We start from the raw sequence: 71642 nt of genomic DNA, 5'->3' as shown, positions 1-71642 counted from the left end.
GCCACCCCCAACGTCCTGTCACCATGGATGACAAGGTGGTCAGAGTTCCTTGCCTCATACAGTTACAAACTAATCCACCGACCAGGAAAGGACATACCCCATGTGGACACCCTGAGCCGATCACCCCTACCAGAACTAGATGATGACCCGGCACTTACCACAACCACTCTACAAATTGAGACATTACCGAACCTTCCCATCACTGCATCAGACATCGCGAAAGAAACAGCAAAAGACATACAGATGGCATGGATTTTGAACTGGGTAGGTAGGGGCTGGCCAGAAACTGTTACTGATGAAACTTTTAAACCCTTCCCTAACTGACAAATTGAACTTTCCATTGTGAAGGGATGTATACTGTGGGAGTATAGGGTTGTCATTCTGGAAAGACTGCAGGAAAAAGTACTGTGCATGTTACACGAAGGACACCCGGGCATCGTAAAAATGAAATCCCTGGCCAGGAGTTACTTTTGGTGGCCAGGGATGGACAGGGACATTGAAACATGGGTGGGAACATGCACTAAATGCCAAAAACCCAGACCTACCCCCCCTCCTGCACTGATCCTCAACTGGGAGATACCCAGGGGCCCCTGGTCAAGGATCCATATAGATTTCACAGGACCCACAAAAGGATATACATTTCTAATAACTGTCAACGCTTACTCCAATTGGCTGGAGGTCAGCGTCATGCATTCCACAACAACAGAAGCTGTCATCAGTTAAGAAAATTATTCGCAACACATGGGTTACCGGACCTATTAGTCTCAGACAACGGCCTGCAGTTCATGGTGTTGTCATTTGAAAAATTCCTCGCCGAACAGGGCATACGGCATGCCCTGACAGCGCCCGCTCACCCAGCAACAAACGGACAGGCAGAATGCATAGTTCGGTATACCAAAGAGGCATTAGACAAGCTAGACACAGGTGACATTCAAGACAAAATCGATAAAATGCTAACCATCCAACATATAACACCGAGCACATTGACTAACAAGAGCCCAGCAGAACTTCTGATGGGCAGGAAGCTATGGTCGCACCTTGATAGACTACACCCCACATACAACCCTGAAAAGCCACCAGACTCCTCTAGTAAATACGGCACATTTACACCAGGAGATCTAGTATATGCCAAAAATCTTACAGGCACTTTGGATACCACTTAGAATAATGTGACTATTTTACATTGGTTCTGTCTTGTATTTTTCCACAAGAAGAAATCTTGCTGGAAAGCACGCATTCAGCTCAGCAGGAAAGCACTGACAGGAAGGAAGTTAAATAAAAGAATAACCCCAGACAAGAATGTGTATTCCAAGAAGATATGCCTGTCTATAGCAGTTACAAAATAGCAGCTATAGAGTATGTGGCTCATGTCACGTAAACTGGTCTAAAAAGATTAACATTGTATCTCTTTACCTTTCTGTAAATTTCCTCTCTCACCCCCTCCCTTGAATTAGCACAATAAAAGAGGACAGCAAAAAGCCTGGGGGAGAAAAAAAGAGGAGGAGGGAGCAAGAAAGCAGAGAAGCCGGGACATTTTCCATCTGTTCCAGGGCAGCCAGGGAATCCCATCTCCCCCAGGCTCAAAGTGTTGCCTCATTTTGAAGATTTCTTGTGTTTTGTGTGTTTTATTTCTTGTGCTTGCTTGGCAATCACTCTTGCGAGAGTCTTGCCTAGCCTCACCCTTGCGAGGGTCCCGCGCTATCTCGCCCTTGCGAGGGCTATTTTCTCACCCTTGCGAGGGTTACTTTAAACTTCGTCCTTGCGAGGACTAATTCACCCTTGCGAGGGTCCCACTGTCTCGCCCTTGCGAGGGCTACTTTAAATCTCACCCTTGCGAGGGTTATTCTCTGAGAGGAATTCAGCAATCAACCAGAAAGGCGAAACAACAGACCGGTCGCTCAACGCGACAGCTGGGGGCTCATCCGGGATCTCTAATCGTCCAGGATCTCTAATCGTCTGGGATCCCTTCGCCTTTCAGGTTCCAAGGTGTGACTTTTGTCTAGAAGTGCATCTTCTTCACCTCATTCTTCTTCGCCTGGAATAGGCTACGTCGACAAAAAGTAAGTATGGGCTCCTCGATTTCTCAAATTTCGTCAGGGCATAGGGACGAACTTTATAATCTAGTGAAGAAAGCTAATTCCTTTCAAAAAACCAATGGTACCACTGTGTACCCTATTTCTAAAAAATCTTTAAATAAATTTATAATTTATATTGAGGCACACTGTCCAGCCTATCCATCTGCTGGAACTCTTAACCATTCTGACTGGGAAAAATTAGGAAAATATTTACATAAAGTTCCCAGAGCTCCCATGGATATACTTATTTCTTGGAGAGCAATAATGGCTGCTATAACAACTATATATCCTCCGTCTAGTCTTCCTGAAAATTCTTTTTCTCCTGTTTCTTCTGACTCCCACTCTTCTAATTCAAAAACTTCTAAGCCTCTTGCAGCTCATTTGGAATCAAACTCTTCCTTACCACCTCCTTATTCAGATATTTCTTCCCCCCCTCCTCCTGCTCTTCCTTCTCTTTCTGATTCTCCTATTATGAATCCTATGGGAGGAATCATAACCAATCTTTTGTCATCACCTCTATCTTTAGAAACAGGAGAACCTTCTGCTTATCCTATGACTATCATCCCTGGGGGAGGAGGCAATGTTCATAGTAACATTGAGTTTAAAGTTTTGAAAAATATAAAAGATGCAGTTACAACTTATGGATTGCATTCTCCTTTTACTAGGGGAATACTTGATTCTTTGGTTACAGCTAATACAGTTATGTTATTGTATGATTGGAAAATGCTTTTTTCTATGCTTATGACTCCAGCACAATATGTTGTGTGGCAATCTGAATATGAAAAAGCTATTGAGGCTGAAATCCGTAGGGGTTTGCCTGCTGGAGTAACTGAAAATCAGTTACTGGGGAAAGGTCAATTTTCTACTCTAGCACAACAACAAAATTCTCCTCGTCGTAGTTTTGCCATTATTCATATGTGTGCTATGAATGCTTTAAAGCGAGTGGATGATTCAGATTCTCAGTCCATTCAAGCATTTTTAAAAATTATGCAAGAACCTGAAGAACCTTATGCTTCATTCATAAGCCGGCTTCAGACAGCCTTAGATAGACAGATAGATAATCCTGTTGCTAAACAAGAATTACTTATAAAATTGGCTTATTCAAATGCTAATCATGATTGTCAAAAAATTCTACAGCCAGTTGCTAATAAGCCAGGAGTGACTTTGGCTGAGTTTTTACAACTCTGTAGAATTGTAGGAACGACTACTCATAAAATGTATATGCTTGCTAATGCAATCACAGCTTCATTACCAAATCCTAATTCTGCTACCACTTCTCCTCCTGATGCTTTTGCTTTAACACGCAATGGCAATTGTTTTAACTGTGGCAAGCCAGGACATTTTAAAAATCAATGTCGTAAGCCAGGGGGAGGAGCTGCTTTTCGTGGCCAAACCAGAGGTCCACCCTCTTCAATTAAACCAAAAACTATCTGTCCTCGCTGCAGGAAAGGCTATCATTGGGCTTCAAATTGTTATTCTAATCCTTCTCCTTCACAGCCTTCGGGAAACTAATTGAGGGGTCTTCAGCTAGCCCCGCCACAAAGGCTGAACTAACTGCCACAACGTTTCCTGTGGTATTGTTAGAGGATCTTGTGTATGATGATCCTGGTGCTGTTTTTACTCTTCCTTTAACTGCAACGCTTTTCAAACCTCTTCCTCCTTCCACACCTGTCTTGCTTATTCCCAATTCTTCTCTTACAATAGAGGGTGTGGTTGCAGCTCCTTACTTATATGATTCTTCTGCTCTTACTAATCTTGCATTGGCTGCAATAGGAGATCGTTGCTTTTCTTTAAAAAAGGGGACAGTAGTTGCTACACTTATAATTTTGCCTCTTTTTGAACCTCTTTCTTTGTTTGCATTGCAGAAACCTGTTCAAGCTTCAAAACCAACTCTTTCTGTTACACTCAATGGTCTGCCTAATCCTAATTTGATCCCATCTGGATTTGATCTCATAATAATAGATTTAAAGGACTGTTTCTTTTCTATACCTCTGGCACAAAAGGATAGAATCATCTTTGCATTTACAGTGCCAGAACTCAATAACTCTAAACCCACATCTAGGTATCAATGGAAAGTTCTTCCACAAGGTATGCTTAATTCACCAACTATGTGTCAATATTTTGTCAATGAGGCTCTGCATCCTTATAGATCTCAATTTCCTAATTTTCTTGTATATCATTACATGGATGATATCTTAATTGCAGCTGATGGGCCAAAGGGGACGGTACAAAAAACTTTTCCGATCCTCTTGACCACATTAGCAAAAGCAGGGTTACATATAGCACCTGAAAAAATCCAGTCTCACTACCCAATGCAATATTTAGGTCACAAGGTTTTAGCTTCCTCAGCATCTCCACATATTCCTTCACTCACACTTCCACAGCCAACCACATTGGTTCAATTACAGCAGTACTTGGGAATTATTAACTGGGCTAGACCATATCTTGCTCTAACCACACAGATGCTATCACCGCTTTTTCAAGCACTAGTAGGATTAAAAAATCCTGCAGATAAGGTCTATCTTTCAGCTCAGCATCTAGAAGCTTTAAAGCAAGTAAACACAGCCCTAGCAACTCAATGGGTAAACCATGCACTTGCAGACACACCACCTTCTCTTGCTATTATTCCCACTCATCAATTACTAACTGCAATAATTGTTCAAGTATCTAATGCAAAAAATCTTCATTTCTTGGAATGGTTACACCTACCACATACTCCAAAAACCTCTATTTTTACTAAAGCAGCACAAATGGCTTTTCTTATACAAAAAGGGCGCAAGAGAACCAAAGCCCTGATGGGAATGGATATTTTTACATTGTATATTCCTTTTAAGATTAGTCAATGGGAACCTCTTTTTCAGACTTCCACAACACTGCAGGATGCATTGGAAGATTGGTGTGGCCAAGTGTCATGCCACCTTCCATCTGATTCAAGACTGCAGGTGTTGAAGACAGTTCCTTTTGTTTTACAATCACCTTTTGTCCAACAGCCATTGAAGGAAGGCTTAACTGTCTTTACTGACGGTTCAAAAAATATTGGAGCATGTGCATGGTGTGAAAATGCTCAATGGAACAAACGTTTAACTGCCCCACAGAACTCAGCACAACAAGCTGAGTTAGCTGCTTTTTCTTTGGCCTTGTCTCTTTTTCCACAGGAATCTTTAAATGTAATATCTGATAGCATGTATGTTACTCAGATGGTTGCTCATATTTTGATGCATATATTTCTCCTGTTATCCCTCCTTCTCTCATGACACTTTTTTTACAGCTTCAGACACTGCTGAAAAAGCGAGGGAAACCTTTATTTGTAGCTCATATCAGAAGTCATCAGCAACTGCCTGGATTCCTGGCAGAAGGCAATCATATGGCTGATGAGGCTTGTAAAATTATGGCCTCCTCTCCTCTTCCACAACAGCTTTCAGCTGGGGAGAGTCATGACTATTTCCATCAAAATAAGAAGGCCTTGGTACAGCAATTTGGGATTACGTATCAAGAAGCCACAGCAATAATTCAACAATGTCCAACATGTAGCTTGCAGGCCAAAGGTATCCCTGAAGGTGTTAATCCTAGGGGTACTCAAGCCTGTGATACATGGCAAATGGATGTAACTCATTATCCTCCCTTTGCTCCCTGGAAATACCTTCATGTATCAGTTGATACATATTCAGGGTTTTATTATGGCAACATTACAAAGAGGAGAGGCTACTAAAAATGTTATTAATCACTGTATTCGGTCATTCGTAACGTTGGGATGTCCAAAAATTCTCAAAACAGATAATGGTCCTGCTTATGTCAGTTCTCCCTTTGCTGAGTTTTGTCATAAGTGGGCCATCACACATAAATTTGGCATACCTTTCAATAGCCAAGGTCAGGCTATTGTGGAAAGGGCAAACCAAACTCTGAAAAATGCCCTTGATCGGCAAATAGGGAAAAAGGCTTAGGCCCCCGAACCTCCCAGCGTTACAAAACATCTTGAACATTACTCTCTATTCTCTTAACTTTCTTAATCTTACTGGCTCTCCTTCTTCCACAGCGGCTTCTCGCCACTTCACCAAGCCAGTAGTTCCCTCTTCCCGTCCTCTTGTTTATTTCAGACAGCTTCCAGATCCTGCGTGGAAAGGTCCTGCACAGCTCATCACCTGGGGAAAAGGTTACGCTGCTGTCCAACTTCCTGATCGAGTGCTTTGGGTTCCTGCTCGCTGTGTCAGACCTTACCATGGCAAACCTAACTCTAACTCTAATTTTTCTTCTGATATCAATATTTCCTGTCTTTTCTCAATTCAGGGCATCTCCTGATGCTATTTTTACTTTTCTTGCTGACACTGTTACCTTTATTTTTAAAGATAATCTCCTTTCTACATGTAATTATGTTTTCCAACACAATGGTAGCTTTCTTTCGCCTACTTCTGACATTACTGTTCACTATTACTATTCTCCTTGTTTAATATTTTTAACTATACATGTTACTCTATCTACTATAGGATCTTATTCTTGCTTAGGATTTTCTCACAATCACACATACTTTAATCACACTGTTCTATTACTTTCCACTCCTTCAGTGGCATCTCCTCCACTATCCTCTGCTTTTCCTACATTGCCATCTCAAGCTAATTCTGAGACAACTTTTCCTGGAGACAAACTGCAATGGCATCTTCGTTGCTGCTTTCCACCCTGTGATGTCACCAAATGCATATTGCATCATTCATCTTCCTGGGTTCCTGTTCACTACAAAACACCTGTCGTGCGAAGACGCCACCTCATCCCTGATGACACTCATCGTAAGACTACAGCTCCCATTCGAGCTCGCCATCTTGGGTATCCTGTCTTCATCGCTGACAACTCCATCTCTAAGCGGTCTGCATCTCGTGCTGTTCCTAGATTTGGCTATCATCGCATTCCTCTAAGCATACAACCTTCTACAAATGAACATCAACCTCAAGATTATACCTGGACTATCCTTGATTTTCAAGGAAATATTTTAAACACCACTACTAATTATACTAGATGGCCATGGTTTCCTCAGCTTTTCATGGATTTTGCTGAAATGGGGACAGGAGTAGAAAAATTTGCAGATAAAGAACTACAAGCTGATATATGGGACAAGCAAGGCTCCTGTTCTCCAGCACCTGCTCACAACTTTAGACTATATTTTTGTCCTGCTCACAGTACTGATGCTTCTCATGCTGCCTGCGGTGGGGTAGTTGACAGATATTGCAAAAAATGGAGTTGTGTATCCACAGGTCATATCTGGTGGGAAGCACCTACCAAAAATGACTATATTCATATTACCCGTGCTCAAGAACATCTTCCCTGCTCTTCAAGGCCTTGTTGTGGTCAGAGACTAAATCCACTCAGAATCACATTTACTGCAAAAGGAAAGACACTTACAAAAAACAATGGATGGTTGGGTTTACTTGGGGAGGACGTCAGTGGGATGGTCAAGGAGATGAAGGGAATATTTTTACAATTCGTCTTTCTATATCTATGTCTAATTATGATATTTCAAGGACAGTCATGGTATCAAAGCATGTTTAATTTTTCTCCCTGGTTAACAACACTCTTATCAGCCTTAATAGGTCCTCTTGTGTTATTGCTTCTTGCATGTACTATTGGTCCATGTGTAATAGGACGTTTACTAAAATTATTGAGGGATCGTTTGAAAACACTTGACAATGAAATTAACAATACTCAAAAAACAGTTAGCTTTCTTACATCCAGCATTGAATCAAAAGATCTGGTCAAAAAACTGCTGTTGGAATGGTACTCTGACCAAGAGTCAGAGGAGGAAATAGACATTAATAACTTCTTTTCTCCCAAAGAAAATTTCTTAACTCGGTCCAGCCACGATTCGGGGGATGAGGACTTCTCTCGTATGAGCTGGTTCAGCAAGGCATCAACAAACCGAAGGGCTTGTTGCCACCTTGTGAGACTACTCTGGAGGAGAAAGAACTCTACCTAGAGTCATGAGCACAAAAAAAAAAAAATAAAGAAAAGGAGGAATTGTGACTATTTTACATTGGTTCTGTCTTGTATTTTTCCACAAGAAGAAATCTTGCTGGAAAGCACGTATTCAGCTCAGCAGGAAAGCACTGACAGGAAGGAAGTTAAATAAAAGAATAACCCCAGACAAGAATGTGTATTCCAAGAAGATATGCCTGTCTATAGCAGTTACAAAATAGCAGCTATAGAGTATGTGGCTCATGTCACGTAAACTGGTCTAAAAGATTAACATTGTATCTCTTTACCTTTCTGTAAATTTCCTCTCTCCCCCTCCTTGAATTAGCACAATAAAAGAGGACAGCAAAAAGCCTGGGGAGAAAAAAAGAGGAGGAGGGAGCAAGAAAGCAGAGAAGCCGGGACATTTTCCATCTGTTCCAGGGCAGCCAGGGAATCCCATCTCCCCCAGGCTCAAAGTGTTGCCTCATTTTGAAGATTTCTTGTGTTTTGTGTGTTTTATTTCTTGTGCTTGCTTGGCAATCACTCTTGCGAGAGTCTTGCCTAGCCTCACCTCTTGCGAGGGTCCCGCTATCTATCTCGCCCTTGCGAGGGCTATTTTCTCACCCTTGCGAGGGTTACTTTAAACTTCGTCCTTGCGAGGACTAATTCACCCTTGCGAGGGTCCCACTGTCTCGCCCTTGCGAGGGCTACTTTAAATCTCACCCTTGCGAGGGTTATTCTCTGAGAGGAATTCAGCAATCAACCAGAAAGGCGAAACAACAGACCGGTCGCTCAACGTGACAGAATAACCCAAATAATGGGCCCCCGCTCATACCAACTAGAAACAGAGGACAGAAGAAGCTGGAAGAGACACATAGACCAACTAAAGTCTAGGACAATAGAATGAAACACCGACATCCCTAGGCACACCAAACAGACACACACACAGGTACCACACCAAACCGTTAATAGTAAAACCAGAGAGGGGGGAGATCCCTCAAATGCAAATAAAAGGGGAGGGGGAGACCTTCTGGTAACACAACAAAAAACAAATCACCAAACAACACCCATAGGTAGGCCCATCAAAAATAAAACCCACCCGTAGGCCCATCAAAAAATAAAAACTACTTACCTGCAGGCAACTTCGGAAGAAGGGAGCTGGCAGCAGAAAAACATCACGAAGCCACTCCTGGAAGAAGCAGCTGAGCCAACTCAACCAGCCCAGGTAAACCAGGTGGGAGTGGCATGGCTGACTCACCCTTCCAGGAGGTTCGAAGGAGAAGGATAGGAGAGTCAGCGATCCCATCTGAACCAGCCAAAGACAACACCACAACTGAATTGCGCAGGTCAAGTAGGAACCATAAAAGCCCCACCTACTTACGTGACTACATAACATAGGTTGAACCAAACCAAGTGGGGAGGGGTGTTGTATATAGACATTTACATACTTGAAATACTACATTCCGATTGGACCGCTATTGCTGCCTATTGATTGGCTACTAAAAGACCGTTGCGATTGGTCCACCTGATGGCGGGAAGTTTAAGGAACTGTCATTGGCCGCGAGCTGCAAGCAGCTGCTATAAAAGAGGCTGCCGCGGCTCCAGTTTTGTTGAAGTTACTGGCTGCAAATAAAGAGCTTGAATTCACACTGGTCTCAAGTCAGATCTTTCCCGTGATAGAACAGTTTCCATCTATTGTCCTGCCTACAGGTGACCCGCTCCTCTTTGTGGCAGCCCCTCAACTACTTGAATACTGCTATCATGTCACCCCTATGACAGTCCTATCTGGGTCATAATCCCAGATAGGTCTGCCATAACTTTGAATGGTTGCTAAGCCAACAGTCATAAATTGAGATTAACTGTACAAGACTGAGGTGGTCTTATAAGTTAAATGTACAACTTAAAGCATTAAAAGGAAACCTGGAATCATTAACAACAGATCCTTGAGAGGAAAATAATTGCTTAAGAGATTAGCTGAACTTGAAAAAAGATTTTGAAATTAATTATAAGAATATTTCCTTTTGGTTGTTTAAATATTTGTAAAACTAAATTAAGATTTTTAAACAAATTTCTTTGGAAAGGGACTTTGAAATTTGAGTAGGGGGAATCAAAAAGAACTAAAGATTATAATAAAGGAGAAGAGATACAGAAAAGTACAATATCATTTGACTGTGGAAGAATTCAGAGATTAATAATGTCTTAAATCAAAGACATATAAATAACTAGCTCTATACCTGTACTTCGATCGGGCTTAGTTTTTGTGGAGGAAAATAAGGGGAAAAATTGTGCCTCTGCCTACCAGCATCTATCAGTATTCATCTGGTTAGCATCCTGTCAGTGTGTGAGAGAGTTGGGAGCTGTTTGGATACCGAAACAGTATTTGCTATGTGAACAAGAAGGAGATAGCAGGGAGCCTGGGCATAGCTTAGCTCAATTGTTCTGTACTAAAGCTGGTTGCTGTTGTAAACTAAAACTTCTCTCCTCTGCTTGTGTTTTGCATTTGGAACAGATTTCTTTTCAGATGGAGAGGGGGAGTAGAACTCCTTAGCATCAGAATGTGTTAATAATAATATACGAAATACTAATGCTTTGATGATCATTTCAAAAAATCCTTTCTTAGTGAGCATCTAGAAGCCAAGAGGAACATACGTGCCAAATTTCAAGTTTGTAGGCTTTACAGTTCTGGAGATTTTGTGATGATGCGTGAGTGGTATTTCACTTTTATATAGATAGATAGATAAACTAGAAGAATGAGTTGGGAAACCTTTTTATCTTGGATTTACAAAAGAGTTGCACTGAATTTAGGAAGGAGTTTCTGAGAAAAGAAAAAGAGAAAATGATAAATCCATTTGTGAGACACTCTTTCAAGGGATTAAGATCAAGTTTCTTAAAAGTAAACAGAAGGAACACGAAACTGATTTATATAATCAAGATTAACATATATTGTATGTTGTTGTTTCTGATACCGCTGAATAATTTTTTTCTGACTAAGATGTATAACCAGGCTTTAAAGATATATTTATAAAGAAGAGATATAATAAATAAAGAAGAATTCTTTTGTATTACTTTTAGTGAATGTGGTAAGTTACTATGTTAAAAAAAGTAAAGGAAATTTATAAAATTGATTTATTTGATTAAACTTAACATATATACAGTGCTGGTAACTTTTGCTGATTGGGACTAAAGGATGAAGCTTCAGAACTTATTTATAAAGATGAGATTTGGGAAGAACTCTTTTGCTGAAATGCAGAAACAGTTCAGAAGGACTGAATTCCATTCCTTTTAAATACTTGAGGTTCCTTCCACTTCAAGCCAAAGGCCCACTGCTGCCCTACTTATTCTAATGCCCAGACCTGCCTCTGTTTCTGTTTCCCAAATCAGAAACAGCCAGCCGGCCTGCTAGGTACATTCAAGCCAAAATAAATATTTATGGACATCTGAGATACAATTTTGCTGTATTCTGAAAAAGGAAGGAGGGATATGAGTCTTATAGAGCAGAAATTTTGAGCCAGGACTTCTGGAAGGGGATGTCTCAAGACCCCTCAAATATCGGGGTAATTAGGGCTGTTTTCTTTGAAACACTTAATATGTAAAGTTGATTATCTTTGTAGTCTTCCTCCTGTTCTGCTAATCTAAGTCTTTCAGGTTTCAGTAATCCAAGATACACGTGAGGACCAATCATAAAATGCTGTTCAACATGCCATGGCAGCCATGGCAGTTGTCCTCAAGCTAAATGCCTTCTAATTATGTGGAGAAGAATTCTAATAATACTCAGGTAGTTTGGAAAAAAAGAGCTTTGTAGGCAGAAGGTTGTAACAGGCTTAACTTGATTACATCTCCAAGCTAGCTTTCTGGCTAAATTGCTCATGATGCCTTCTAGACAATGAGAAAGGAAAATCGTATCCTCTATGATTACTCTCTTCTGGGTGAGAGATAATACAGAGTTCTGAGAAAACGCTTTCTAATTGCAAAGTATAGCATAGAATAGAATAAAAATGTTATTGTCAGTTTAGAAGTACACTAATCAGCATTTATTAAAATGAAATTTCACTGCATTCAGCTCTCAAAAGGTAACCATTATCCACATACCCCCACACATGTATGTGACACAGACAAACATCACAGTCTAGTTCAAATGTGTACATATACATGGTGGGGGGAAAAAATAATCCTGCAAGTTTACAAGATGGGTGACATAAGGAACAAAGCTTTTACGGAATCTAGCGGTCCTGCTATAGATTCTTCAAAACCTCCTCCCAGAGGGGAGCAACAGAAACAGACCCTGAAGTGGATGTGTAGGTTCTCTAACAATGCTTCAAGCCCCAAGCGCATAGCTTTTATAAGCAGTATCCTGAATAACGGGAAGTGAGCCTCTTATAATTCTCGTCTCGGCTGTCCTTACCACTTCTGTATGGACTTTCTATCTGAGGCACTACAGCCACCAAACCAAACAGGGTTGCGGTTTATAAAAACACTCTCAATCATGCCTCTGTAAAAAGTGGCCAGGACAGAAGGAGAAATATGTGCTCTCCTCATCCGATGTAGGAAATGACTACCTGTGTGACAACTGTTATAATTCAAGGACTACCTGTATAACAAGATATAAAATAAATGTTTTATTTAATATCTTGTTATACAGGTAGTCCTTGAATTATAACAGTTCATTTAGTTAAAGTTTAGTTCAAAGTTATAATACTGGAAAAATGACATAATCATTTTTCACATTTATGACTATTTTAGCATTCCCATGATCATATGGTCAAAATTCAAACGCTTGGCAAGTGGCATGAATTTATGACAGTTGCCATGTGCCAGGGTCATGTGATCACCTTTTGCAACTTTCCGACAAGCAAAGTCAATGGGGAAGCCAGATTCATGTTATTAATTTAACAACTGCAGCGATTCACTTAACAACCATGGCAAGAAAGGTTGTAAAATGGGACAAAATTCATTTAATGACTGTCTCACTTATCAACAGATATTTTGGGCTCAATTGTCGAGGGCAGACCATTCCTCCTAGGGCAAAATTCCTGGCTTTCAATATTTGATTGCTGCATTGTCTGCAAAAGAGAACAACAGATTTGAAATATAATAGAATTCCTACAGAGGCCAGGTGATGAAAACTTAAGAAGATTGCACACCACACCTCCTTCAAAGAGATGAGTCAGAACCCAATGGCTAATTTTACAAGTGTTCCCATTTCATTTATGAATCACACCATCTCTTCTTTCATGAGGAAAGGTAAACCTATGACTCAACCAAATTGGGGCTGGATGAAATGAAGTTTGCATCTCTAATGCTCATAAGAGGATGAAATAGTAGTGCTGCCTTCTCCAGCCTGACAAGCTCCATATGTGTTAGATTTGCAATTCCAGCATCAGGGCTAATCATTGTGCTGGTCGGGGATTATGAAATTTGAGGTCAAACTTTATACACGTAATTATCACTACTTGAGAGAAGGTGGGGTAGAGGGCAACGATAATTGTAGCACGGAAATATAATTTTGCTGCAGGCAAATGTTATTGAAGGCTCTTTGTAGATGTTACATGCACAACAATCTTCACCCACCTGGGCAGTTTGCAGGTGCGGAAGTGTCAAACTTTCCAGAAAGAATAACAACGATTGATAATGCAATACAATGGCTTGGGGAAGAGTAACATGTGCCATTCAGGTTGTGGCTGAGCTCTTGAGCAACTAGATGGTTCTCATATTTTTTTTTATTCTTTTCCTGGGGATTTCAGTTCTTCTACAGGAATTTCCAAGTAGGAAACAGACAAGTCGGATCTTGAGATCTGACAACCCTAATCAAGATGGAAAAAAATGAAACAAGAATTGCAATTATGCCTGCCTTTTGCTAGCTTCTACATTCTCCCAAATACACCATATGTCAATCATTTATTTTCCCTCTGCCCATTTTCTGATAATTTTTCTCTCCAGGGGACATACTGTATGTTGTGGGTCCAACTTTATTTTATCCAGTTTTGAATATAGCAATGTTGAAATAGAAGATAACATACATTACTTAGTGAGGGAATGAAATGTCTGCCAGCAAACAACCCAGGCCAAAGATCATCAAAGGTTGCATAATTGAACCGTGAACTACATATATTCTATCACAACATAACTCGTTGGTTAATGAAATACCTCCAAGCAAACAAGCACTAAGCAAGTACTAAGGACTCCATAGTTATGTTGACTATTATTTTTCCCTCCATCAGGAGTTGCTGGTGACTGGAAGAACCAATTCACAGTGGCACAAAATGAAATTTCAATGAGATTTACAAGATGCAAATGAAAGGAACTATGCTGCAGTTTTGAACAGAGATATGATTGTTGTTCCCCCCGCTCCTTGAGTTGGCACTCCCTCATTTATAATTTAAAAAAACCCTACACATTCTGTATATGTGCCCTGAATGTATGTTAGTACACTGCGTATATAGTACCTCCTAGATATGTCAACAGTATATGGGCTGTCAGAGTGGTCTCTAGACTGTAGCTTGCATAAAACAGCATGCTTGGAGAAATTTTGGCTGTGCATGTAGCATCTTGGCTAAAGTGTGAATGTAATGAATTGAACATTGAGCAAAAAATGTGCCATGTGGCACAGGTATACCCAAGGCTGATAACCCTAATTTCTCCCTTAGTAAACATCTCAAGTGAAAGTCTTAATTGATCAAACATATGATGAATGACAGAACTTAAAAAAAACCCAAGAGCAACTAGATGGATTTGCATACCTTACTATATATAGAAAACCAATGGGAAAATTTTAAGATAGACACTGTTAGAAGAGTAGTGGATAGTTCCTGGTCTTGTTCTTGACAGAAGGCAAAATAGCTATAAACATAATTGTGGTAAATAAGAGTAAATAAATGCTGAATGAATATGGACTGAATTCAAAAGTGAATACCAATATAAAGGAAATACTGTACAGTGAGATGTTTTGATCATACTTTATAAAGAGTACAGATTCAATCTGGTTCAGTCACCAGGAGTCTTCCGAGCTTTTTTGTGTGGCACCAATTACAGAGAAAATGAGAGAAGGCCAGCTCCGCTGGTATGGATACATCCAGAAAGAGCACCTTGCACCATTGCCAAAATTGCCGACCAGTTAGAAGTTAATGGCTGGCGACCCTGCGGGCATCCAAAACAGAGATGGCAAGACACCATCAACAAAGACATGCAAGCCACAGGGCTGCTCCCTGGAGATGCAGCTGATTGTGCAGAGCGGCATTCAGTTGTCTGAAAAGTGGACCCTGCACCTGCAGGAATATGCTAGGAGGAGGAGGAGGTACTTGACAAATAGTTTTAGCTAGGACTATTCTTTATTCATTAGCTTGAATTGGATTACAACTGACATAGTATATGACTTGAATGGCAGGAGGGGTCTTGATATGGTTTCTCAACCTTTAGGCTAAGGACAAGTTTGAAGAAAGACAAATTGTCTTGTAGGCTTCCAACAAGTTGCTGCAAGATTTTCTCTGCTGCTTTTCTTTTCTGGTAGGTTTTCAGCTCTATTTCCCTTTGGTTGGTGTGGTGAGGTTCCCCCCCCCCTCTTCTTTCTCCACACAGATCCTAAGGAATAACTAGAGCATCTACAACAGGGCTGTCAAACTCCTGGCCCGTGCTGGCCACGCCTATGCCCAGTTTAGTGAAGGGGCAAAAAGTCCAGATACGTCACATGATGCCGCCATGACAACTTGAGTTTGACACCCCCTGATTTACAGCATCTCAGTATGATAAAAGGCAAGCTAACACACAGCATTATAGCCCAAATGCTAATAAACAGGAGTTGTGTAACAACAAATGAAAAACAATGAAATCTTCCCACTGCGGTTCAACCACAGAAATTTGGAATCCAAATCCAAATTGCAAATTGAAAGCAGAGCCAGCCAAATTAAGCCAGAAGCTTTTGGCAGGCTCCGACTTTTCTTTGCAAGGATCAAATTGCACTTCATGGTTCAATTCTTAAATTAAAACCGCTTATTTTAGAAGGAATGAAAAGCAAGGGTGGAGCTGTATAGGCAGAGCTGCTCTTTGCATGCTTCACTTGAGGTGAAAATCTTTCAATAGGACTTGTCCCAGGTGCTTTTTCTTCAAAATAGAAAAGTAGATGCTTTAATTACATCTTTTAAACATCATTAATATGTCATAACATAGTTTCAGCCTCAGACAAACGAACTAAAATTTGAATAAAGGCCTCATTTAAAGATAGAAATTAATTATTGAAGAACCTTTCTAAATACAATACAGATAGTCCTTGACTTACAACAGTTCATTTAGTGACTGTTCAAAGTTATAACAGCACCAAAAGAAAGTGACTTATGACTATTTTTCATACTTATGACTATTGCAGAATTCTCGTGGTCAGGTGATCAAAATTCAGATGCTTGGGAACCGGCTCATACTTACGACGGTTGCAGTGTCCCAGGGTCATGTGATCCCCTTTTGTGACCTTTTGAAAACAAGGTAAACAGGGAAACCAGATTCACTTAACAATCATGTTCTTAATTTGACAACTGCAGCAATTCACTTAACAACTGTAGCAAGAAATGTGGTAAAATGGAGCAAACTTAACAACATAAATTTTGGGCTCAGTTGTGGTCATAAGTTGAGATCCTTAACGACTACTTGTAATGTGCTTATGTGATAATGCTGCAACATGATACTGTATTAAGATAAACGCTCTTTGTTTTAAATAGTCAAAATGTCTTTCTGAATTCTATAAAGTTTGCTATTTTTAGTGTGGCAGGTGGTTCCCATTTAATGACCACTTGTTTGGCAACCATTCAAACTTATGGCAGTGCTAAAACAGTGGTAGTAACAAGTGGTCCTCATATTTATAGTGCATTCAGAAAGGATTCAGAGCCCCTTCACTTTTGTCAATTTTGCTACGCTACAGCGGGATTTTACAATTGTTGAAATTCATTTTTTTCCTCATTATTCTACACCCAGTACCCCATCAGGAGAAAGTGAAAACAGAATTTTTAAAATCTATTAAAAACAATTTTTAAAAAATCACCATCCAGCCTGACTGAGCTTGAGGGGATTTGCAAGGAAGAATGGCAGAATATCCCACAATCCAAGTATGCAAAGCTTGTTGCGTCTTAACCAAAGACTCAAGGCTTTAATTGCTGCCAGAGGTGCTTCAACAAAGTACCCACTGAAGGGTCTGAATACTTATGCCAATGCGATATTTCAGTTTTTTTCTTTTTAAAATTTTTACAGATTTCTCTGAATACTTTCTGAATGCACTGTATATAGGTTGCAGCATCCTGTGATTGTGTGATCTCCACTTGTGATCCATTTTGTTAGCTTCCTATAAGAAAAGTCAATGGGAAAACCACAGGAGGCCTCAAATGGTAACACAATGCCGTTGTTTAACAATTAATGTCACTTAATGACAGTAACTGGGAATGCTGGGATTTCTGTTGCTATGCAGTGCAGTCATGTGATTTGTGCTTTATGATGGATTCCAATAACCATTGTTAAGGATTACCTGTATTATCTATGAATTACTGATTTTAAGACCTCCTGATATTTTAAAAATGAGATTGTAAACTATTATTACCCTGGACTATAAATCTTTTATTCTGGACAGCTCCTTTTAAGATTTAATTCATTTTTTTTTTTTTGGTATTCCTCTTCTTTTTCCTTTGTATAAGAAAGTTATAAATATAAATAAATTTAAACCATTTTTTAAAAAACCCTTTGAACCTTTTTTCAGATTCGCCCCTTTTTCAGATTTTTCCTTTATTTTTTCAAGAAAAAGATGGTCATTGCAGGTTTTATATGCTTCAGGTAAGCTAAAGATATAAGACATTATGTGTAATGCAAATTCAGGACCATATACCTGGGAAGACAACACTGCAAAATCAAAATTTGCTATTGTCTATCAAAACCCTTTCATAATCTCCAAAGGGAGATTACACTATTTGATAATACTTGTTGAAATTCCTCACTGCCGAATCTGGAAGTTAAAGTCTATGCATTGTAGATGGTCAAGGCACAGAAAAACCAATCTAGAAGTTTACACAGAAAGCATTATAAATATGGGAGTGACTGTCAATCTTACCTCCAACTCTTAGTTTCAGGAGGCTATGACACACTAAAATCACACCTGGAAGAAAAAAATAGGATGGATGCAGATAAGCAAACTGGAGATTAATCCAAATAAAACAATTGTACTAGGAAGCAAGCATTGCAGCCGGTTCTGAAAGAAATTGCCATCCCTCCTCTCTGATTTGTTTTGAAGTTGAGATGGTTGACAACATTTTCCTGCGCGGTCCATTTGGTTAAAGAAAACAGAAATAAAAGGTAGGAAAGCATGTTTAAGATTATCTATTTCAAAGTCCTGACTGTTCAGGAAACATGATTAGATTTTAGAAAATAGTAGATTTCAGAAAATAGTAACAGATTATAATTAAAAGCTTTGGTGTATTGCATAGCTCTTATTAATTAAAATTCTATAAGAGCAAAAGAAAAAGAGTAACAGGACAGTTTCAGATGAGACTTTTATTCTGCAGTTGCTTACCTGGAACAAAAAATATTATACAACTTGTTGCATAATATCATCAACTTGTTCTTGTTACCCACTATTTCCAAGGATTTGTATTTCTGCAAGTAAACCACCAAGAAACTAAAGATGAAGTGGCTGACTTTTTTTGTGGTTCAGATCTGAGTTTGAAGGAAGGAAAGAAGGCAGGCCAAAGTATATTCCATTCAAAAATATATCATGTTCTTAAAATTCTTCCAAAGTTCACATCACAAGGAAAGAGGCTAAAAATTAACAAAGTAGCAATATCAAAAAATGCAATTGCAGTTTTGAGTTTATGTTTGTTATTGGCTTGGTTTTGATATAACAAAGAAGCTAAATCTTTCCCTTTTGCAATGAGTGCACAATGATATCACATCTTCAGCTTAATCTAGAGGTAGTCCTCAAATTATGACCACAATTGAGACCAAAATTTATGTTGTTAAGTGAAACATTTGTTACAAGAGTTTGCTCCATTTTAAGATTTTTGTTGCCACAGTTGTTAAATGAATCGCTGCATTTGTTAAGTTAGTAGCAAGGTTGTTGAGTTAATCTGGATTCCCCATTGACTTTGGTCAACAGAAGGTTGCAAAATGAGATCACAGGACCCCGGGACACTGCAATTGTCATAAGTATGAGCCAGTTGCCAAGCATCTGAATTTTGATCATGTGACTATTAGGATGCCGCATTGGTTGTGTGAAAAACAGTCATAAGTCCCTGTAGATTTGAAGGACTGGTGGCACCAGGCAAGATGTTCATTGTGAGACTCCCCACTGTAACAAAATCTCTGTCTTTCATTCTACCTGATTCTCCCCAGTTTGCTTATTCTCTTTTTTGGAACCAACTAGTACAGCTAGTCTTCAACTTACAACAGTTCATTTAGTGACTATTTGAAGTTACAAGGCCCCTGAAAAGAGTGACTTATGGCCATTTTTCACACTTGCAACCAGGGGTGGGATACTACAGGGTTAACTACCAACTTGGGATTTATGAGCTTCCCTGCCCACTCATTAGCATGTCATCAGCATGCTGCTACCTAGAAACAGTCTTTGAAACAGCCCTCTTTTCTTGTTTTTTTAACTGCAGCTGTGCCTCCTTGGGCAGCTGAAGTTGAAAAATCAGGAAATGAAGATCAGGTAAGAGCCCGGGTCAGCGGGTGGGCAAAAACATCAGCAGACATAGAACTGGTTCTATGTCTGCTGATGTTCAGAGCTACCGGTACTACGGAGGTGGACAGAATTGGTAGAAACCCACCCCTACTTGCAACTGTTGTAGCACCCCCATGGTCATATGATCAAAATTCAGACACTTGGCAATTGACTCATATTTATGATGATTGCAATGTCCTGGAGTCATGTAATTGCTTTTGTGACCTGACAAGCAAAGCCAAATTCACTTAACAACCATGTGACTAACTTAACAACTGCAGTGATTCACTTAACAACTGTGGCAAGAAATGTCGTAAAATGGAGCAAACTTCATTTAGCAACTATCTCACTTAGCAGCAGGAATGTTGGGCTCAGTTGTGGTTGTAAGTCAAGGACTACTTCTATTTAGAACAAAAAGGCAATAGGTGCAAAAGCCCTTATTCCTTTCTCCCTTTTTTTTGATACTGGCTCTGTTGCACACTACCTGAAGCCAAGTTTTGTTTGATAAACTACAATGTTAACATTACTTATAAGGTATCAACCATTGTTTATAATTCTCAAACCTGCCTTTGTTAAACAGAGTAAACAGAAAGCTGAACTATGTTTGGATAATGCTAATTATTTTATTTCTTATGAAATCATTGGGCATTCAAATCAGCTTAATACAGTTAATAAAAGCTACTGACTTCTTACAAATGAGAGATAACAAGGAGGATGTAACTAGGGACAGGGCTTGCCACTCTAACTGAGTGCCTAGAAGTGGACAGCATCAGCCCTTAAACTGTTCATGATAAGATAGCATGAAATGTATCCATGCACACTGTGTTCTGTTTCAACTCCTACCCTCAAAACGACACTATAGAGCACTGCACACCAGAACAACTAGACACAAGAGGTTTTTCCCCAAAAGCCATCACTCTGCTAAATAATTCCCTCAACACTGTCCAAATATTTACAAAGTCTGCATTACTATTAATCTTATCATCACTCCTCATCACCCATTCCCCTCCCACTTGTGTATCCTTACGATTTATATTGACTATTTCCTAGTATGATTTGATTACTTGTTGTACCCTATGACTATCATTAAGTGTTGTACCTTATGATTCTTGACTCTTGATGAATGTATCTTTTCTTTTATGTACACTGAGAGCATTTGCACCAAGACAAATTCCTTGTGTGTCCCATCACACTTGGCCAATAAAGAATTCTATTCTATTCTATTCTATTCTATTCTATTCTATTCTATTCTATTCTATGTACAGCAAAGAAATCATATAAGAGAAATAACCTTTAATCAGTTGAGTTAGAGAGAAGCAGGTTCATATCAGCCATTTTGCAAAGATGACACCTCAAATCTATTCAGAAGTCAATCAGTTCAATTCTGACAATACTGGTAGAATCCTTTCCCTTACCAGCAACAAGCTACGGGGAATCCTTATGACTGTAATTGAATCTGGAATTATGGCTGTACATTGTTCCAGTTGTTAAATGGACTATCTTTTTACTGTGCCTGATTTTAGTACCATTTTTACAGTGGTCATTAAGTGAATGTGGCAGTTGTTAAGCAAATATGGTTGTTAAGCAACTCTGTTTGCAACCCTCATTAAGCAAACATGGCAGTTGTTGAATGAACACAGTGATCATTAAGCCAAGTTTTATCCATTGAGCGTTTTTTGACAGAAACCAGAACCGCCAAAAACCATGACCACGAAATACTTCAAATGGCTGTAAAGACAGCCAGTCGCCAAGTGCCCCAAATGTGATCATGTGACCATGGGGGTGGCATGTGGCTGTTGGAATATCAAAATCAAGTCACTAAGTACCTTTTGTTGAAACAACAGGGGGGACTTCAAACAGTCACTAAGCAGTTCTTCATTAAGTGAGAAATTCCTATAGCTTAATTAATTCCTGATGATGTGTAATCTGCAGAGCTTTGCCTTCCAATGAAAGAAAATGGTTTTTGAGAGCTTCAAAGGAAAAATTTGAGAAGGTGGCACGGTGAACTTCTCCAGCAGATGCTGCTCAAAGTAGTCAACTCATTTTGCCTAATGGGAGGAACTGAAAGACACTGGAAAAGGACCTCTATAAGATATAGAGCAGTGGTCCCCAACCTTTTTTGTGCCACGGCCTGGTACCAGCATCACAAAATGATCCGCAGCCCGGTACCGGCATCAGCACACATGACAAGGCAAGGCGAGCCGAGTGACCAGCCAGCCAGCCGTCCCCTGCTTCTCCCCACCACCTTCAACTCCTCCTGTGTACCTTTGTCGATGGGCTTTGCTTTGGGACGGTCACTCAGCTTGCCTTGCCTTGGGTGCTGAAAGAATCCTTGCGCCTTAGTTTCGTTTGAAGCCCCCCCCTTCGATGAAACTAAGGCGCGAGGATTCCTTCAGGACCCAAACGCCGCTTTCCAACCGGAAAAGCTCACCCGGAAGCACTTTCTCGTCAAACAAGATGGCGGCGCCCAGCAAACTGGCGGCCCGGTAGGAAATGTTCCACGGACCGGTACTGGTCTGCGGACTGGTGGTTGGGGACCCCTGATATAGAGAATGGAGGGGGCGGGGCACAAGCATGCAAGCAAACTTGTGTAACAAGAAAAAAGTAGTCACTTTCTGGATCGATTTGCGTATGGGAGAGAATCCAGAAGTTTCATTTTCATATCAGTATCTTACCTGACAATATGTCAATCAAATACTAGCTGATGCAAATACACTTTTAAAAAGCTGAGCTGTCACTGACATATTAATAAAAACAGAGGGAGTGATACTAGCACCACTAGTAATTGTTTCTCTTATTTAAATATATATGCTGTTGACTCTTTCAAAATCAGGACTGCTTACAGCCTGAGGTCACTAAAAATACTTCTCAGAGATAACGCTTTCAAGCCATGAATCTCCTTTCTTCTTAACTTTGCCCTACATTTCAAATTGCTAAATATAATAGCTCACACCTCCCTGTTGTAGGACATCTTCTTCTCCTCAGTCCAATCATAATGACCATTGCAGCACATAAGGCAAAATGTTCAAAGTGAGGGATGACAACATGATTCTTACCAAATGTTTCGTGCGCCTGTGGAAAAGTCCCTACTCAAATCTTCCTAATATAATTCATTGAGTTAATCAGCAAACCATATAAAAGATTTCATGGGCTTTAATGAGTTTAAGAGGCCATGGATAAAGTTCACTGCCTAGCAGAAAGGTATGGAGCTGATATACACAATGAGAAATAAGAGAACATTCACTGTGGGGAAAAAAAATAGGTTTTGAAGGAAAGCATATAAAATTGTAGGCAGTAAGTACACCAACCGAAAAGTCCCAAAGTCAGCAATAATAGTAGGAGCCTTTCAACCTGCTGGTCTATTGATTAATTTTATTCAGGGCAGTAACTTTAGGTCATCCCCCCATTCCTATCCTCTCACAACCTCCTGAAACAAAAGAAAACTGACAGGTGGTAGCAAGCCCATGTTTATTTGGTAAGATTTTGTTTATTCTCAGTTCAAGCTTGATTTATTGAGGAACATTGTGTCATGAATTTTTTGTCAATTTCCTCAACAACAAAGGGTCACATGAAACATTTATATGACAGCTATTGTTTCTGTTTTTAAACAAAAATAAATCTCTTCAAAAATTTGGTAGGTAAAAAAGCCATTTCTAGCTGATACCAACTAGAATTTATTTTTGAATATTTGCATAAACAGCTCTCTTTACAAAGAAACAATGCTGTCCTTTTTCCCATTTCCCCCTAAGTTTATAAATATTTTATTGGGCAAAATGTCTATGGAGATTCTTAATCGTCCGAGTCATGAAGGTGCTTTTCAAAAAGCAACTGGACTTCTTGGTTTTTTTCCCCTTGAAAGTGTTTCATTTCTCATCCAAGAAGCTTCTTCAGTTCTGAAGAATTGAAGAAACTTCTTGGATGAGAAGTGAAACATTTTCAAGGAAAAAAACCAAGAAGTCCAGTTGCTTTTTGAATCTAGTTATCTTTTAAAAAAGCACCGTTGGGACAATTTTTATTTGGCCAAAAAGTTTTATACACAGGTACAAGTTTTTAAAATTCTAAGAACTCTTGATCACGATACTTTGAAGTCTAAGAAAAAAAATCTGGTCTGTTAGGTAGTATTATCTGAAGCAGTAAGAGAACATTTTTAGGATGCAAAGTGAGTCTCATTAGATGAAGAATGATGTTACGCCGCTTAAGGGTTTTTCTAAACTGTAGGGAACGAAGAAATAAATCAAATGTTTACAATGTCCCCTTTCTGGAAATACAATTTCTAGCTCCATAATTCTTCCCGTTGAAAATTCTAGAGATTGAGAGCTGCCATTATCGGGTGTTTTGCACTTACCAATAATTTTTTTAAAAAAATATTATATAGATATGCTCTGCTTTAACATACTTCTTAAAACTGTTGATTGTATAATTTCTATTGAAGGCAATTATTATTGAATGCATTATGAATTTTTTTCTTCATAGCATGTTTTTTATTAGTTACTTCTTTTCTACTTTGCTTTTTATATTTTTACTCTTGTGTGGTTTAAATGTTACAATTATGCAATAAATAAAATAAAATTATGCAATCTGTTGTTTTGAGACTAGTTCCATGTCATCACCCCTAGTTTTGAAAATGTTCCAATTTTTGAAAAAGATTCTATTGAAATTCTAGTCACATCAGAATAGCTATACCCCTTTGATTTAATTTTTTTTTTTTTTGCAAATGGTGAAATGAATGAAATTGGAAAATGTGCAATAGAAACAATAAAACTACTTTCCATAGCTGACCAGTCATCCTTTTAACACCATAATAAAAATAAATTCCCCAATCCCCTCCTACTTTCCTTTAGAAATTCAGGTCAAGTCCTTGTGTTTCAATTGCGGGGTTTAATTCCAAATCTTTTCTCCAAGGCATGATCTTTTGCAATCTTCTTAATACAGGGGAAAAAAATAACTGGAAAAGAATCTAAAGTAATACTTCATTAATCTGAGGCATGTCAAAAGGACAGCCTAAATAAAATAAAACAGCTGCAAGACGGAAAAATTTAAAAATCTAAATAACAAAACTGACAAATAGCAAACAATTGTCTTTTCTTTACTCAAAGAATTGTAGCTGCTTTGAAAGCAACTATTTATTCCTGCCGTGGTAATTAATTTTTGGAAGTAATCATGTAATTATTTTTCACAAAGCTGACTGTGTTGTATTGGAAGGCAAACTTCTTAGATTCATAAACTCCTGCTCTTGATGGGCTTCTGTTGCTTCCTGCTTCATTCACTGTCCCTCTGCAGAAGTTCACTGGAATAGACCTTGTTCCTCACCAAGCTCTTGGTGCAGGGCAATGTCACTTCTTCTTTGTTTCTTTGCAAGCCACAACATAGCGCTGAGCTACATTGAGAGGGGGAGAGTAGCCATCTGCATAGCTGGTATCTTCAAAGAGGACCGAGTAGTCATCTTGGGGCTGAAGCCAAGAAAAAGAACGGATTTAGTTACCTCCTACAGAGGGATGGCCATTCATTCATGCTCTCCACTGGATTATTAAGCAGCTCCTTTTCTTTTCATGCTTCTCCTTGCTTCATCTCCCTCTATCTCCCTTCTTCCTGTTCTGTCCCACACTTTTCAAGCCATTTCCACATTTCACTCCTGCAGTACTGAACTGTCTTTTTAATAGACAGCTGCATCTTACTGATACACACAGAACCTTTTTAGACCCCAATTATGAAAGGATTAGGAAAATGTTCAAAGAGATTCCTGCTTTCCTGTATCCAGAGCTACAAAGAACATGCACTGATACATATCTTCGTAACAGTCATTTGCCAACTGTTGATGGAAGAAAATTCTTTGAACTTTTAATCTGCCTTTGATCTCGCTCTCTCATCTGTCTCTTTGTCTTTCTCTCTTTCTATCTAATCCATCCATCTCTTGAAGCTTATATCTCAAATTTCATAATTATCATAAAACATGTAATGTATAATGAAGTAGCAACCCCAATTATATGCCTCTGCATTCATAGATCTAATAAGATATATTTTTCCTTCCCCTAGCAACTTAGCTACTTCACCATTATGTCTCAGCACATTTAAAATAATTGTTATTGATGCAGAATGTAACATCTCCTATTGTTGTTCCTCAGCTAATTGTTATTTAGCTTCTTTTTTTCTTAGAAAGCTTGACTTTCAAATCTATTTCCTTTCTTTTTGCATTACTAATTTAAGACAGAGACGGATATTCCTGCTAAACCAGGAATACAATAGCTAAGGGGCAAAGCAATGTAACACTGATCAGGTGAAATTCCAGTGCTGAAGAAAACATCAAGGATTTTGAATTTGGCAAAATGAGATGGTGAAAATAAATAAATTGAGAGCAATTTTCTGTAAAGAATTTTTAGAGGTAGTTGATTTGGAGGGAAGACAAGGGGTTGCCACAAAGAAAAGGCTATTCTCCAAAGCAACTGAGGGCAGGACAAGAAGCAACGGGTGGAAACTCATCAAGGAGAGAAGCAACTTAGAACTAGGGAGAAATTTCCTGACAGTTAGAACAATTAATCAGTGGAACAACCTGCCTCCAGAAGTTGTATGCTCCAATTTTGTAAGAAGAGATTGGACAACCATTTGTCTGAAATAGTATAGGAATTCCTGCCTGAGCAGGGGGTTGGACAAATATTTGTCTGAAGGTCCCTTCAGACTCTGTTATTCTGTTCTGTTCTGCTCTACTCCACCCAAGCAAACTAGAGTCTGAGATAGCGTCCTGGCTAATGTTGTGCAGTTTTCAGGCTCCTTCTCTCCCTGCTATTAGATTACTATTAAACGTTGGCGAATAATGTTGATAGCTTTCTGTTAAATTTTTTTAAACTCCTGCTCCATCCACACCTGGTTCTATTTAAACCAGCAAAGTCCTTAACATGTTACTCCAGGAAAGATAAATTACTTTGCTGGCTTCTCCGTTGATAAGATGCTAGCAACCTACGGTTTGATGCTCTATTACAGGATTCCCAAAACTTCCTCACTTGGCAGACCAGCGGAGGCAGTGGGGTGGGGGGTGGGGTGGGGTGGGGAGAAGAAATGGTTTTACGCATGTGTGCTGCTTTCACAAATGCAGCTTTGGGCACGGGCCCATGTGAGCACACACTCACCCATCATTTCTGCGGTCCAATTCTAAATGGGCTGTGGCCTGGCACTAGGCCACAGACCAGGGATTCCTGCTCTATTAGTATCAACAGAGTTACTCTGTAATTATTACCTAGAGAACAGCTTAGGAGAAAGAGCTACGGGCCAGACCAAGAGGTTCTTTAGACCAGGACTCAATGGGCCTTTGGTCAGACAGAAGGACAGGTCAGCTATTCTATCAGGTGGATCTGCATGAGCCATTCTAACACCAGTTGCAGAATATTACACTCTGGACCATTTATTGAGGAAAACTCTTACGGCCTTGTCCTTACCCGCTGAGGTGGAGCGTGGATAAGGGCTCGATAGAAGCAGGTGGTTTGTGGGTACAAGGCAAGGACTAACTGGTCCTTCTGGAACAAGGCCTCTGGGTCTGTTTCAGGATTGGCCTTCCACTGAGGCAGAGGGATGATGCGACGCCGGCTCAAGGTATGACGCCTGTGGAAAAGCAGAAGTCAAGATGTGCAGATTTCTCATAAACCCCCATAATTCAAGGGGAAAATATGTGGGGGGAGGTGCTGAGGGACACAGGTGAATTTCAGGAAGAAGACTGGGGAACACTCAGGGTTCCCCAAAACTTGCAATGTTCTCTTCTGAACTTTCTCCCATCAAATATCAAGATGACCCAACCCTGCTGGACTTTTACAAAGCTACAAAGACCTAGTTATGTGCTGGGGGCTGGGTCCCCAAGTGTGTTAAGGGCCCCATTTCTTGGCTATATTAATATTTATTGCAATATTTACTTGGCAACCATATGTATTTACTCTTTATTGTTTAATGTTTTTATGATGTTGGCTGCCCAGAGTCACTGATTGAGATAGATGCCTAAGGAAATTAAATAAATAAAATATACATATGTTTCATTTTAATTATAAATATAATTAAGGTTTAAAAAATGAATATGCATGCACTACTGACATATATTTAATCTTCCCCTAATCACATTAGAAATTTTGAGAAGTATTTTGGAAATCTCTGCTTTCAAAGGTTCTAGGACCTGGGGCCTCATAAGGTGCATTTCTATCTTTATAACAATCCCTTCATCACTTACTCTTTTCCTTCTTCATCAATGTCATCCACCTCGTATCTGAAGAAGAGAAAATGGTGAATGAGAGTTTGAAGCAATCCAAATGGAATGCTCCCAGAGAAAAAGTTACCAAAATGAATTCTTGCACAATACATCCATGGAATAGTTAAAAAGTCAAAATCCACCTTCCTTTCATTTGTTTATTTGTTCAGATTAGAATGAAAAGTTAAAGCATACCAGTAAAACTTTGCAACCTTCCTGGAAAAATGTGGTTAGTGCACACTATAAAGATAACCAATAATAACAATTACCAGCACAGAATCTTGTCTATTGTTTAAATTTTAGCATGTATATCATCAATGAAGCTCTGCAGCCATTTCTGGTACTGCAGTGAAAGGAAAGAGACCTTCCTTGAAGTAGGAATAACCTGCAGAATGGTTTAATACGGACTTCTTTAACATTGTAATGATTTAGCACATAAGAATCCGCAGCCTTTTTGTTAGCATGGGGAGACACGACTGAGAGACCAAAAGCTATGACTGAGCAGGACTAACTGGACACTCTCCCCCTGCCCAACCCTCTGAAACCTAAATCTGGAGCCTCTGTTAGCAATATTTAAATTAGGAAAATTGGAGTCCCTGACTAAAACGGATCCCAGGAAATCAATGATTTTAAACTGTTGACCAACTTAGTTTCTCTTTTCTGCCTTCTCCTATTCTCATCCTGTCTTAGGACCATTCTATTTCAACTTGAGAAAATGGTGGCTGTTGAAAAACGAGACGAAGGCTAAAGAAGAAAGGATCTGGGATGACATATAAATCTAGTAAGCCTATGAAGTCCTTTTTGAAAAAGATGGTTCTGCCATGTTTTCAAAATCAATACAACACATTTCTGACTTCTCAGACAGGAATCTCTTTTGGGTCCTTGCACATATTAATGTCGTAGTTTAGGCTCAATAGGCATGAAGCACATAGAATAAAAAAAGTTATTGTCGCATTAAATGTACACTAATCAGCATACATTAAAATGAAATTTTGTTGCATTCAGCTCTCAAAAGATAATCATTATGCATATACCAGTGGTGGGATTCAATTTTTTTTTACTACAGGTTCTGTGGGGGTAGCTTGGTGGGCGTGGCAGGGGAAGGATACTGTAAAATCTCCACTCAGAGGTGGTATTTGCCGGTTCTCCGAACTACCCAAAATTTCTGCTACTGGTTCTCCAGAACTGGTCAGAACCTGCTGAATACCACCTCTGGCATATACTCACTCAAACACACATATATGACTCAGAGAAACATCACAATCTAGTTTGGATGTATACAAATACACTGAGTTTACAAGACAGGTGGCATAAGGAACAAAGCTGTTACAGAATCTAGTAGTCCTGCTATAGATACTTTGAAGCCTCCTCCCAGAAGGGAGCAACAGGAACAGACCATGAGGTGGGTGTGCGGGGTCTCTAACGATGCTTTGAGCTCTAAGCACATAATGCTTATAAGCAGTATCCTGAATAACAGGAAATGAGTTTCCTATAATCTTCTCGGTTGTCCTTATCACTCTCTGTAGGGATTTTCTGAGGCATTGTGACCGTCAAACCAGGCAGTCATGCAGTTTGTTAAAAGGCTTTCAATCATGCTTCTGTAAAAAGTGGCCAGGACAGAAGGAGAAAGATGTGCTCTCTTCAACTGACGCAGGAAATGCAGACGCTGATTTGCACGCTTCACTAAGGATGATGTGTCGAGAGACCAGACAGTTAGTTATCTGTACTCCCAGATCCTATTGAACCACTTCCACAGCTGTAGCCTTGATATGAAGTAGAGTATGACTATACTGGCTCTTTTTGAATTCAACAATGACCTCCTTTGTTTTGTTAACATTCAAAGCCAGGTATTTCACCCAGTCCATTAAAGCTTTTACCTCCTCCCTACAAGAATCTTCATGTCATCCCAGATAAACCCCACCACTGCCGTGCCATCCTCATACTTCACAGTATGATTCATAGCAGGCTTGGCACAGCAGTCATGGGTCATCGCGTATGGATTCCTGTGGGGAATCCATACGCGAGATAGCATTGTAAACTTTTCTTTCAACTCGCACAAACTAGGGCCTATCAATAAGGAAATCAAGTATCCATATAAATTATGTATGCACACATCCACACACACTGTACCATGTTTCCCTGAAAATAAGACCCGGTATTATCTTCTTTAAGCTTATTTTGGGGATATGTCTGTTTCTTTTTTTAATCACAAGGCCCAACCCAGCACCTTCACTCCCTCGTACATACAGGAAGAGGAGACCGCACAGAGGCTGACTGCAGGAGGTAGAGGGAGCCAGATGCCCAAAAGGGCATCTGCCTGTGTGCCTTGGATCAGCTACAAGCCAACGTGGAGAGAATGGCTGTTGGCTGCCACGAGGTGAGGTGAGAGAACAATCTTATCAAAACTGGGGAAGGGGGGGGGGGCGGGAAAGAGATAAAGAGAACACCGCCAATCCTGGTATAACTCTCCGACATTGAATCAGATTTCTCTCTCTCTCTCTCTCTCTCACACACACACACACACCTCTCCTCTTGCTGCAGTGGCGGTACTTCGGTGCCCGGCTGGCTGGGATGCACCACTTTCCCTCTTTCTTCTCCATGCTCCTCCTTTCCTTCCCTCGCTCCGCTTTTTCTCTGTTCAGCAGCACCTGGGATCTACTTTTGACAGCAGCGTGCGTGGCTTGGGGAATGGTCAATTCCATTTGTGGTGTGGTGGAAGGAAGGTGGAAAGCAATTCCACCCCCCATACTAGACCAGACCAGACTGGCAGGGGTGGGGAAACCAAGCAGTGTCAAAAACTGCTGAAAGTGTGGCATCCAAGCCCTGGAAGATTGTGGGAAACGTGTGCTTAGAAGCAACGAGTAACGAGAATTGCAGGCAATTCTGTCCCTGTAAACTACTGTAACTTCTAGGGTGTGAATGCCACACTTTCAGCTGTTTTCGGCATCCACCAGGCTGGTCTGGTGGATGGGATTGCCTTCTCCACTGCTATGATATAGAAACAACCACTGTTCTTAATTAGCAAAACGCTATCTGTTAATGTAGAAATTCTATCTATTAATTTTTTTAAATAACCACAGCCTGAAGACTCTCAATGTCACTATTATAGTCCCATATATACTCACTTGTTGGTGGCATGATTGTAGCTCACAGCTTCAGCCAAGATCCACTGTTCATCCCCATCAACAGCCTTGACACGAGCTGCCACTTTATCTCCTGGTTTGGCCACATAATCACTAGAGGCAGGGATGGCACCGCAAAGGGGAGGTGGCCTGCACAAGAAATCAGACAAAAGGGCCTAATTCATGGCGGAAGAGTGACTTCAGATGCTCTTAGCCCACCAGACCTTCCCAGCAATTACTTTTCTCCAGGCTTCCCAATCCACAATGGAAGAGTCATGGCGCTCTGCTGGAGAAGTGTCATCAGCACTCCACGGCGCATGGTTTTACGTGGCGGCTCAGAGTCATTGTAGAGACCAGCAATCTTGGCAGCTGTGAGAAGAGAGGGAAGCATACCAGAAAAGTGCAACTATAATTATGGATGGAAGTGTCTCAACCAATATAATGCAATATGAATCAATCAACCCAAGGCAAAACCAGACTTATGGTTTAATTAAAAAAAAAAAAACACACTTTCAATATTCCAAGGAAATAAACTTTGCAGGCAGCTTCCCAGCGTTTAGATGAACCTGTCAATCAAATTTACTTCCATATCAAGAACACAGTAACTTTATGCTCTACAACAGGGGTGTCAAACTTAAGGCCAGGGGTGGGTTTCTACCAGTTCGCACCTATTTGCTAGAACCGGTTGTTAACATTCTAAGCAATTCGGAGAACCGGTTGTTAGAAGAAATTACTGGCCTAATCCTGTAAGGAAGGCAGGAAGGAAACATTCTGGTGTTGCTTACAGAAACTGCCTCTCCGTTAACCCTTATTAAATTCTTGGCAGGACTAGACTTCCTGTCCCTGGAACTTCTCTGGAGTTTTCTTTCCCTCCTTTGCTGGTACTTTGCTTGTGTGGAGTGACCATTCAAAGTTACAAGGGCACTGAAAAAAGTGACTTATGACCATTTTTCACACTCACGACTGTTGCAGTATTCCCACAGTCATAAAAGGCTAGGTGAGATGCGTACCTCGATGTGAGTGATATTGAGTTGGCCATGCCCAGGCCAGTAACATGACCACCAAGTCACACCCACCAACTTAGCCACACCCACAGAACCGGTTGTTAAAAAATTTGAATCCCACCCCTGCTTAAGGCCCATGGGGTGCTTAAATCTGGCCCCACGGGGCTGGCCTGGAAATAACAAAGGACCAGCCCATGGTGCCTCTGCTGATCAAAATGGGCCATGGGAGATGCACGTGGGTCATTTTTGGCCCTCACGGCCTCCTACAGCAGTCTGGTGGCCGAAAATGGGCTGTGGGGGGTCTATTTTCAGCCCCCATGGCCTCCTACAGCAGCCACTGAGGGGGGTGTACGTTTTATGTTTCTTTCTCAGCCCCATGCACTCTATCTTCCTTCCTGTTGGCTGCTTTACACGATTCCTGGTTTCATCCAGTTTAAAAGTATGAAACATGCCTAATCCAAAGAGTTTGCTCACTTATCTGTGGCTGGAATGTAATTTGCTTGGTTTTGACTTTACAACTGGATTGTGTTGTCTCCCCCATAATGGTTTGTAAACAAGATAGTGAGCCTAAAAACTTAAAATACAGAACATGATTGGATGTAGGATATGGTACTTCAGAACTCAACATAACACCACAATTAGGTTTAATATGACAGATTTGCAGGGTCAGCACAACATGTTCATACCGGTGTAATATAATGTTACATACATGTAGGTATATGGGAATGTGTGTTAGTTATTACTTATTTTGGTTTAGGGATTCTATTTCTTTCATTTATTGAGTTATTGAGGTGTATTTTGTGTTTTGAGGGGGCTGCACCGAGGGAGGCTCATTTAGTTTCATTCTACACATGTTATGCATTGACAATAATGGTTTGATTTGATTTGATTTGGCCCTCACAGCTCCCTATGTTTGTTCCTCAAATATACTTAAAGACAAACTTTGCTTTAGAATGATTTTTTTTAACCCAGTAACAGAAGCCAATTAGCTTCATCAAAATAACACTTCATCTTTTCCCAATTTTTCTACCTATTTCTTGGAAGGAGCAACGAATTCTTATTCAATTTCTTTCTGGCACAACCTGGACTGCAAAAATATAGATAATCACTAATTGGCAGCAAAGCATTAAACTGTATATCTATTTGCTACCATCTGGTAGTCATTGACTTTAGTGGTTGACTAAATGTTTGCAGTCCAGATCTGAAAGGACTAGACTTGACTATGGGTTGTCTCTGACTTATGACCGTTTGTTCAGTGACTAAAGTTTCAACGGTGCTGAGTAAATGGTGGTTAAGACTGGTTCTCAAAGTTCTATTCATCCCAGCACCTCTGCAATCATATGGTTGCAATCTGGGCACTTAGCAACCAGCTGATACTTAAAATTGGTTGTTGCGCTCTGCAAGCCGTGACTGCCATGTGTGACCTTCCCTGATGGGCTTCCCATCAATGGGAATGCCAGCAAGGAAGATTGCAAGTCTCTGGGATAAGTCTCTCCCACCCACACCATTTCCCCAAGCCCATCTGCTCATTTATGCATCCCTGCACATCCTCCTAAGCTTCACATCCCTCACATTCTCTCCCTCACCTGGCAACAACCACTTATCTGCCTGCCTGCTTGCAAGCCGCTTGTGACTTGCAACTCCCAGGTGGCTTCCCATTGACTTTAGTTGTGGGAAGCCAACTGGAAGTTGCAAGTATTATTATTAGTGTATGGCGTTGTTACAGTAGCCAGAAGACCACAATGCTATTGCAGAGTACTAGTTTGGGTTCCCAAGGTACCAGGCCACTTACAGGCAATAATTGGGTGCTTCCCAAGGTGTCCCACAGGAGGGAGAGCTGGCTTCACACTGGAAAGACAAATGTGTTTTCCTGCAGCATCACCCAAGGCCCACTCCCTTTCCAGAACTGCCTCATAAGCAGGTGTTCAAGCGGGAAGATTCAGAACGATAGGAACTGACTGCCTGCACAGAGCATCAGTTTGTCTCCCCCCTCCGAAGTGGTACCTATCTATCTTCCTGCATAGAACATGCTTTCGAACTATTAAGTGGACAAAAGCCGAGGTGAGTGACAGGAACTCACCCTGACATTCAATGCTAGGGCTCATATTACCAGAACTGAGAACCATCTCCAGCGTCATTAAGCCACTGAGCCACCATGTCTCCTTGTTGGGAGGATGTCCTTGCCTAACAACTGCTGCAATTCAGTTAATGGACATTGGCATGTAGGGATCGTTATCACTAAGCAATGCAGTCACAGTTTATAACTGCATCGCTTAGCAGCAAAATTTTTGATCCCAATTGCTATTATACTTGAGGACTACCTTTATTAATTGAAGAGAAGTCCGCCCCAAAAATGCATATGCATCCTGTTTTTTTAGGCTGCTTGAATAATTAAAACTTTTTAAATCTTAGGGATAGCACCCAACACTTTTGCAAAAGCTCAAGCAACCCATTTGCTCTTCCTTAATCAGAGTTTTTCAGCACTCACCAATTCGCCGTTCTTCCAAAAGAGACTTTATCTCAGCAATCTTGTCCAAGTCCTTGCGGAGGATGCTGGGTAGAGGGCAAAGAAGCAAAATGAAAAGGAGTTGCCTTCTCTTTTCAGAAGCATGCAATTTAGATATACTCACTTGCATTCAGCTTCTGCATCAGCCTTAGCTGTTGTATAGAGGCCACGTAATTTCGTCCGATAATATGGAGAGACTAAAGAAGAAATACAGGGAGGTAATAATGAGTTCCCATAGAAATCTAGTTTCCCTATTTTTCTAAGCCAAGTCCCAAAGGTGCTTTTTCAGGAGGCAACTGGACTTTCTTGTTTTTCTCGGAAGGCATTTCACTTCTCATCCAAGGATCTTCTTCACTTCTGACTGGGTGGTGTGGAATGGAAGGATTTATTTTCAATGATTCTAAAAGAATGGAAATGATCAGCTGTCTGCAAGGAATATAAATCCTTTCACTCCCCATCATCCAGTCAGAGCTGAAGAAGCTTCTTGGATGAGAAATGAAACGTCTTCAGAGAAAAACAAGACAGTCCAATTGCCTCCTCAAAAAGCACCTTTGGGACAACCATGTCCTGGATGACTGAGAATCTCCATGGATGTTCTAAGCCAAGGTTTGTTTCATCAAGTTTGTTTGAATAAATTAAAACTGAATCAATACAACACTATAACAACATAATCTAAAATCTAGAAGTGACATTAGGCTCACCTGACATATTAAGTTAAAATCAAATATACCACATATTCCACATATACTGGAAAAATCCTATTTTGACTAAGGGTGTCTCATATAGAAGAAATGGGAAAGTTCTAAGGCCTAAAAAAATATAAGATCACTTATTCTGATATGTAGCAACAGCCCAACCAGTTTAATTTTCTACAATACTCAGTAAGTCATGGGAAGCCCATTCATTAGCTAGATGAAGTACTCTATATTATATGTAATTCTGTATAAATTCAATCTGTTGTCTGTTTTCCTTTTTTTAAAATAATTTAAAATGCACCATTTTATTAATCAGTGCAGGTTGAGAGAACCATAATTGAATTGTGGGTGGGGAAAAATAATAATGTACTTTTAAACTGGGTATCTATTTCAATGATATAATCATTCATTATTCATTACTGAAGGAATATTAATCTTCAATCTTCAAAATAGATCATAGTATTTCATTCACAAAACACACTTTGCAAGTTGATCTCTTGTGAGGTAGAATTCAGAATGAGTGAGTAGCCCTAAGAATCATCTGCAAATAATTTAATATGCACAAGCAATTGACCAGAACATTTTCCAATTCAAGATTTCCTAGCAAAGGCTAGAAAGTTTTCCTCTCAACCCTTTTCCAACTCCAGAGTATTCTTTCTGCAGCCACCAAATTGTTTAATTTCTCTGGCCTGCTGCCTTCTAGATCCAGCAAACAATGAATCCCACTGCCTATAGGCTTCAGAACCTCCATGGCTATTGCAACTATTGGCAGTTGTTAAAGAGTAATGGTAATTGAATACACTGACTCAGTTGACTATAGGACTTGGAGAACACAACAGACTCAAAATGTTGCATCACAAAAGATTTCTAAGGAAAGTGTTATAAGGCTGGCATTTTCCACTCACTCTTGTTCTCTGTCTGCATCCGTTCATGTGTTTTCTGGATATTCACAAGATTATGTTCACTTCTTGATCGTTCCTCCTAGCAACAAAAAAGTTTCTGGTTGATTATTTGGACAATATGATTTTTATTTTAGCAGACATAGTGCATTCCTTGAAGTTATCCTATCACAGCAGTTTCATGCCCTCCTCTCATCATTATATTATTACTGTTTGGTACATTACTAAAACAAGATGTGGACCTAATGAAAAGATACTGTCCCTTTCTAAGAAAGCAAAAGAAAAGCTTTCTCTTTTCCTCATCATTGGCTATGACAAACTAAGTAAGATTTGTGTCACATACAGGCCTAAATATTCCAGGGGGAAAATTCACATTACCTGGGTCTGTTTGATAAGCTGGTGCAGTTCTCCTAAGAGTTCAGCAATTCTGGAATCAGCTGATACCAAAGCCATGTTGCTGAAGGAAACGTAAGGTGGAAGAAAGGAATTTCTCTCAAATCAACTGCCATTATAACATTCTGGAAAGAATGCACTGCTAAATCTTAAACCATTAATAAAGGAATACAGTACTTCTAGTCTCAAAGGTACTATTTCAAAAGGCAACTGGAAAAAAACAGTCGTTACCTTTTAAAAGAGCATATTTAAGACAACTATGATCAGGATGATTGAGAATCTCCACAGACAGTACTCTTAGCATATCCTACATTTGGTGTAAATAAATGTTCATAATAAAGTAATAGTGTTTTCCTGTATCATGGGAAGAACTAACTTTAATCTTCAAAATAGCAAAGATCTTGCTTATAAATACAGTAAAACAATTCTGTGTGTTTATTAAAGGCCATCTAATAAGTATGGACTTTAGAAACAAGAAATCCAAACGAATAAATAAAGTCTGTCTAGAATCTTTGGGAAAGTTTCCATCTATTTTTATTAGGTAAAATAGCCTCAGGAACAGCTTCATCTTGTATTCTTGTGCTTATATTTTGTGGAATAAACTGAATTAAATGTACTTATTTTCTGAATTCTCAGCAGATATGAGGTGCATATTTTAATTTAAAAGCAGAATTTGCTAGTTTAAATTGACCATTTTAATGTCTGCTTTTAGCTTCATTTTATTCAACTTCACCCTGAGAACTGTTGTCTCCTTGGCATGAACAAAGTAGAACTTTAATATCCTTATCAACCAAGCATCCCACCCTGGTTGGCCTAAAAGTTCTGGAAGCAGATTTACACCCCAACAGACAGTAAAAGCCATCCCTCTGGAAAGTAATAAATACATATATGACTTCCAACTATTATTTGCAAATCCAATATGCACATTTACAGGATAAGATGCATTCAGACAATTGCAATTTATGCGCTTGCTGTCAGAAACATGTTACTTGGTACATTTTCACTGAATATTGAAGAATATGACCTTTCATTTGTAACATCCAAAGAAAACAGGAGAATCTGCTATCTCCTTCAAAATACAATACAGTATTCTCATGATGCATTGGTTGAAAGAAGGGGCATCACTATATACAGGTAGTCCTTGAGTTACCACCACCACAATTGAGTCCAAAATTTATGTTGCTAAGTGAAACATTTGCTAAGTGCCCCACTTCACGACTTTTTTTGCCACAGTTAACTGAATCATTGCGTATATTAAGTAAATCTGGATCTCCCCCCACCCCTTGACTTTGCTTGTCAGGAGGTTGCAAAAGCAGATTACATGGTCTTGGGACACAATCATAAACGAATCAGTTGCCAAGCATGATTTTTTGATCACGTGACTATGGGATTCCTGCAATGGTCGCAAGTGTGAAAAATGGTCATAAGTCACTTCTTTCAAATAGCGTTGTCTCTTTGAACGGTCACTAAATGAACTGTTGCAAGTCGAGGACTACCTGTATTGGAATGATCGACCACGCACGCCGCAACACAGAATAAATCCTCAACATGCAAAGGAAACCAGTAGGGGGCGACACAACACAATTATAATCAGTACAATTATACACTTCTTCACCCCCTTATTCAGGTAAGTTCCCATTACCTCGGCAAACCCTTGATCCCCTACCGTTTAAAATCCGTTTGCAGAATAACGCTCGACTCAAGTTCGATAAACGATAAATGAATAAATAAATAAATAAATAAAGGCGGTACGCGCGCCTGAAAATGACGCAGAAACCTCGCACAGCGGACTTCCTACAGCTAGGTGACTGGCGCGTGCGCAGTGAGCGGTGGGAAGTTAACGCACGCGCAATCCGCGGAATCAATTTCCCGTTCACGGGCTATTTTGCGCATGCGCTTTGGTGACTTCGCTCCTCCCCCCACACACACCCCAGCCCCCCCCCCCACACACAAAAGAACCACTCTAAAAAATAGTTCTGTCTATTTCTGCGTTGTTCTTCCCAATCTTTTTTTTTTAACTAATTCGGAACATGGTCATGAGGAACAAGATATATCCAAGTAGACCTCTACAGCGGGATAAAGAATTAAAAATCTACCCAAAAGCAGGATTGTGGAATAATTTATTATTTCCAAAAGCTAACAGCCTCCTGGGAATTGTAGTTTTTGTTGATCGACGCATGCTCTTTGGTTTACTTTCAAGCGCGGATTTGTTCCAGAGCGCATGGCTTATCTTTTCAAACCTTGAGGTTTTTGAGATGCGTTCGCGGTTCATACAATACTAACATTTTCTAAAAAGTTGTTACTTCGCGTGCAAATCGGGAGGAGAAAGTAAAAAGGGGGAGAATATATATTTCCGTATGGAGTTTACTTGGAGATAAGTCATACTCATTTAAGTTTACTTATAAGTAAGCGTTACAGAATTGCAAGCATGAAACCTAACACGGAATTGATACGAAAACAATTACAGTCAACAGGCATTCTCAAAATCAAAACAATGTCTCCAAAAAACGCTGCAAATAAATTGCAAAAAGTGAGAGATTCCTGCGGAGAACATGCTTCTTTTTTGTAGCAAGCATATTGCAGTGGATTAATGCAATTACAAAACAAAAACAAATACTAAGATTAAGACATATAACCGATCAAACCACAATATGGAACAGCTGAAACATCAATAAATCAACATTGTTGACATATGCCTTCCAGGATTATATTCCATGCATTAGATAAAATGAACTGTGATCCACAAGAATTTATGCCGAATAAAGTTGCAGACTATCTGTGTGTATCCCGCCTTCATTATTTTTACAAATAACTCAAGGTGGCAAACATGGCATCCATTTTGCCCCACAACAACAATCCTGTGAGTGGATTAGGCTGAGAGAGAGACTGGCTCAAATATCATGTTTACCATTTGTTGAAGATTTAATTGAACCGTTGGAAAACTTTTTGTCATTAAAAATAAAAATAGACAAGCAGATGCAGAAACCCTTCTCAAATTACAGTGACAATTTTATTAGCTGCATTAATTTCTCTCATTGGCCAGTATGATGCTTCCCTCCCCACATTCAGGACAATTTGCATCATGTTGACTTAAGTCATACTCAGTTCATTATGTTCAGGAACAAACTGTACCAGCCCAGCATTATTGATTCTAGATAATGTTCTGTGCTACAGCACTGGCTGAACTAAAACTGCTAGTCATCAGAATCACAGGAAGGCAGAGTTCACATCAGAAGTACTGTAGTTTGCTACTGCTTTTATAGGTAGGTAATCCCTTGGTTTACAACTACTTTTTATGACCCTTTGAAGTTACAATGGCACAACGGGCCTCACACTTAACAACCATCAAGTATCCCCACGGTCATGTGATCAAAATTCAAGCACTTGGCAACTGGCATGTATTTACAATGGTGGCAGTACCCCAGTGTCATGTGATCACCATTTGCAATCTTCTAAGCCATGGGAAAAAGCTGGATACACTTAATGACCACTTGGTTCACTTAACAACTGCAGTAATGCACTTATTATCCATGGCAGAAAAAGATCATAAAATCAGGTGCAAATTACTTAACAATTGCAATTTAGCAACAGAAATTCCGGTCCCAATTGTAAGTCGAGGATTACCTGTATAATAGGTGGCAGCAAAACCCTCTTTCTTGTTGAACTCTGTACAAATCATGGCTCTCAACTGAGAGCCATACGGTTCCCTGGAGATCCTAGATATTTCAAGGGCCCCATAGCATGTAACAAGGGAAGAAAAGAAAAATATACTGCGAATAATATCTTGTTCACATCAGAAAATATGCCAGTTACTGTCCTATGTCTATATCTAGTAATGAGACTTAGAATGAGGGGAAAAGATTGGAGAAACACTGCTCTAAATGATTAACAATGCTATATGAGGTCTGTTTTTATAATGGGCACTTCCATTAAGTGTTAGTGTGCTTTTGTGTTAACTTACAAATTATATACAGGTAGTCCTTGACTTACAACTGTTCATATGGTGACTGTTCGAAGTTACAGTGGCACTGAAAAAAGTGACTTATGACATGACCGTTTTTCACATGACCATTGCAGCATCCCTATGTCATGTGATTTACATTTGGCTGCTTGACAAGCGGCTCATATCTATGACACTTGCAATGTCCCGGGGTCACGGGATCCCTTTTTACAACCTTCTGAAAAGCAACATCAACGGGGAAGTCAGATTCACCTAAGATTCAGTGTGACTAATTTAAAGGCATCCTTAACAACTGTTGCAAGAAAAGTTGTAAAATGGGGCAAAACTCACTCAACAAACTTCTCACTTAGAAACATAAATGTTGGGCTCAATTGTGGTGGTAAGTCAAGACACCCCCCCCCAATAGGAGTTGTAAACCAGCCATATCTAGGATCTTGGTGTCTCTATTAAGAGGAAGGAAAAGTGGAGTGAGGTATTTGAAAAACAATTCTACAGCTTTCACTGTATTTCTTTTTTCAACATACTTTTGCAGCTATAAACTTGAGTTTATTTTGCTAAGTTTATTTTTTCTGGAGGATGGAAGCTATAAAATTCAGAGGAGAGCATTTTAAAAAAATATTTAGCTAAGACTACCTCACAACTTTGCTATATGCTTACAATATTTAATATATTATTTAAATTTGTTTGCCACCATCTTACAACAATATAACTCTGGGCAATGGCCTACAGTTAGTCAGTTATACCTTTCTCCTGTCTATTGGGGCCATAACTGCATCCATCAGAAGCTAAAGTGAATTTAAATGTTATCTAAGCTTCATTCCTACTATATATATCTTCCTGAGATTTTTTGCTTGGATGAATTATTTTGGCTTCTTCTTAAGCATCATAAAACCATGCTTCCAAAAGTTCAGTGTGGCGATACCTTAACTGTGATAATTATCGTAGATTTCACATAAACTTTCTAGAAATAGAATGATATTTGTTTCCCTTAAAATTATTTTAACAACATTTTCATGAAGTAAAACAGATACAGACAGAACTGTAGTATGTACATTTATGTGATATACAGTAGATTATTAGTTATTTCTGATTTCCAATTGTGTAACAAAATTTGCATGAATTCAATTCACCTCAGATTCAGAAAATTAGCTCCTAGGTTCACAACATGCTTATCTAACTTGAGATTCATATTAACACAAAATATGGATTGTTTGTTTGCTTATTACAAAGTGATATGTAAACCCAGTCCTTGTGGTTTATAAATGATTTATAAAACAGAATGATTGGCTCAACTTAAACCAAACAAACTGCATTATAACTTAATATAATATGTGAACTCATCCACTTGTGGCTTTGACAACAAAATTGGCTGAACATTGGATCAATGTGCATGTCTTTTGTACTCAATTCTGATTAACGGACCTTAGACTTGTAGTAAAATGGAGTGAAATGAAAGCCTAAAATCTTTATCGTCTCGTGAAGCATTTCATGAATTTTATAACATAATAAATAAATTAGTCTTCATGTTGATCTTAACCTGTGATGGCCTCGTTAAGATAATTACATAAGATGATTAGCACTAATTATGGCTTTATTAGAGGCAACTTAAGCCTGTACTCTGTTTCATTAAAATAAAATGTATAGTTAATAAATGTTTTATGTTTGCATTCACAAGAATGAAAACGTTTCATTTACATTATATTACACCGTTCTCAAGATCACAATTGTTCTCAAGATCAGAATTGTGCAACTGTTTTCCCTGTGACCACCTATGGAAGCAAAAATTTGACTTTGAAGAGAATTTATGCATTTGAACTTTGGTCTTGGAGAAGACTTCTGAGAATGCCAAGGACAGCCAGAAAAAAATAAACAAATGCATCCCAGAAAAAAAGATCAATCCAGAATTCCTACTCAAGATATAAATTATCCTGTTTCAGACACATTATGCAAAGACCCAACTCTCTGGAGAACGCTCTAATGCTGGGAAAGGTTGAAGGAAAGAAGAAGAAGATAATCAGTAACAAGATGGAATGGATTACAAAGATGATGGAATACCTTTCAAAGACCTGAAGGACCTGGTTATACTTGATTGTCCTGGAAAACATCTTATCTATGTTGTCATTAGCAGTTGGTGCCAACTTCACAGCACATTAATTATCAATTGCACCCTTCTTAGACTGGGCATACATGCTTGTGAAAGCCATGCACAAAAATATGCATTTATTGCACGTACTGCATGAAAAACCTGGTATATGGAGTTTTCTCCAGACTCCTTTTTCAACCGATCTCAAGCAAAACAATTGCTGCAAGAAAGAATGGGGAAATGAAACTTTAAAAATGCAATTTCACTTTCTTTAGAGAAGAGAAAATGTAGTGCTAACCGTAAGTATACTATTAATATACTAATATGACTTTCTTGTGAAACAAAAGCAGAACTCATGAGCCGGAACAGGGGAAAGAAAGAAGGAACAATGAAAAAAGGTGATTAATGATTTCTGATAAAAAAATTTCAGCTGCCCAATAAAAAACAAAACATTACTGCTTCCAATATTAATACCCTAATGGGCTGGTTATAAAATGCAGCTTTGATTTCTCTGTAGTGTTAACGTTGTTAGGTGATACAAAATGAAGTAATGTTTTCTCTGGGCTTGCTTTGCCAAGTCTCCAGAAGGGAGACATCTGGTGAGAGTAATCAACCAATGGAATAGCTTGAACATAGAACACAGAATAATAATGTTGGAAGGTTCCTTGGAGGTCTTCTAGTCCAACCCCCTGCTCAAGCAGGAGACCCTACCATTTCACACAAATTGTTATCCAGTCTCTTTTTGAAAGCCTCTACTGATGGAACACCCACAACTTCTGAAGGCAAACTGTTCCTTGGATGAATGCTCTCACTAGACAAAGCTAACCGAGAGAAAACATGGCTTGCTTTCAGAAGACCTCCAAGATCCCTTCCAACTCTATTATTCAATGTTCTATGTTCTAGGACAGCTTTCATTTGACTTCTGCAGAACCAATTGCTTAACAGCGAGCTTTCCTTTCCATACCATTCATTCAGGAGCCCCTCAGCAGCATACAATGTGCAGTAACAGTGATTTTGGATAGTTATTCATAATGCATTTCAATTATTCAAGCTTTAATGGTAGAAAATCTTGCTTAAATTATTATGCTCCATGGACTTTGGACTTGCCCCAAATGTTCCGGTAGAACAGGAGTGTCAAATTCACGGTCCACGGGTCAGATGCCTCATGAGCTGGCCCCACCCCCATCCAGTTTAGCGAAAGGGGGGGGAGTTTAATCTCCTGCTATAGAATATTTGAGGGAAACAGTTTGGAATGCAACCATCACTGTAAGATTTGAGTTTTGAAGCTCACTAGCAAGTAGCACCTTCAAAGATTTGCTTTTTTGGAGGCTTGTTATTGCCTAAACTATCTGAAGGTTCACTCATATTCTGCTTTGTTAGTATAGATATTATACCATGAAAAGCCTCTATAAAAGTCTCTTTAATGTACTTTCACAGGTTCTGAGAAGAACAGAAAAATTATAAACTATTGTGATGCCTTGCCAAATATCCAAACTATTGTTTAGTTGATTGGGTCAGTGTTTTAGATTACTACTGCTAATCTAAAATTCTTATCTTATGTACTGTCTTGATTATGTCTGGGATCCATTATTATATGGTATCTCTTCCACAATCAGAGTGGGATTCAGGGTGCTGGCTGAGGAATTCTGGGAGCTGAAGTCCACACTTTTTAAAGTTGATGAGTTTGAAAAACACTAGATGAACTTATCTACATGGAGATGCAACACTATAATCTGCATACACAAATATAGTATAGATCTAAATGGGGGGTGAGTAATAATTAGATCAGCATCTAGCAACAGATCTCTGCATGACCAACACCTATTTCAGACAACCAGTTGTTTACCAATAGTAATAACCTCTTAAAATTGCACTACTGAAAACTTTTGGATAAGCCCACAATGAATGTATAGATCCATATTCTATACAAAGTTGCATACCTGGCTACATAGTGGGCATCCACAGGGTGTCAAAAAATTCAAAATGGTGGCCGCAACTGCAATTGAAGCCCAATCACTTTTTGCATACCTATGTGACACATGTATAAACGGGTGGAGTTTCAATTTTTTGATTTGCCCAGATGCCCAACTGAGAAGTTTGCAGAAGGGCAGATCCTCTCCTTCTTTTGATAGAATTATATGAACTGGAAAGAAATACTCTTTATGTTATTTTAATGCCTTCTTTTCTGTGACTAAACTTTCTCAAACTATCTTCTCCCCTCTCCTCCCCTTTCATCGTTTCTTTTCTGTTCTTTTCTTTCCTTCATATCTGATCTCAAACTGAAGGTGGCCATATGTTGCTTGGATCCACTCTATATGAAGTTAGCTATATGGGATAGTTCTTCTTCTGCAGTTATGTATATCTATTGTAAATTGACTCCCTCTCAACTGAAAAATGGGGGAGAGGGTATGCCATCCAACACCTTTCAATTTTTTCCCTATTATGTGAGCAACAGAAACTTCAAGGTGAGATTTTAGACAAACTGGAGAATGTTTGAGTGTCGGAAGTTATCTTTCATTCTCTTGCATAAAGTCTGCTCAGAATGTCCCCCTTTCTTTTTTCCCTATGTCCTGATCAAACTGTTTATTTGTTCAGTTATATAATAAAAGGAATCGATGCATCATGACTATTTTGCACTGGGAACAAAATATATGTGCCCCTGGACTCTAGATTTCTATTGAATTCAGAAGTTGATTTATCACAAATTATCTTTTCATGGGACTACCCAAAATGACCCAGATTTGATATGCCCAAATTAATACCTAGACTAGAGAAAGCAGTAACAAACTTTTTAAAATTGCTGAACAGTTCCTGATGGAGGGGGTGAGAAAAGAAAAGAGAGAGGAAAACTCAGAGTAAGTCACCTTGGAGCTCAGCAATAACATTGACTAAGCTTGTCCTTGTGATTCCATCTGTTTGTCTTGGACATAGTCCAGACCAAGGCAAATATCTTAACAGCCAATAGAAAATGTAAAAAGAAAAAAAAAGCAGCAAACAAGGGATCGCTGTCTAGGGGGGCAGACATTCCTAGTGACAGGACTATCACAATAAGAGGAAGACAACTGAAGGATGCCAAGGAATTTGATGACTTGGATTTAAAGTGCCACCAGTCCCATTCAGCACTCATGATAGGAAGATGAGAGTTGTAGTTCATGATCATAGAGTGTTCCAGAGCCACATGGTGTTTGCATTCATAGTCTGTAAACATATAAAATATTTTGCTATTAACATCCTTCTGCATAAAATGAAAAATGCATACATGTTTTATATTTACTAACATCATTTATCAGCAATACAGAAATGAAGACTATGGTAGGCTCAAAACCCAAACTCTGAGCTCAGAAGGATAATTCAATGAATGCTTTTCATTCTATACAGGGAAACTTAAAAAGTTCAAATAACATTTAAGCAAAAACACTTTTACAATTCACAACCTATCTTTCACATGTTTTGTTTTCAAAAGTATAGGAAATAGAATAATTTTGCTCAAGATGACACAGATTTTAAATTGATATTTGTTTCTAATAAAGCTACCCTTGTGGAAGACCACTCATATATCCCTAGCCCCTTCCCCTTAACAAGTGAGTAGCCCACACTAAGGAATGGTGAATACATATTGAAAACGTGATGAGTGATGTCTATTTTCACCAAAGGCAGTAACACCTGAAGCATGTAGACATACATGCCCAAGCACACAGCACATGGAGGATTGTTTTCATTTATTTGCAAGACAAATCCACATAGCTCACAGCAATTCAAAAGCAGAAACTCTTGAGATAGTATCAGCACTATTTGTATAAGCCTTTTGCCTTTTGTTGTTCTCAAGCAAGGTTTTAATGCAACCTTGAAGTCATATGCTAAGAATAAGCTATTTGCTTCATCCTTTGCTGTGGACAATTGTCTGACTCCAATATAGTATTGGCTTGGCATTTGTTTATCAGCCATTGCATAAGCTGGGCTGTTTTCTAGCCTGCAGCTTTAAGGGGTGGGAAAGGCTGATGCAATTGTGGGCGTTCTCGGAAAACCAGAGATATTATATATACATAGAAATCCAGTTTCCCCCAAACAAACAAGTTTGGAGGATCGGTTGTCGCTGCAAAACGCCTCATCGCCCTGTTTGTCTTCTCTGCCATCTGGGAGCAAGAGACGCCTCATCATGTCCACTTCCTTCGTCCAAGCCGAGAAGCTGCGCCCGACCGCTTTCGAGGTGGAATACTTTGATCAATACGATTTCTACAGCTTGACCGACAGATACAGCGGTAGGTACGCTGGCACACCTGCCAGTTGTGGGATCCAGCTAGTTGGGGGGGGGGGGATTAAAGCAAATTAGAATTTTTAAAAGCGTAAGTTTTAAGGGACCGATCAACAAACCAAAAAAAGGCCACATGAAAAAAAAAATCCAGCTTGGGCGTTAGGTGGGATGTGGCGTCACTTAATGTTGGCTAGGACACCCGTGGGGCGTGGCAAGGAGGAGGAGAGATAGGTGACGTCAGATGTACATTACATTGTGACTTGAGTTGCATTTATTTTATTTATTTATTTGTCAAGCAAGTATATAGGTATAAGCATGGCTATGAATACCTGAAATGGATACGAATAAAGAAGAAACAATAGGACAGGGACGATAGACACGTTGGTGCGCTTATGCACGCCCCCTACAGACATGCCTGTGTTTAGATTGTAAACACACTCGAGGTTGCCTGTTTTGCAAACAGTATTAGCGTGAAATTAATCAAATTAACGATCAGTGGAAAAGGTCCCTTCCAACTCTGTTATTCTGTTCAGGATGTGACGGGTCTAGTTTTGTTCTGAAATTATTAATCCGGAATTTGTCTTTCCGATTAGATGTCAGATTTCACTTTCACACATGGACACCACCACGCCCATAACACAGAAATGGCAATCTCTACAAAAGTGCTTTAATACATACATACATAATACATATTAATCTAGGTGAAAAATACTTCTGGCTCTACTATACACCAAGGAGTTGGTTGAAAGTACTTGCATGATAATCCATATTGAATTATTTCTGAAATCTTGTGAGCCAACATACCTTAGCTTTCATGATCTGACAATTGTATAGTTTGCTACATAAATCATGACTTCACAAAATTTGTGAACAAAGATATTGTTTCCAGATTCTTGGATTTGGTTAGTATTTTATGTAAATCTAGGCATTGTGGGTTAATTAGCCAAATGATTCATTAGGTTTTTCTCTTATTCACCTACAAGCTGTTAAAAATCCCACATTGGTCTTATATCCACAGACACTTAGGATCAGGGACTCTGCTGGCACTGCGTACACTGTGTGTGCCTGCCACATGATTCCCACAATGATTGGCAAACCCGCCTTTGCTAAAAATACATAATTTTATGTTTTAGCTCCAGTGCCTGGAAAAAAAAACCAGTAACCACCATCTTTTGAGTTGACGAATTCCTAACCAAAAAATAATAGTGAGCCTGTTTTTTCATCCCATCATTTTTTTAAAAAAGTTATAGCTTCCCAAATTTGCTTTTGCACTGTAGAAGAAGCCAAAGAAATATCAACTCGAGTGCACATCAGAAAGTTCCAGCCAAATTTTTCATCTAGGCACATGCCTACTACAGATGGCCTAAAACAAGCCCTGACAACTCATTTTAGTGGAAAGCTCAAACTATTATTTTCATTTCTAAAACATTTTCCTCAAATTACCATTGGTTTGTAGAGAGTGGCAACCACATAGCCTAAAAATAATTATCTTAACATTTGATTTTGGTATCTCTGTTTTTCTACTGAGCTAGAATACTTTTCACGGGGTCTGAAGATTATAAACCAGAATTTCACATTTCTTACTCTTTGCTAAGACAGTAAAGAGAAGGCATTATTTTTCAAGTGGTTACTGATTGCAAAGGGAATAAAGGTGGCATGCAATGCATGTAAAAAGGAGTAGTTTTGATTATGTGGTGATGGCTGCCTTCTCAACTTTTTTTTGACATCCTGCAGCTCTTCTTGCTACTCCTACTTTGCTTAATAGATGGCAAGAGAGGCTGAAGTTGATGTTCAACATTTAATAAACTGTTGATTACTCCTTGATTTACACAAGAGCAAGTTTCAATGGCCCTAAGTAATTAACCATTGTTCTGGGGTATCCCTAGGTGGCTCTTCACGCAAAGGCCGATCCAAGAAAGAGGCTGAGGATCATACAAATCGCCCAAATCCTGGTGGCCATGAGCGCAAGATCGTTTTGAAGCTGCAACGCACAGAGCAGAAGCGAAAGGCGACAACCTCCCAAAAATGAAAAAATGCAGGTGAGAAGCCAGTGTATGGCTCAATAAATAGCTCCACTGATGTCAAGAGTTTTAACTCAAATGATTGTCACTTGACAGAAATTGGTAAAAAGCAGCTGGGAGGAGCTGCTTTCCTTGCAGAGAAAGGATATACAGCCACATATTAAATGCAATGCATTTTTTATTCTGTTAAACCAAGACTATCCAATCGTGGCAAATTTTAAGATTTGTGGACTTCAACTCCCAGAATTCCTGAACCAGCCATGCTGGCTGAGGAATTCTGAGAATTGAAGTCCATAAGTTTTAAAAGTTCCTAATATTGGACCCCCCCCCCTTTCTTAAACCATTTTTATCAGCCATTTGGAGCTCACATAAGTGGATATAAACATTTTCCCCCTCCCTACGTAGAAGCTGCACCCACCACTCAGCATTTTCTTTCCTCTCTCACTAGCTCTGAATCTGGTTCACTACTCAGGATCTAGACACCATGGCAATGTCGACGAGGCTACGGAGACTGACGGATGGACGCCGTGTAATTTGGTGGTTCCTTGAATTACGGAAGATGGTAGATAGCCTTATGGCTCACATCAGGAACGAGTGAAAGTGAAGGCTGCAATTCATCCCAAAACCATCAGGGGGCAGAACCCATGCCTTAATAATTATTCACTCTGGAAAAGCAAATGGAATGATTGTACACTTAGGTTTGGAAAAGCAAATAGTTGTCCTAGGCTTGCTTTTTTTTCTTCTTCAATGTTCCTCCCCAATCAAAAAAGTCAGGATATTGTGATGTCTTAAATCATTTTGAAAGTTATCCAGAGAAGGGGAATTGATTTATCTATAAATGCTGTTATTAATGGTAACCCAATTTGTTTCTTTCTCTTTAAAATGAGATGTAGTAAATTTTATAATATGGGGGAAATGTGGCAATGTTAACCTCACATAAATTGGGGAAGCAGGAGAGTGGATCAAGAAAAACCTATATTGGGATAGAGAGAATAGCATTATATTCAACTCTTAGTTCCTTAAGATGTGCGTTTGTGTTTTTCCATGCTAAATAAAATCAGCTTAACTGTTTTCTCGCAATTATTTGAAATGAAGCATATTCACAGTGAGAACAGAAAAGAAACTGAGGCAGATTTTACAATAAGCTTTTATTAAATACTCAAACCCCTCCCGCTATCCTCCCAAAGTACCTTGGCAGTATTTGCTGGTGCACATGGCATAAAAATTAAGTTCTTTAATTTCAGGTCAGTTCGATACCTCAAGAAGAGATGCATTCTAATAAATGTTAAATAACTCTGGCAAATATTTAACTTGGTTTGTCATCATCTATGCCATTCTCCAGAAGCTTATGCCAACAAGATGAAAGACAGCTTGCAGAGAAGCAAAGATAATGCAAATCAATCCCCCCAACAACTTGAGGGGGAACAGGGAATAAAGAGCATCGAAAATTATCTTAATGGATTACCAGAGCTAGGATAATGTGGGTCAACTGTTTTTCTATCCCCAAATTGCTCAAACTGAAGAAAGAAATTAATGTTTTATTTTTTTTGTTGCACTTACTATAAAGGACCCTGTTAAAATTCTGCAAAGTAATGTCTCCTTTATAACATCATGAGCTACATTATTTTACTTAAGGCTGATGGGAGCTGAAGTCCAACTTCAGAAGGACTTAATACACAGCATCTCTGAAGAGCCAGCAAAATGTTTCTAGATACAGCCATGATAATGGTAGTATCCCAAAACTGATGCATGCGGTGCAGTGCGATCAAGTTAGCTGAACTGGCCAAAACATGGCCTTTTTTCAGAATATTTCCCGGCATTGGAGGAAAAGCTGGCTTGGGGTTCCCCGCATGTTCCACGGGATGCTGAATAAATTATAAAGCCTAGAAGGTCACAGGTCTGGGAAAATCTCACAGTGTTAAGTACTGTACTGGCATTGGTTGGGCTATGGCCAAACAATAAAGAGATTGCTACCAGGAGCCATATCCCATCTTTCACTCCCAAGAGATGGTTACACAGAGGCACTTGCTCATATGAAATGGAAGGGAATAGTTAGCTGCATGCCTGTAGCATATGGGCACATTTACAAATATGAGGTATATACGTACAAATGACAGATAAAATTATGCTATGCTTAGCATAATGAACTTATGTGAACTGTCGCTTTAGATCACTGAGCGACTAAGGCAGCAATCCAGAAATTGTTCCTGTTACATCTTGATGCAAATACACTTGCCTATTATGATAGGAGCCAAAAAAGCAGACCACTGATTTATAAAGTTTTATATTTTAACATCGGGCAGGGCTCTACCATCCCTAAAACCAGGAGCCAAGTTCAGCTGGATGCAGAGTTGGTCTTTGCCGCTACAGTCCCCTCATAAGGTCTGAAAACATCATTCTATCCATAGGCAGCAAACAGATTAGCAAAAAAATATAATCAGTAAATCAATCCTTTCAGATGTAGGATATTAGAGGTATGGTTAGTCGCAGTTCAAAAGGGCCCAGGATGCCATCCCTATCCAACTAACATGAAAGAGATAGCAACTGGATTGGATCAACTGGACTTTCACAGCTTGCTGTTGTAAATACTCTTCTCTAAGTATTGATGGGGGGGCATGGAATCTCGTCAGAATGGGCTGGTTTCAGCTCAAGTCCTGCTCACCAATGCTCTGTCGAAGGTATTCCTCATAGAGCTTTCTCTGCAGAGAAAAAGTGTAATTTTTTAATTTGCTGCGCTAGTCAACCCAGCCACCACAGAATACAAGCAGGACTCATGTCCCCGCCCACGTGGGTCCTACAGAATAGGTACCAGGCCTTACGGCACAACTTCAAACCTCCCCACCCAAATTCCCAAAGCATTAACCTTCTTAGCCAAGACCTCATACACCACGTAATCCCGTCGATCTTCCAAGTGCTGCTTCTGTTTTTTGGAGAGAGTGGGCTTCATTCTAAGTGGGACAAAAGAGACAAAGGAACATTATAAGAAGTGTAGTGAACAACACTTCCTGGTAAACAGAAATGCTGTTACCTGAGAGTGTAGCTGGCCAATAGTAGGAAGAGAATCGAGAGGAAGAGGAGACCAAAAAATACAGTAAAGGTTTGATCTTCAGGGACAAGTCTCCAGAATGATGCAACTGGCTGCTGAAAAGTGGGATTAAGAATAAATGGTATACTTGATATTACCTGAGGAAAACATAAATATATCCACTTACACTTTTAAGAAAATAATAATATAAAAAATACATTTCTACCAACAATATCTAAATTTTATGGCAATAATATACAGGTAATCCTTGATTTACAAGAGTTCGTTTAGTGACCGTTTGAAGTTACAACGGCATTGAAAAAAGTAAACATAACCATTTTTCACATGCTCAACCATTGCAGCATCCCCATGATCATGTGATTTACATTTGGAAGGTTGATGACTAATTTATGATGGTTGCAGTGTTCCAGGATCATGTGATCATCTTTTGTGACATTTTGACAAGCAAAGTCAATGGGGAATCCAGATTCAAGTAATTAATTGTTACTAATTTAACAACTGAAGTGATTCACTTAACAAGTGTAACAAGAAAGTAAAATGGGAAATCACTCAATAAATTTCTCATTTAGCAACATAAATTCTGGGCTTGATTGTGGTCATGTCACGGATTACCTGTATATATAATTAGTATACATTTTAACTATAATTAAAGTAGTTAGCAAGTACCTGTGACAAATAGGCATTCTCTAAATGATTGTTTCTTAAGTTCCCCAGCTATAACCAAAACTTTATAAAGGCTATCATCTGTTCTAATTACAGCAAACTTTAATTTCTATTTCTATTGCTGTAAGAATTAGAAATTTGATTATTACATATTTCTTCTGCAAAAAAAAAAAAAAAAAACCAACAGGATAGAAAGAAAAAGAAATCCAGGATTCTGAATTTTGCAATAGCAGGCCATTCTTCATTATTGGTGCATTTTCCTTGGGTTTTGTGCTGTTTTTTCATTCTCTCGTTCTATAGCTTTTAGAAGCTGCATGTTTTAAAACCCTACCTATCAGCTTGTGTTGCTTTGTGGATGTAAGGCTAGAAAAACCTGTTTCCCATACCCTCAAGGCATGAAAGCTGAGACTCTAAGGTTATGGAATTCAATTTCCAGGACCATTTTTTCTATGCAAGGCGTGAGGGGTATTTTAAAGTGAGAAAAGGGTGCTTGTGGGACTCTAGGAAACAGACACAAAAGAACTCACTGTGTATAGTTCCAGGGTCTGGATTTGCTTCTCCCCCAGGACCAAGGTCCACAGTTCGTGAGCAAACGTTGTGCCAAATAACAATGCCAGAAGAAGAAAAATAGGCAATAGGCAACCCGCTATGCCCAGAAGTATCCCACGAAAGAAAGCATGGAAGTTGCTGTTTCTGGCCTCTCTTGAGTAACAGAAAAAGTGAAAAAGCGAAGTCAGCGTATGGAATTTGGGAAGAAATTTAGCTAAATAGCATTAAATCCTGCATTCCCCTAGAAACAGCCTATCTTCAACACTCTCGCAGATATTAGTTTCCTAGGACTTTTTCTCTCTCTAACTATAACCTTGTCACCCCTTTTAAAGTAAAGATCAGCAGCCAGAACCTTCCAATCCTAGTTACCTTTGAAATAGTTGAATATGTGACCAGCCATCCTTTAAAGAAATCTAGATTATTAGTCTACATTGCAATTCATTACAATGCTCCATTTCTGTGGAATTTATTTCCGGGTAAATGTGTGCAAGACTGTGCTATAAATTACATAACAATCCTTTGAGATAGGTCAAGTGAACAGCTTAACAGCATGCTTTCAATACTTTTTCTACTCACTTTCTACTCAATTTTCCTTCCATAGCAATCTATCATTTATCTCTCAATAGCTGTCAAGATTTTCCACTCTGTTCTCAATTTATTTTATTTTTTATTATTAGTTAAATTTATTTGCCACCCATCTCGCCACAAGGTGACTCAATTTGCCATCTTACACACAAATTCACATACCCAGTTTTCTACCTGGGATCTGATTTACCATCCCTCTTTTGTTGTAAATGATAGGGCCTCTCAGATGTCAAGACTCCCACTCCCACAATGCTATGTTCTTACTTGTCATCCTCTAGCAAATGCTGTGTGGCCTCTTCAATGAGCCGGCAATCCCTTTCCAGGGCATTGAGTGTATTCTGCACAGTCTGGCTGATGGTCTTCTCAATTGTGCGACAGACTGCCTCAATATGATTAACGCACCGACTTGGCTAAGGGCGGAGTGAAAACGTATATCACCATTTTGCAGAGAACCTATCAGCATTCTATTTTCAGTCCCAATTTCTTCCGCATCCTCATAGGATGCTGACCAACAAGCTCTTCTCTTCCATCCATCCCAAGGCTCACCCATCCTTCCAGAAGCCTGGATTAATCATGGCTTCTTCTTCACTCTTACATCTAAAATAATTCCAAGCTTATAGCTCACCTTATTGGGGTTGGGAATGTAAATTGTAGGCATGTCAAACCCACATTTATTGAGGCCAGGGCGTTTACAAAGTTCTTGAACAATTTGCATCAGCACCCGCTGTCAGACAAAAAGAAAAAAAAACACATACAAACATGATTTTATAAACTGCCATTCTTAATTCCTTCTGTTCCATGAGAGGACCATTCCCCATCCCAATCTGTGCCCATTATTCATGGGAGATTTTTACCTGCCGGTCACCCTCGGAGCCTGCCTCATCAGCTTTGCTCAGATAAAAGTGTAACTTGTCCCCGTGCTCTTCATTGATCTTCTCCACTATGTTTAAGGTCCGTTTGCAAAGAGCCTGCCCCATGGGATCAAAGAAGACCAGGATAAGATCGCAGAGTTGGCCTGAACAAGATTACAAGGGGTGGAGTTAGGATGCTATATAACACGGGGAGAAAATTCATACAGAAATAATAAATCAGTAGACTATTTCAAGCTAAGGGCTACTACAGTAGAAAATGCCCTATGCTAAATTGTGTTCTCCCATCACCAGGCCTATATTTTATTTCAGGATTTTTGCTAAGACTGAAACCGTTCCTGGGTTACCTATATTAATCCATCTTCTGATTCAACTTTTTTCAGGCACATCTATTTCATTTTGAGGGCTAGGATGACTTGAGAAACATATTTTCAAAACTTCCTGAGGCTCCAGGCTCCAATGTAATAGAATCCTTCTTCAAGAACCAAGACTATTTCCTGAAGTTATACTCACCAAACCAGATCAGTGCTCCCTCCACATCAAAAGGGTATTTCATATCACCATCTACCAAGCCTGGAGTATCAAGAAAAGTGATCAGAGGAAATTGTTTCTGCTTGGAGGTACAAATCTCAGTACTCAGGTATTCTGGCACTCCTAAATGAATGATAAAGAGCAGAATGTTAAAATTTACTAACAGCTTCTTGTTATTAACAGATAACAGACACAATATTTTCCTTCTAATAATCCTAAAACCAGAGGCCATACTTCAAATTTCATTACTGATATGAATTATCACAGGCAAGCTGTCAATGATCAATTACCCCAACTTTTAAATGTCAGCTTCCTGATCAAAGGCAATACTCATTCAGACCACACAATACTGTTCTGAATTAAAAGCCAACCCTTGATTTATCTTTAGTCTGTAACTAACCTTTGAAGTTCTGCAAAATCTGAAAATGAGGGTAGAGGTGGAGTGTAGCATTGCCCTGCAGGAAAGGAGTGGAAGAACAGAAGGCTTTAGCATACATGATATTACTACGGCTGTAGCAGATGTCTTTTAAAGTCATTAGACAAGTTCTATTTAGCAATTGTGCACAACTATTTCAAGGCTGATGGCTGCCTTTGATCTTTTATGTGGAATGCCAGTGTGTATGCTCAAAAGCTAGATAGGCCCAGGACCAAAATAAGTGCAACTTATTGCAACTGGATTAATTAAATATTAATTTTATTGTGTCTCATGCATTTTCCTTTTTGGACGCATAAAATATGCCTTTCTAAAGTAATGTATGAAAGTCCAAACATCTGAATAACACGTGACCCTAGGAAGCAAGTCACATGCTTGCTCTAAACCACAAGCAAACTCACCGCAGAGTCTAGGTCAGGTGTCAGCAACCTGTGGCTCCAGAGCCGCATGCAACTCTTTTGTCCCCCTGCTGTGGCTCCCTGTCGGCTGAACCCACCACTGGCTGGCCCCACCCCTCACCCTCCCTTCCCAGTCACTCCTCACCTGGCCTGAGAAGGTAAATGTGATGGTGGGGGACACCATATTTCAGAGCAGGAGCAAAGCACCCTGGTAGTTGCCTCGTCTCGCGGGTGCTTCTTCTGGCCCTTGCTGGTGCTACGTGAACCTTGGCCACTCAGGGAGATGCATGACTTGCTTTCTGCCCCGAGACATTGGCCTGGCCCAGATGTGTCTGATGCTCAGCATCATAATGGGCTTCAGGAGGAGTAGTGGACGATGTCTCCCCCATTGTGAAGCTTGCTAAATTTAGCTGTGCTGCGCAAGGTGTCACGAGAGCAGCGGGCAGGCTAAATTAAATTTGCGCTCTCACAGTGCCTTGTGGAGCAGATAAATTTAGCGTGCTTCATAATGAGGAGACAGTGTCCCCTCCTCCTCCTGGAGCCCATTACAATGCGTCTTAGGACAGACAGCAAGTCATGCATTTCCCCGAGTGACCAAGGTGCAGCACCAACAAGGGCTGGAAGAAGCACCTGTGAGATGAAGCAAGTACAGGGGCACTTCGCTCCTGCTCTGGAATATGGAGTGAGTCTCCATCCCCCGCTATCGCCCTTACCTTCTCAGGCCAGGCAAGGAGTGACTGAGAGGGAAGGGTGAGGGGTGGGGCCAGCCAGTGATGGGTTCAATTGACAGAGCCACAGCAGGGGGATGAAAGAATTTTATTTGTCTGGGAAACTTAAAATCATATGGTAAAAAGCACCCAAAGAAGAAGAAAGAATAACATCAGCAAAAAAACCAAACCCCAATCTTCACCTATTTTTGGAAATGGTTCAAGAGGGAACACACACACACACACACACACACACACACACACAGAGAGAGAGAGATGGGGGGGGGAAAGACACACACACACACACATACACACAGATACCTGTTTCCCATAGAAAACACTGGGAGCCATAAAACCTGGGTAGGCATGGTTGGGGTGTGTATCATATGACTGGGTAGCAGTGCGTGATGTCAAGTTGGCCGTGCCCATCCAGGTTTTGTGGCTCTGGTGTTTTCTATGGGAAATGGGTCTAAATGGCTCTTGAGTGTTTAAGGTTGCACAACCCGGTATAGGTGGAGGGAAATCTGTGGCCATCCAGATGTTGTAAAACACAACTTTCTGCATTCTTTATTACTGCTTATTGTTATTAAGACAGCTACCGTAAAATTATTGCTCCCCAACCAAATCTGCACTACACATGCACAGGAAGAAAACATCAGCAGTTAGTAGAAACCTAAGCTTTTTTAAGGGGGAGGGAAATGAAAAGGGTGGGGAGAGGAACTTTTAAATACCTTTATGTAAGCCTGTTCAATAGTTGCATGTTGATTGGCTGCTGATGGGTAAACAAAACAAGTAAAACAAAACTGGAGGAGAGAACAATTGACTGCTTAAAAGGATGGACAGTGGCTGGCATATTGAAGAAGGACAAGTCTTTCTGGTTAAATAGCAATAGCCATAACAGAGATACATGCACTGTTATATTAAAAATGAGTGTCTCTGTATATCTCACCGTGAGAGATTCTCGCTTCTTTCCACTGGTGATGAAGGTAAAGCCTTGAGTCTCAATAGCAACCCCAGTACGTTGGATGTGTTCCTCCACATACCTACACAAATATATCAAGAAAACCAAGGTAGAATCTTTCTTTTCTTTGTGTGCAAAATATGGCCAAATCTGAACTGAAGGTGGGAAGTAAAGTATTACTACACATCCAGAGCCAATTTCCTGAAATGTCCTGAGTTGGTAAATTGCTACAAGTGTCTCCACACCCATTTGTTTGTCTGTTACAACAGCATCATTTGTGTCAATGACACAATAATTTAGGTGTCTATGGATTACAATTCCTCTCCCTGTTTTAAAACTAGCCAGTAAAAATATAAATATCTTCCAGATCATATTCAGTATAATTGACAAACTATATTCATTTTGTTTATGCATCTTTTCTCAGTAGCCTTTAATCACTTCTTTTGATATAAACTTGGACAGAAGTATAAGAGTGGAGAATCTTTTTCTCAGAGGAGCTATTGAGAGGTTCAGCTTTTCAGACTGCCAACTTAAATGGAAGTTTTTCCCCAATATAATACACCTTCTTAATTTCAGATGGAAACAAATGAACAAAAACTTCACATTTTTTTTACCAGAATTATAGTTAAAATAAATTAGAAGCAACAATTTCTGCAACAGCTGAACTCTCCCAAACTCCATAACCTACAGGATACATGCAATTTCTTGTACAGGTAGTCCTTGATTTATAATGGTTCATTTAGTGACCATTCAAACTTACACCACCACAGAAAAAGGTGACTTATGATCATTTTTCACACGACTGTTGCAACATCCCCATAGTCACATGATCAAAATTCAAACTCTTGTCAACTGACTCATATTTATAATTGTTATAGTATCCCAGGGTCATATTTTGTATCTTTTTGTGACCTTCTGACAAGAAAAGTCAAGGGAGAAACTAGATTTGCTTATCAATAGTATTACTAACAGCAACACTGATTCACCTAACAACAGTGGCACAAAAAGTTGTAAAGTGGGGCAAAATTAATTTAAGTAATGTCTCACTTAACAGCATAACTTTTGGACTTAACTGTGGTCATAAGTCAAGTATTACCTGTACTAAAGATAATTTTCTAGAATTTTCCCAGAATGCCACGTGCCGTATCACCCTCTCCATTTGGACTTGCCCATAATGCCCTGCACCTATATCAACACCCATTGGTTCCATGTCCTAATGATGCCATTCCCAGTTTTGACTTCCCTTGATTCATTTTCTGGCATTCCCCTTCAGCTCACCAGTTGATAAAACTGCTCTTCCCAGCACTGTGGTTGCCCATCACCATGACAGTCACTCTACGGCGAGGGGGAAGCAGGGTCAGGCCCAGACGCTCTCCTATGTACACCAAACCTGGAAGCAGAGGGGGAAAGTTATGGCTGACACTTGGCGTGTTATTTCACCTCCCCAAAAAGAAAGATCCGGGCCCTCCCTCCCCGCCCCCCCAACCTATCTCCTCAACTCTCACCATTCTTCGGATGCACATAAAGCGAGTGGGCCTCGCAGAGGACTCGTTCTGTCACCGATTCCGTCCCAACCCCTGCGATGGGGTTGGCGGCTTTCCGAGGCTTCCCACCCCGGCTCCCTGGCATAGTTTTTGGCGGCGAAACCGGCAACGGAAGCAGCAAAGGCGACTGGGAAGAGGGAGGGAAAGAACTACAACTCCCGAAAGGCATTTCACGGGAGGACAGGCGGGGCGCGGGCGCATAAACGTACTTTTCGATCGACGTCTCGCGGTACTACCTCACAGAACTACAATTCCCATGAAGTCTCGTAGCCACTGAACGCGATTTTAGCCTTGCAGTCTGGACCTAAGGGGATTGATTATGTGGTAATGGTCTCTGCAGAAATTTACGGTTCCCCACCCTACTGCGCTTATTCGGGGACGCTTAGTGCGAATAAAGGATGCAAATGTGCAAACATAAAGTCGTTTGGGACACTGCATTTAAATTGGTCCTGGCCCTCTTATTCTTCCTGTTTTTTTTTTCTTTGTCTTTAGAAGTCATATGAATCGTTTTAATGAAGGTAGTTGCGATTGCCCGAATATTATTTTTTGTAGTGCAAACAGTTGCTGTTTTCATATTTTATCTAAAGGGCTCTCTAAAGAGAGCCAGGTTGGTGTGGTTAAGGCATCAGACAAAAATCGGGAGACTGGGAGTTCTAGTCCTGCCTTAGACACAAAGCCAGCTGGGTGATCATGGGCCAGTTATTCTCTCTAGGATGAAGGCAAAATCTTGTCAAGAAACTGCAAAGATTAGTCCAAGCAGTCAGGAGCTAACGGTGATTCGAAGGGAACCAAAAAAACGACAACCTGTTTCTCTAGAAAACAACCTTTGACTTGACTTTGACTCTTTGCCTTCTAGATATGGTGGAATTATACAGTATAAGGTTTTGATTGGGAGGTGAGATAAGAACTATATTAGAGAACTGGTATAAATTCTATAAATTGGGCTGAGAAATTGTAGCCTTGGTCTTTTGAACCACAACACTAGTTTAAACGAACACTTTGTCCTCACAGGCAAAATCCTAGGAAATCAGGCCAGTGTAATAAATATTTTATAAAATTTTCCAAATTTCCATGTGAATCATGGATCTCAGATTTTGAATGTATTCTGTAAATTAGTCCATTTGAGATATTCGGTTCAAACGTTGCTCTATGATGCACTGTTTCATCTAGTTAAAGATTATAGGAACAAAGGTTTTAGTAGCATATAGATGTCATTTTTCACGTTAAGCAGTTAGGAAATCTTTCCAGACTCCTATAATGCTTGCTGTCCCAAAACAAGCTTCACCAATCCGGTTTCCCACTTTCTATCTTTTAGTAATCTAATCCACCAGATTTCAAATGTTCTTACCAGAAAGTAAGTTTTTCCAACGCATCTTATCTAGTAAGGAACCCTGACAAACATCATATAATCCCAGATTGTTTCCAAAATAAAAGTTTCTGGGGCTATAATTATTAATGGGTTTCTAGTAAATCTTGCATATTTTTATAGGGAAAAAAGTTGAGAGAAAATACAGGGAAGATACAAGGAAAGGTAATAATTTCTGGAATCCCTGTAAAAATTCTGTACTTGATCCAGAGTTGACTCTGGAGGGCAAATCTTGTTTGGAAGCTTTCCATTTGCTTTAGAAAGGACTTAGGCAACATTCAAATACAAATACTCAAACTGTGAGAGAGTCTCACCTGTCTTTTAAATCCCTCTGGCTGGAAAACAGGTTTGGTGTTCCTGGAATTGCAAAACTAAGTACTGGTATCTGTTTTTTTCTATTCTTAAACTCTTTTAAACCTTTTGTAAGGTTCAAAACAACCTGACATTCTGTGAAAAGGAATTTAAAAAACAGTATTCAAATCTAACCAGGGGCAATATAATCAAATGGTTTAGAACCTGCTTGAGAGGTCAATTTAAGGGTAGTTAATGATTTTTCCACTCCAGTTCCACAAATGGACAACAGGGCTAATATATCAAGTAGTCAAGATGGAGTGAAGGTAAATCTAAACAGATGAATAATAAAAATTAATAAAAGATACAGAAACCTAGGGCCTTTATCTAATCTCAGATCTAACCCAAGCTTTCTTCTGATTGGTTGGTCAAGGAGCATTAACTCCCTCTTACACTTTCTTCCTATAGTGGATTCAGCAATTCCTAAAATGTTTTATTTGAACTGGAGGTTGTCCTTGAAATATGACCAGTAGCTTAATGATTGTTCAAAATTACAATAGACCCCCCCCCAAAAAAAGGTTGGAGTTAGAATGGCACACACACAATTTTGGAGTTACAATGGACACACACACACACACAAGATTGGATTTTGGATGTGTAGGAAGTTATCACCCATACCTCTCCTAGAAAAATGAAATATCCTAGGAAATATTAAAAAGGCAAAATATTTCCCCTAAAAAGAGTAGAAACTCAGAAGCAGAAACTCAGAAGCAGAAGCAGAAGCTCACCCCACCTTTGTTAATGGGGTGTGCCATTAAGGCCTGGGCCAGAATATTTTATATAACAAAGATCTCCAGGTAGAGCTATAATAGGAATTGCCCAAAGCCCTTTCATTACATCATCATCCAGCAAGGTTTAACCAAACCTGGCACTCGGGACAGCCTAAGAGTTGCCCCTGCATGGGAATCTGATAACCAATCAGAATACAAGCTCAAATTCAAATGCCAACAGGGGGTATATAAGGGACTCTCAGCATCTCAGCCCTCCCTTCTTTTCCTTCACCCAACATCTTGAAGCATGTGATCCTCCTTTTCACTTTGAAGCTCCAAGCCATGTGGTCCTGTGCACCATTAAACCATCTTTCCAAACAGCCTTCATGTTTCCAGTGTCTTTTTCCGCACTGGGAACTGAACCCAAAAGGATATTTCTTTCAACAATTTGGCACCCCAGATGGGACTCCAAACTAATCTAACCAATGGACCAGGCCCAGGTAAGATTCCCTTACTGGCAAGCAGACCCATTGAACCTGTGAGTGAGTTTTCTTGGACCTTGGCTGTTGTGTAGTCGTTGGGATGACACACGAGGCAGACACGGAGCTGAAAGCTAACACAATTTATTTAAACATAGCAGGTTGACGAGGCTGCCCTGGCTGGGCAGGCAGCCGAGAGCTGCCCTGGCTGGGCAGGCAGTCCGGCAGCGATAGCTGCCTCGGCTCGGCAGGCGGTCCGGGAGGCGTTAGCTGCCTCGGCTCGGCAGACAGTCCGGGAGGCGATGGCTGCCTCGGCTGGGCAGGCAGTCCGGGTGACGTTAGCTGCCTCGGCTCGGCAGGCAGTCCGGGAGGCGTTAGCTGCCTCGGCTCGGCAGGCAGTCCGGGAGATCTGTAGCCGCCCCGGCTGGGCGGGCGGTCCAGAGGGCGATAGCTGCCTTGGCTGGGCGGACAGCCCAGATGGTGAGAACTGCCCGGCCGGGCGGGCAGCCCGGGGGGGGGCCAGAGCTCTTGCGAGCGCTGCCCCGTTGGTCCGCGCTCCGCCCGCTTCGCTCCGCTTGGCTGGCTCTGCCCGACAGCCGGCTTTTATAGCCGACTGTCAAACGGAGCCAGCCAATGGGAACGGCTGGAGTTCCCGCTCAAACAGCGGACCTGGTTGGGAAACCCCAACCAGTTCAAAAGACATAACGGAAACTGTCAGGGACACAACATTGGCCATTTGAAGAAAATGGTTTTAAAGGGATTTGGGGTGTTGAGCTCAAAGGCTGCTTGGAAGGAAGGTGAGTACCTCTACATTCTAAATTAAAAGCATGGGAAATATGTCTATGCTTACATGTGTGTGAGAGGGCTCTTCCCCCAAACACAACTGGATCTTGTTTCTTCTGTGCATTTCCTAGCTGCAGAAAGACCAAGAGTCTGGAGAGCATGGGAGAGCACAGGATCTTTTGCCAGAGCACAGGATCTTTTGTTAGGGAAGGAGGAAGAGTGTATGTGTGAGTGGCTTCACCCTTGAAATGAGCTGGATCTCATTTCTTTGTTTGGCCTCTAGCGGCCCTCTTGCCTGTTGCTATCTCTACAGAGCCATGACCATCAGGACAGGAAAAGCAAATGGGGCCCATCAGAGTGTGGGACCTTCTGTATATAAGAGGGAAAAGCCAAGCGGGTTATGATTGAAGAGAGGGAAGAAAACTTTTGTTGTTTTTTTGTCCAGTGCATCCAAAAAGCAAACCACAGGATTTTAGGTAATTGTGAACTTAGTAATTAAGAAGCTGTGAAGTAATAGGAGCGCCAGTACTTGCGGGCAGAAAAGCAGCAAGTCCTCCCAGATTTGAGCTCTTCCGAATCCAAAAACCTAGGTCTGAGGAAGGAGTGCCAGTACTTGTCTGCAGGGGGCAGAAATTTCTTCTAGACTGTCTTTTGGGGAGTTAGGAAGTCATCACAGACTGTTTCCCCCTAGTCCGAAAACCGTGGCTGGAGAATTCCCTTGGAGGGGAGTGCACATACTTTGTAAAGGGAATCCAAAGTCTCCCCAGACACCTTTTTGTCTGCAAACTGATAATTGACTGACCTGACTAAGCCAAAGTGTGAAATCCCACATTGGAAGGGGAAACATGGGAAGTGGTAGTTCGAGGGTCCTGAATGGAACCCCCCTGGGAGAGTTATTGGAGGCTTGGGATGAGTGGCAGATGCTGACCCTAGCTGGGATGAAAAAGCAAGAAAAGGAAAATGTATGTAGAGAATGGGCTTTGCTGGGGGGTAGAGGAAGACCAATTTGGATAAATAAAGGTATTTAAAAAGGCAATATACTGTATAAACAGGCTCAAATGGGATTTTTAAAAATTTATTTCTGTGTCTCTTTCTTTGTCTCCTATGTAACCATGTGGCTTGTTCCTTAAAATTTGTGCTTTCCCTAATTTAACTGAAATTTATAGTGGGAATGATCAGTGTGTGTGTGTAAACCTTAAGAGTTTTATTTTCCTCTATTTGTCCTTGTTTGTGTGTGTGTGTGTGTGTGTGTGTGTGTGTGTGTGTGTCTAAGTCTTTGTTCTCGAGATAACTATTGCAACTGTTAAGTATCTTTGATCCCTTCAGACATGAATTTTAAATTGTTTTAATTTTTTTTTAAAGTTGGATGCACTGAAGGGAAAAGAAAATGTCTTTGCCTTGTTTGGTCTGGCCAACTAGACTGGATGAAGAACAGAGTTCAATTTTCTTTCCTCTCTGTGCTTTTAAGAAAAGCCTAAGGTTATTAGCAAATGTTTTAAGTTCATGTACAAGAAAAGTTTCATCCTTGCATTTACTATGTGTTTAAATGATTTTACCTGTTCATCTTTTTCCTGAAGCATGTGAATCCAGTTCTTTCCTTTCTGATCTGTTGTGGTCTCCATTTTGTTGAAACTGAATTATCTGTTAAGTAACTGCAATACTGATGTGTTATTTTTCTTCCTCCTCAGACCATGCCTGCAAGGTAACTACCCCACTCCCCCCAATCTCTAATCTTTTACAAAGCCTTTCCTGGTAAGAATTACCAGGGAAGGGGGAAGGGGACCTTGTTCTTATGTCTTTCAGCCCTGCAATATATGGAAACAGATGCTGCCCCCAAGAGGCATTCAATCCATTGGAGCCAGTAATTGGATTTGGATCCAGCCTCCACTGAAAGTCATTACAGCAACCAGAGTGGGGCAGACCTCCCCAAGCCTGACTGACCACCTATACCACCAGGCCAAGCCTAATGCCACCCAGAGACATAAGGAAAGGACCCTGAGGTGGGCCAGTAAAAGACTAAAATACTCTTTTCAATCCCCAGAAGACAGTTATAAAGATTATAGTGGGAGGGTGGAAATTCATTTTAATGTGAAATTCATTGTAATGTTTTCTTTCTTGTATCATTTATACTGTAATCAGTCTAATGTACTCATGTGAGGATTGTATTTGGGAGTGGCTGGCCCAGCAAGTTCTGAATACCTTGGACTTCTGTCTGGTGGGAAGGAAAATTGTCCAGCATGTTTGTATTGTCTGTATATGAAAGTAGCTGCATACACAAGCACAGAGACACAGAGACACGCCATTCAGAATTAGAAGTTATCCCCTGATGCGTTGCGGGTCCCACTACCGGGATGAATTAGTCAGCTGACGACCTGCACCCGGGCAGACTGTCCGGGTGGGCTCCTCTTAGTGGCAAAGATGACAGCGACACAAAGGTTTCTTTTGGTGAGAGGAAGCCCAGATAGTACTACGCATCTCTCTTTTATTGTGCAGCAAGCAGGGGGCGGGGTTTATGTTACACATGAGGAAGTTAGACAGGAATAGGGAATATTGCCATATATCGCTACACCTTATGCTATAGCCAATTCACATTTTACACGTTGCTGTTCCATAGTGTCACCCTTTATGTATTGTATGTGTATTGGGTTTTCTGTGTACGTGACTTCCTACTGATGTCTCATGATATTGCAACAATCCCCTTCACCTACCTCCACACAAAGCTGCTCCGAGCTTCCTTTTTTTGTATTTATTGGTTTTTGGGGTTTCTTTGCTGCTCTGTGGCATTAAGGGCCAAGCAAATCTCAGTGCTAATTCCATGGGGGAGGGGGCATCTCCCTCAGGCAATTCCCTCACTTGAAGAGATAGCAGAAAAGAGGTCTCCAAACCCCAAGCCCTGACCATGACTCACAAATGATGCTTCCCAGTTGCCCAGTAAAGCAGGATATGCTGCACTGGTGGTCTCATGAGTAGAAGTCCCAGGGCTCATTGCGTGTAATTTTAAAAATACTAAATAGTCTGGATTGCACACTGGCTATCCTCAATTTGGCCTCACAAACCCTGGAAGCTAAGAGGCAGGTAGTAACCATAACCTTGGAAATGGGCAGCCTGTACTTTAAAGGCTGTGAAGAATGTGTGGGCTTGTGCTTACAACCTGACTGTAAGCTCACAAAATACATCAAACATCTGAAAATTAATTGTCATGAAAAATTGGATACTATAAAAAAAAATGCCAGAACTTTTTCCAGGCTGCTAGACCTTCATAGTCGAAAGCTTTTGGGAGCCACTGAAGGAATCCTTTTCTGTTGCCTCTTTATCAATGCCTCTTCCTCTGCATCAGAAAAATTAAAAGCACCCATCAAGTCTCCCTGATCTGATCACCTTTTAATCTTTTGTCAAAACACTTGTGTTTTGAAAAAAAAGAGGGATTGTAGGAAGTTATCACCCACCCCTCTCCTAGAAAAATGAAATATCCTAGGAAATATTAAAAAGGCAGAATTTCCCCTAAAAAGAGTAGAAACTCAGAAGCAGAAACTCATCACAGAAGCAGAAGCTCACCCCACCTTTTAATGGGTGGGCCATTAAGGCCTGGACTAGAATATTTTACATAACAAAGATCTCCAGGTAGAGCTGTAATAGGAATTACCCAAAGCCCTTTCATTACATCATCATCCAGCAAGGCTTAACCAAGCCTGGGACTTGGGACAACCTACAGAGTTTCCCCTGCATGGGAAACTGACAACCAGTCAGAATACAAGCTCAAATTCAAATGCCAACAGAGGGTTTATAAGGGACTCTCAGCATCTAAGCCCTCCCTTCTTTTCCTTCACCCAACATCTTGAAGCATGTGATCCTCCTTTTCACTTTGGAGCTCCAAGCCATGTGGTCCTGTGCACCATTAAACCATCTTTCCAAACAGCCTCCATGTTTCCAGTGTCTTTTTCCCCACTTGGAACTAAACCCAGAAGGCTATTTCTTCCAACAGATGCTTGGCAACTGACGTACTTTATGACTGTTTGCAGCATCCCACAGTCACATGACAATAATTGTGATGTTTTTTACTGATTTCTCGTGTTTACTTCCAGTTTCCCACAAAAAATGACCATTAGGTAAAATGCTTTCACTTAACTACCACTGCAAAAAAGAAGGTTGTAAAATCAGCCCAGTTATGTGGTGACTGCTTAACAATGATTTACCACTGTAACTTTGGACTTAGTTATGGTTATAAGTTGAGTTTGCCTGTAATGGTATAAACTCACCTTTGCTCATGAAGGCAGACCAATGTGGTAATATATTTAACTATCAGATTTGCTTTCATAATTCATCTTTTCTAAGACAATATATTGTGTAATATAATTGATAAAAAAGTTTTAGAAGATACAGAACTTAACAGAATAACAGAGTTGGAAGGTACCTTGGAGGACTCCTAGGCCAAGCAACCCTATTCTATTATAGACAAATGGTTATCCAATCTCTTCTTAAAAACCTCCAGTATCAGAGCACCCACAATTTCTGGAGGAAAGCTTTTCCGCTGATTAATTGTTCTCACTATCAGGAAATTTCTTCTTAGTTCTAGATTGTTTCTCTACTTGATTAGTTTTCATCTATTGCTTCCACTTCTCTTTTTTCACATCTTTCTCTTCTATATAAAAAGGCTGCTTTGTAATTCATGGTCTCAAAGTTTTCTTGAGAGGCCATGATAGCTGTATTGTATTTTAGCACTTCAGTGAATAATCACAACACTGGAAAAATTCTGGAGTAGTATTTGCCACTGCAGAGATGTCTCCTCAACAGAAACTTTGGCATCTGTTAAAAGATGCAGTCTGGAATCAATTGCTATACAGTAGTAAGCACCAGGAGCTATTATAATCTAATATCTCCAGGAATTTGGATTAATTTAGTGTCATTGCACTGCTGGAAAAAACCTCAACTTTGTGTGAAATGCTGCATTCACCTGAATGCTTTTTGCTTATCTTTTGCTTGAGTAGAAAAAGAAAACAAGGATTTTTTTTTAAAAAAAAAGCAAGGTCCTGAGAAAATAGATGTTATTCAAGAGTTCATTTACATCAGAAGCTTTTTTCCTTTATTCAAATCAACACAGCCATTTATGGAAATCAACTGTGTTTTTTTCTTTCGCCTCTTTCCTTCTGTAAGTGATGAGATGACTTTTCTCCTGCTCTCATCGATGCTATGAATGCAAATATTGTCATTCTGAAGCCTTCTTTAAAAACACTTCAGAGGTTTCAAATCTCATTTTTTACACTATTAAACTAAATTAATTGAGCCAATGTATTCAGGTCAGTCGCAAAGGGCCTTTTGGCTTTTGTTCAAATGCTTACTTGCATAAGGTAGAAAAAAACTGCCTCATGAGGTGCATTTGTGGCTATGCAGATGCAGATAATTCCACAAAACATTCATAACAAAGTACATTTATTGGTACATCAGGTATCTTCATAACACAAACACATTTGTGACGAAACTCTTCCAATAATGATCAATCCTTTGTATATCAGCATTGCAGAGTAAAAAATGGTTCTTTTCCTAACCCATCATGTACTGATAGAAAGAAAAGCTGTTACCAGTCCATGAGTGCAGGCAAGAATGGAGGGAAACCTCCCTCAGCCCCTCCAGGGTCAACCTAGTGACCAATCAGGATTACAGATGTGGCCACGTGACATGAACTACATTTTTCCAGGATACCTTTAACTACATTTCCCATGATGCATTCCCTTAAGGGGACAGCTCACAATTCCTAAGTAACTATCCAATTCCCATAGACTGGCTGGGACAGCACACTCCCCACCTGGAATTGTAAATTCCATTATTAAGAGAAGAGAAAAAGGAAAAAAAAAATAACTATAAACTAAGATAAGCAGTAAACAGTAATACTAACTGAATAGCATATAACTATATAACTAAGATAAACAATTAGCTATATAACTAAGAAAAAAAAACAGTAAACATTAATAAAGCATCAAACAAAGCAAAGCATGCAAAGCTTGAGGTTCAATCTTCACGTTCGGCCTCTTGGTGCAAGTCTGCTGGTCACCTCTGGGGACTTTTAGGATGGACAGGTACACTTGGTGGCAAAGGTGAAAGTTTGGAGGTCGCGTCTAGTGGCCTTCTAAGGTTGGAACGGTACTCTTGCTTCCATAGTGTCAAAGGGCATCGGGAAGCTGTTGGAAAGGGCGTTGCAGAGGCATATGCCCATGTAGAGTGTCTTAGTGGATGTCTGATGGTTGTTGGCCGTTTAGGGTGTTCTAGCAAACGTGTACTGATTGGTGGTGGCCTTTGAGTCTGGAACTTCATTCTTGTTTTTGGTGGTGCTAAAGGGCATCGGAAGGCGGGAGGAATGGATGGTGCTAAGGTATTTGCCAGGGTTGGAGACTGCATCTGGGCATCACTGACAATCCTATGATTCCCCCATCCAAGTGGAGATTTGATGGCCACTGGCCCGTCTACAGGACCACCAACTGACTCCGAGAAGAGAAAGGCGCATGGGGCATTATTTCCCAGCAAGAGTAGGATATCAGCCTCAGGATCTAGAGCCAGGTGCTGTAGGTGAGGAATGCTACTTATGACCTCAAGTGTTGCGATCTGACTGCGGTTGTTTGTTGCCCCATTGCACTCAAACACGGGCGGTAGTGGGAATTGGGTACTTCCATCTAATGACTCTATACAAAGTCCAGTAGCTCTCCTCCCCATCGTGCTTGGTCCATGGCCCATTGATACAGTGAAGGGAAGTTTGTTTTGTTGTACCTCAAAGAGGTCGAAGAATGCAGGTCTGGCCAGGATGCAGGTGCTTTGAGTGTCTATCCGTACGTACATTTTTATGGCATCTTTGGGGCATCCTTCAGGGTACACTTTGGCTAAGCAGATGGGAAGACATGAATGAGGGGATGGTGAGTCGGCGCACAGTGTTGTGCAATTTACACTCATGTGGTTTTGGTTGCAGTTTGTCAGTCTGCCGAGAAGCCCTGCATGCTTCTGTGTTACGTTGAGGCTCCTTGTCCGAAGGAGGGTTACGAGGTATCTGCCATAGTGGCTCGGCATCTGGATGCAGTGCGGTCGGGTGTTGGTCACTTTTGCAGATGTGACATTGCACTTTGGTTGTGCAGTATTTGGGCAAATGTTTGGATTCACAACACTTGTAGCAGTATTAGTACTCTCTTAGCAATTCTTTTTGTTGAGACAGTGATTTTGCTGCAAACCCAGTGCAGCTGTTCAGCGAGTGACGAGTGTTGTGCATAGGACAAAACTGGTTTCTCCTTGTAGTGGGAGTTCTAACCTGGGGTGGATGGGATGAAATCTCTCCCCAACTGTGTGTGGAGGAGGAGTCGATCTCAGTGTCATGGGCAACCATGAAGGGTCTTTCTCTGGTAATATGTATAGGGCTTGAGGGCAATATATGGTTGCTGTTGTATCTTCTGGTATTAGGAGGACTAACAGCTCTGAGTCTACGGGCTCAGTATGTGTTGCACACTAGCTTGGTGGGAGACAAATTCTTCAAGAAGTGTGAAGGGTACAAAGAGGTGGCAACCCTTGGCCATGAAGATGTCAGTCAACTGGAGCCACTTTTCAATTAGCACCTGCGGAAGTTTTTGAACAATTTTGTTCTGTGTGTCAATGTGATCGAGACAGGCAAGTGTCGGTAAGTTGGGATCCCATTGTGCCGTTATCAGCTGGACAAGTATGTTAGAGAGGTCTATGATTCAGCGAGGCTTGTCAATAGGAATTTTAGGAAAACTGTTGAGGCTATCCAAGAGTGTTGCTTCTACATCTTCGGGAGCATCATACAGTTCGTCAAGCCTTTTCCATGATAACCGTAGGGCAGCAGCCGGGTCGTCTAAGTGGGATTGCAAAATTGCCCTCAGTATGTCGGAAGACTGTGGCCCTAACCATGGTATCAAGTGTCCGATTATCTCATCAGGATTCAGGCATGCCGCCTGAATGGGGCACAGGAAAAGTTTCTTCCAAACTAGATATTCGTCGTCTGGCTTGTCAGAGAATCTGCAAACTCAGTTGGCATGCAAATTTATTTTTCCACTCTGTACAGCCAAGATTCTCCAGTAATCTTCAGCATTTGCTGAGTTGGGAGGAGGTATTGACATAGAGGGTTCTCCACCTGGATTCTCATTGGGTGGGTTTGGGTTGTAAGTCAGCAATGGGTTGTAGTCTTCTTTCCAGTACTTACAGAGGATGTTGTCCTCCCATACTGGGGACGATGGTCAAGCGTCACGCTGCTGTGTAGGTTGGGCATGGCTACCTTGTGGTGCCTGGGAGCCGGATTGGTATTGAGGTTGTGGCAGAAATGCTGCTGCCTGTGGATTGATTGTGGCAGTTGTGATTGGTTGCAGGTCAGCTTGTTGAGAAGTTGGTGTGAGCAATGGTGGGCTACGTTGCTCAGCCAGCAGGGCGTGAGACGTTGCAGTAGGGTTGCTGGTGCTGGGAAGAGAATCTCCAACACCAGTTGGGGAAGGTTTGATGTTGGAGGGAAGCGAACCTTGTATTTTAGGTTGTACATCAGTAGCGTAACTAACATGTAGAGTCTGTGGTTGAGATTCATCCCTGTGTTTCTCTGGTTGTGGGAGACTGCTTGCCAACTGAGGCGGTTGCATCTGCTCGTTGTGAAGTGAGTGCTGCTCATCTACATAGGCTTTGACCGGTGTATCTGGGCTCTCTTCTCCCAAGTCTTCGAGGTTGAATTGGAGGGAGGAGTTTTCGGCTATCTTCTGCCACGCTGCAGCCCATGCTGTCTTTGTTGCTGAGTCTCTTAGCCATTCGGCCAACTCCAATTTGGCCATTTCTGCCTGTTGTT

General features: G+C 40.3%; 3 protein-coding genes across 9 annotated transcripts; 1 reads left to right on the top strand and 2 right to left on the bottom strand.

Annotated features, from left to right (window-relative positions):
• Nucleotides 1-24196: 24196 nt before the first annotated feature.
• On the bottom strand, nt 24197-38366 carry SGF29 (SAGA complex associated factor 29). Of its 4 annotated transcripts, none has more exons than XM_026711968.2 (10): nt 38178-38366; nt 36521-36599; nt 36149-36224; nt 34673-34745; nt 34531-34595; nt 31278-31407; nt 31042-31188; nt 27899-27934; nt 27123-27285; nt 24197-25145 (listed from the first exon to the last, which is right to left on the bottom strand). In XM_026711968.2, exons 2-10 carry the CDS (start codon nt 36593-36595, stop codon nt 25029-25031), a joined length of 882 nt encoding a protein of 293 aa, XP_026567753.1. In that variant the 5' UTR covers nt 36596-36599; nt 38178-38366; the 3' UTR covers nt 24197-25028. The 4 variants fall into 4 exon arrangements, with proteins under 4 accessions (XP_026567753.1, XP_026567754.1, XP_087771706.1 ...); XM_026711969.2 differs by having other exon boundaries at nt 38202-38366; XM_087915580.1 differs by lacking the exon at nt 36521-36599.
• An 8276-nt stretch (nt 38367-46642) lies between these two features.
• NUPR1 (nuclear protein 1, transcriptional regulator) lies at nt 46643-49923 on the top strand. The gene is made up of 3 exons (XM_026711714.2): nt 46643-46838; nt 48718-48870; nt 49301-49923. Exons 1-2 carry the CDS (start codon nt 46736-46738, stop codon nt 48858-48860), a joined length of 246 nt encoding a protein of 81 aa, XP_026567499.1. The 5' UTR covers nt 46643-46735; the 3' UTR covers nt 48861-48870; nt 49301-49923.
• A 58-nt stretch (nt 49924-49981) lies between these two features.
• LOC113443471 (uncharacterized) lies at nt 49982-59284 on the bottom strand. 4 transcript variants are annotated; one of them, XM_026711713.2, is made up of 12 exons: nt 59100-59283; nt 58873-58984; nt 57583-57676; nt 55496-55550; nt 55078-55218; nt 54550-54710; nt 54321-54419; nt 53960-54105; nt 53089-53263; nt 51881-51990; nt 51716-51800; nt 49982-51551 (listed from the first exon to the last, which is right to left on the bottom strand). In XM_026711713.2, the coding sequence occupies exons 1-12, from the start codon at nt 59221-59223 to the stop codon at nt 51495-51497; spliced, it is 1359 nt and encodes a 452-aa protein (XP_026567498.1). In that variant the 5' UTR covers nt 59224-59283; the 3' UTR covers nt 49982-51494. The 4 variants fall into 4 exon arrangements, with proteins under 4 accessions (XP_026567498.1, XP_026567497.1, XP_087771704.1 ...); XM_026711712.2 differs by having other exon boundaries at nt 51881-51993; nt 59100-59282; XM_087915578.1 differs by lacking the exon at nt 51881-51990 and having other exon boundaries at nt 59100-59284.
• Nucleotides 59285-71642: the final 12358 nt, after the last annotated feature.

This window comes from Pseudonaja textilis, chromosome Z, assembly GCF_049901715.1.
Source record: "Pseudonaja textilis isolate UNSWEBS1 chromosome Z, rPseTex1.2, whole genome shotgun sequence".
Classification (NCBI taxonomy): Eukaryota; Metazoa; Chordata; class Lepidosauria; order Squamata; family Elapidae; genus Pseudonaja; species Pseudonaja textilis.
This window is presented reverse-complemented; position numbering and strand designations above follow the sequence as displayed.

Excerpts from the sequence above, each read along its gene's own strand:
- NUPR1 (XM_026711714.2), top strand. The coding sequence starts at position 46,736 with ATGTCCACTTCCTTCGTCCAAGCCGAGAAGCTGCGCCCGACCGCTTTC. Across the intron at positions 46,839-48,717 it reads CTTGACCGACAGATACAGCG|GTGGCTCTTCACGCAAAGGC; the intron begins GTAGGTACGCTG and ends GGGTATCCCTAG.
- SGF29 (XM_026711968.2), bottom strand. The coding sequence starts at position 36,595 with ATGGCTTTGGTATCAGCTGATTCCAGAATTGCTGAACTCTTAGGAGAA. Across the intron at positions 34,596-34,672 it reads GATGCAGAAGCTGAATGCAA|CATCCTCCGCAAGGACTTGG; the intron begins GTGAGTATATCT and ends CCCTCTACCCAG. Across the intron at positions 27,286-27,898 it reads ATTGATGAAGAAGGAAAAGA|GCGTCATACCTTGAGCCGGC; the intron begins GTAAGTGATGAA and ends GCTTTTCCACAG.
- LOC113443471 (XM_026711712.2), bottom strand. The coding sequence starts at position 59,223 with ATGCCAGGGAGCCGGGGTGGGAAGCCTCGGAAAGCCGCCAACCCCATC. Across the intron at positions 54,106-54,320 it reads ACATTCCCAACCCCAATAAG|CCAAGTCGGTGCGTTAATCA; the intron begins GTGAGCTATAAG and ends CTCCGCCCTTAG. Across the intron at positions 51,994-53,088 it reads AGACCCTGGAACTATACACA|CAGCCAGTTGCATCATTCTG; the intron begins GTGAGTTCTTTT and ends CCCACTTTTCAG.